Source organism: Dromiciops gliroides, chromosome 3 (genome assembly GCF_019393635.1).
Source record: "Dromiciops gliroides isolate mDroGli1 chromosome 3, mDroGli1.pri, whole genome shotgun sequence".
In the NCBI taxonomy this organism is placed as follows: Eukaryota; Metazoa; Chordata; class Mammalia; order Microbiotheria; family Microbiotheriidae; genus Dromiciops; species Dromiciops gliroides.
Window position 1 is genome coordinate 603,100,182 of NC_057863.1, and position 64,466 is coordinate 603,164,647.

Below are 64,466 nucleotides of genomic sequence, written 5' to 3' on the forward strand. Positions count from 1 at the left end.
GACCGCTGTGCCTTGAGGAGGTAGGTGCGCTTTCTAAACCTAGAAAACCGCTTCCCTCTCCCTCAGTCTCTCCCACGCGCAGCACGCCTCGAAGCCCAGAAGCTCCCTCTCGTGGGCAGCCGTGGTGAGGAAAAGGCGTCTTGGCCCCTTTAAACTGGGCGGGGGGCGGGGCTCCGTAGGGGCGGGGCGGTGACGCAACGCTACGCCGGGGGCGGGGCACGCCGAGGCCGGGGCCGGGCCAGGCTCCGGGCCGTGGAGTTCATGTGCTAGTGAAGATGTGGGCACTGCGAGCGGCTCAGGGACAGCTCCGGCCCCGACGGGGCCCCCCGCGGGACGTGGCCCTACGCGCGGCCTTCTCGTCCTCCCGCCCCGCGGCGGGCGGCGCTGCCGGGGTCCCGGCGCTGGTCTATGCGCATCACGGGGAGCCTCTCAAGGTCATCGAGTAAGAGCCGAGGGGCGTTGGGGGAGGGGGCGGGGGCTCAGTGGGGAGGAGGGGAAGGAGGGGGGACATGCCTCTCCCCCTCTGTAGAAACTAGGGGCTCGGGGGTTCCGTGCAGCGGCCATGAGGTTCTAGAGCGCTCCACTGCGAGAACAAGCCTCCGTCCGAGACCCCTAACGTCGAACCCCAACGTTCCACGTTCCCGGACCCCATTCAGCATTAACCTTCAAAGTCCAGGCCCCCTCCCCATTCAGCCACGTTCCGCCAAAGTTCCAAGTCTATTCCCCGCTAACGTTCCACGTCCAGAGGCCCCGTCCATCTCCTTAACGTTCCGCCTTCTGAGATCCCTTAGAACCCTAAATACCCAAGTCAGAGAACCCACCTTTAACATCCCACGTTCCCAGACCCCGTAACGGTCCAAGTTCAAGGGCCCCAGTAAGTGCTGAAGGTTCCAAGTTCAGAGGTCCCGTTCAGCTCTAACATTCCACTTTTTAAAGATCCTAATAGCTCGGACCGTCTCTGTTCTAAAGCCTCAGATTCTTCCCCTTTAAACCTGCGTTCTAAACTGTGTCCTGGGTTTAACAATACACCGTTTATGAGTAGGGGACCTGAGAGAAGGTCTCATGGGAACGCTGATCTGTTGAGATAGGGAAAGGATATGTGGATATAGACTTCCTTGAGGGCAGGCATCAAAGGTCTTTGTGGAGGGAAGTTCTATGGGAAGATGGTAGATTTGACGTGGCGTGAGGGGTCTGGGGGTCAGGGAGGTTGGGTGGGAATGAGTTTCTGCGAGAGAAAGTGATATGGCTCAGATGGGCCAGGAGACACCCCCCCCCCATGTAGATGCCTTTGGGGACACTGGGAACCCATGCTTCGGATTGCAGATTGATGAGTAGAAGGACAGGAATCTTTGTAACACCTTATATTTGTATGGCAATCTGAAAGTTTTCAAAATAGCAGATAAGCATTTGTATAGCAACTACTGTGTGCGGTGCACTGAGCTGAGTGATTGGTTGTTGAGTCATTTTTCAGCCATCTCCAACTCTGCGTGACCCATTTGGGATTTTCTCCGCAGAGATACTGGAGTGGTTTGCCATTTCCTTCTCCAGCTCATTTTACAGATAAGGGAACTGAGGCAAACAGGATGAAGTGACTTGCCCAGGGTCACACAGCTAGGAAGTGTCTGAGGCCAGATTTGAACTTAGGAAAATTTCCTGACTCCAGGGCCTGCATTTTATCCACTGCTACACCCAGCTGCCCACGTGCTTTACAAATATTATCTCAACTGATCCTTACAACAACCCTGCAAGGTAGGTGCTGTTATTATCCCCATTTTACAGTTAAGGAAACCGAGACAGACAAAGGCTAAGTGACTTGCCCAAGGTCACACAACTAGTAAGTGTCTAAGGCCAGATTTGACTTCAGACCTTCCTGCTTCCAAGCTCAGACTACTCCTATCCACCTCACTATCTAGCTTTCTCTAGTCATACCCTTTGATACATAGATGGTCTATACCATGGGCAGTGCCAGGTTCATCAAGGGGGCAGATACTTAGGTCTGTCTTTACAGGAACTGAGGGAAGGCAGAATGGATGATCTGAATGATCCTAGTAGAAAGCTGTGAAGCTTTTCTACCATCGAGGTTAGTTTCTTGGATTCTTGATGGGGGAGATGGCACAGCGTGGAGCAAGGTAGACACAAGAGGCTATCTATCACTGCTCCTCTTGCTAGAGATTCGGGTGAGATGAGGCGATCTGCAGTGGAGATGTTTGCTTGTGGTGGCTGTTGTTGTAGGAAGTGATGAGCTTCAAGTCTTAAATGTTAGTGCCAGCAGTGATTGCTACATTTGTGCCTGAGAGGCCTCAGTGCAGAAGGCATCTGTGGACCTGGTTGTGTGAAGGATGGGGAAGTGAGCTGGCCAGTACCATGATGTCTCAGTCGCCAGTGGCCCCAGTGTTATTATAGGTTATCCAAAGCAATCACTCCTCTCCTCAGGTCACCTCGAAGGTGATGGGCACTGATATTTGGAGGGACCAGAGTCCTCAGGGACTACATGCCCTTCCTCCTCCCTCACTTCTAAGTGCGGGACCTCCACACTAAAGCCAATTCAGGGGTCTCTTTGAAGATCTCCCTTGTCTGGATATCCCCTAGCTGCTCCCACAGAGCCCCATCAGAAGACTCATCGTCATGGAAGGTGTCATATACAAACATCTCAGAGGTGACAGGGACCTCAGAGACCTGCTCATCCTACCTGTAGCAGAACAGGGATTATTTCTTGGAGAAGAGGAAAGGAAATCAGGTTATAGAACAGGGAAGAGAAATGTTCCGGTGGTGATCTGGATTTGTGAGGCCAGAGCCCTGCTTGACTGTTGTCATAATTCTATAGTTGGCTCATTATAGCCATTCAGGAAGGCCGGTGGGGACAGGAGGAGGGAAGAACTGGGGTGGAACCAGGGCAAAGGAAGCCCGGAAATGCCTCAAAAAAGAACCAGGTGCTTTTAAGGGACTTATTTTCTCTCCCACTTTCCCCATTAGAAAAAGAAAACTACTTGCGAGGTTCAGAAAACCAAGTATTGACTGTGTCCAAAAATTGCTGATGTCTCATTCTGCTTCTCAAGGCCGGAGGTGGGTCAAACCATCTGGTTCTCTGGGTTGGCCATTTTGCTGATCAGAGCTCTTATGTCATTGTTATTGTATGGATTGTTCTGCTGGTCCTGCTTGCTTCCATTTGCATCAGTTCATAATGACTCTCTTTTGTTATTTGGTAAGAGGAACCTGTTTTTGAGCAATCTTGAAAGAAGGAAAAGGGAAGGGGAACAAGCATTTAAACATCTACAGCTCTCTCAGCTGATTCTCATAACAATGCTATCAATGACCCCTATTTTGCAGGAAACTGAGGCAGAAAGGTTAATTGACTTGCTCAGGGTCCTACATCTAGTGTCTGAGGATGAATTTAAACTCAGATTTTTCTGCCTTTAAAGAGAGGGATGTGTTTTGGTTGAAAGTAAATCAATCGAGACAGCTAGGTGATACAGTGGATAAAGTACTGGCCCTGGAGTCAGGAGGACCTGAGTTCAAATCCAGCCTCAGACACTTAACACTTACTGGCTGTGTGACCCTGGGCAAGTCACTTAACCCCGATTGCCTCACCAAAACCAAATAAACAAAAAAGTATATAGAGAATATATGTGTTTAGTTTGCTAAGTGTCTCCTAGGTGCTAACTATGGTGATAGGCATTCTGGCCTCCGATATGAAGGGTTTTTGAAATAAGGTGGTTCAGACAGGGACACTAGCAGCCTGGGGGATCAGCAAAGGTTTTATGGAGAACATTGGTGCTTGAGCAGAGCCTTGAAGCAAACTAGGAATTCCCAGGGGCCATGGGGAAGGGGAGCACATTTCAGAGATGGAGGTGAAGCCTCCCGTGTGCAGAATGGAGAGCAGGCTAGGTGCAGAGTTCTTGGCAAAGGGCCCCTGCGTGTGGAGGCACGAGGGCAGCAGAGCTGGGGGCTGGGAGAGGTTATGGGGTGAGGGGGCCAGGAAGGGGAAAGAGGCTAGAATAGGAAGAGAAAGTACTTATTCATCCCCACGTGCAGCAAGTTCTCCCTTTGGAGAGGAAAGCGAAAGCTACAGGAGGCTAGGGAGATGCTCTGATTTCATGCCCCAGACTTTCACCCTGTGGTTCCTCCCCATGGATGAGCTGACGAGCTTTCCTTCTCCCACCTCCCCTGACCAGAAGCTCTGTTCTGGGGTGAGGCACAGCCCAGCTCTTTGCCACTGGGCAGGCTGAGGCCGGGAGTACAAGATGAGTCTCAGAAAACCTTCTTGTCCCAAGAAGAGTCCCATTTCCTCTGCGTAGCCTGAGTGACCAGGGCGCTTGCATCAGCACCAGACTCAGTGAGGGAGGGACCACAAAAGCTACAGCCCAGAAGCCAGCGTGGTCCTTGGGACAAGAGACACTGCCTCCATTCTGAGAATTTCCCAGAATCCCAAGCAGCACTCTGATGTTTGCAGTGTACTTCACCCACACATCTCTTGAGCTTTACAATAGCCTGGTGCTATCCCCAGGTATAAAATAGGAAAACTGGCGGCAGCTAGGTGATGTAGTGGATAAAGCACTGGCCTTGGATTCAGGAGGACCTGAGTTCAAATGCAGCCTCAGACACTTGACACTTACTAGCTGTGTGACTCTGGGCAAGTCACTTAACCCTCATTGCCTCACCAAAAATAAAATAGGAAAACTGAAGCACTTAGGGTTGAAGTGACTTGGCCAAGATCACGCAGCTAGTAAGCATCAGGCAGGCTCTGAGTCCAGACTTCTGACTCCAAGCCTAACATGCTTTTTAAAACTTTATTTTTATTATTATTATGAACTTAATCATCACCAGTACACCAAAATCCCAGTGTGCAAAGTACAGCTCTGAAAGCTGATTGATGAAATAAATGCTCATCCATGATTTCAGAGGACTTAGATGCAGAATGAAACATCTACGTGTCTTGGACTCTGCCAAGGAGAAATTTGTTTTGCTTAACTTTGCGTGTTTGCCACAAGGATTTTGTTTTCCCTATAAGTTGTTTGGGGAGGGGGTTCTAATAGAGGAGAGGAAGAGAAAATAGATTTCTGTTCATTACAAACTTTTAATTTAAAACAATGTGCTAAGAACCAAGGGCACATACATGGACTGTGAGCCGTTACACTGTTTTCAAAATATCGGTTAAATTTAATACAATGGGGCAGCTAGATGGCACAGTGGATAAAGCACTGGCCCTGGATTCAGGAGTACCTGAGTTCAAATCCGGCCTCAGACACTTAACACCTACTAGCTGTGTGACCCTGGGCAAGTCACTTAACCCCAATTGCCTCACCAAAAAAATAAATAAAAATTTAAAATAAATTTAATACGATGGTTAACAGAATGGTCCTGCTTGTGTCCCCTTCTGAATTTTTCTCTTTTCTTCTCTGTATTTTTAATTGCTTCTTTTTCTCTAGCACTTCCCACCAATCCCCACACTTTCCCCTCTCCCCCATAACCTCCAGTGCTCTGTCCAGATGCCACACCTTTGTCCTGCAGAGTGCTCCCTGCCAGGGAGCCTTTCTCTTCACTGAGGTGAAGGCTCTGTTCCCTTAAGATTTGGAGACAAAGGGGTGGAGGAAGTATACCTCCCCCTTCCTTTCCATAATACTAAGGTTTCCATAAAACAACTGCTCAGCATCCTAGAGGGTCACAGGCTTCTGTCCTCAGAGGGAACAGGTAAGCAGCATTTCAGAATCCACTTCCTGAAAACTAAGCAGTGAATCACTTGGGTGCCTGCCCAGCTGCTCCGAACCAGCTGGAAAAAGTTAGGAAGTTGAGGGAGCCACTGGTAAAAGCACCTCTGTAATTAGCGGTCTTTCAGCACCTCTGTTAGGACTCTGATTGCTCCTAGGTAACTATTCATTTTAAGATTAGTGCTGGTGTTTGGAACCAGAGATCAATGCAGGTGATCTTAAAGGCTGTTTTGTTTATAGTTCTTAAGCCAAAATTACAGTACTTTTAGAAGAGGCAGAAAGGACAGCTGGTTTCCTGATATGAGGCAAGCACTAAAGATGCTTATTTTCCTGGAAGAACACGGGGTAGATCCCAGGAGTAGAGACGATAACTCAAGAATGCAGGCCCTCCTGCCTTAGTTTCTGCCATGGGGAAATGAATTATAGTGCTGGGAGGGGCCAGTTCAACTCTCAAATTGTATAGCTAGGGAAACGGTTAGAGAAGGGAACTAATTCAGCCAAAGTCACACAAGAGCTAATGGCCAGGCTGGGACTTGGGCCTTAGGCCCCTGACTCCCCTCCCCCAGGACCCACCCCTTCTCCCTCCCCAAGGGAGCCAAGCAAGGGAAAGGTTTTAAGGACAGATGTTTCAAAAACCTCTCCCTCTCTCTCTCTCTCCTTCCCCCCCATTCCTCCCTCTCTCTCTCCTTTCTCTCTTCTTTCTCTCTCTCTCTGTTTACTCAGTGTCTAGTGCACAGCATTTCTTCTATCAGACAGTTAGTATGTATTAGCTGTGTGTTGAATAAATGACTACCCTCACTGGAAAGCTATAATAATGATAATAATAACAATGGTATACAACATTTATATAGTGCTTACCATGTGCCAGGCACGCTGTTAAGCATTTTTAACAACTATCTCACTTGATCCTCTCAACAACCCTGGGAAATAGGTGCTGCTCTAATCCCCATTGTACAGATGAAGAAACTGAGGCACACAGGTTAAGTGACTCACCCAGGGTCACACAACTAATAAGTGTCTGAGACTAGATTTAAACTCTGGTCTTGACTCGGGGCCCAGTGCTGTGTGCACTCTAGCGCCCCCCCAGTGCCCCTGTACATCTAGGACATTTCTTGAGATTGACCAGCTTTAGGAGATTGGCCTTGTCTTACATAAGGGGAAACAGAGACTTAAAGGGCTGAGGTTAGATTGTGTTGAATCAGAATGCCCTCTTAATAATTCCTGGCTTTGATTGAACACTCCTTGCTCCTCGGAGTTAGCCTGCCTTCTTACACATCACTCCCCCTAGGGCATACCAGGCACACCACACTGGCCTCTTCATTGTTCCACCAATGCTCCCTCGGCTCCCTTCTCTCTGCCTCTGTACAGACTGTCCCCTTGCCTCCAATGCACTCCCTTCTCCCCTCTGCTTCTTAGAATCCCTAATTCCCTTCAAGGCACAGTTTAGTCACCAGTCACAAACATTGTCAGCATCTTACTGTGTCAGATACAAAGGCAAAAGCAGTCCGTTCCCTCAGAGAGCCTCCATTCTTTTCTTTCTTTTGCTAAGCTTTATAGCTTATATATTTTATTCTAATTTTTTAACATTTGTATTTACAATTTTGCGTTCCAAATTCTGTCACTCCTCCCTGAGAAAGTAAGCAATCAGATAGAGGTTATACATGGGCAATTATGTAAAACATTTTCATGTTAGTCATTTTGTACAAGAAGACTCCAATAAAAGAAAGAAAGTGAAAAATAGCATGCTTCAGTCTGTATGCAATCAATATCAGTCAAAGAGCCTCTGTTCTAATCCAGGAGTAGGGTGTAAATAACTAGGGACATCCAAGATTCAAACAAAGTAAGTGAAAGTAATCTGGAAATGTAAGCAGGGTGGATAGAGTGCAGTACTTAGAGGCACAAGAGACCTGAATTCAAATCCTGCCTCAGAAACTTAACTTGCTGTATGCCCCCAGGCAAGTCACTTAAACTCTGCCTCAATTTCTTCCCCTGTAAAATGCGGGTAATGGTAATACATATATCACAGGGTTTTGAGGGTCAAATGAGTTAACCTAGGAAAAGCTCTTTGCAAATCATAAAGCACTTTCTAAGTACTGTTATTATTTTACATCTAGTTTGGATCTATTTTAGTGTCTCCTCCAGATAGACTATAAACTTCTTGAGGACAGACACTGGTTCACTTTTCTCTTTGTATACCCATTTATATGAAAGTGCGTAGTAGGTGCTTTATCGATATTTGTTGATTGATTGGGGGAGACTGAGTAGAGGCCAGAGGAGCAGGGACAGGAGCATAGCTAGAAACTTAGAAACCCTCAAGTCGAATCTAGCCCCTCGTTAGTTAGGTGATGACCAAAAGTTCCAGCCTTCTCTGCAGTCACCTCTCAGGCAATATCTGAGTCTGGAGCAAAAGACCATGGAGGCTCCTGGCTGGCAGGCTCCCTCCCTTGCTGTGTCTTGCTTTTCTGAGCCACAAGCACAGCCCTCAGCATGTCAAGCGTCTGCCAGTGGGTAACCTTTGTATCCGTCTAAAGGGTTTCACTGAAACTGCTGTTGCAGGCGAGTGTTTTGTGGACTTGAGAGGCTTCTGCTGATCTTTTGCCGAACGACACGGGGAGAGAGCCAGTGCCCTGAATCTGGCACTTGAAGTTCCATCCCTTTGGGCTCTAGGCCCTGAGGTTCAAAAAGAATGTTTGGGCTGCATCTGCACTCAAGGGCACGAAGGCTGGTTGCCCGGCACCTCTTAGAACCTCCCTATGACCCATTTTGGGGTCGTGGCATTGAGTGAATGGGTTGAAGTGGTTTCTCATACACCCACCCAACTGAGGCATAACACGCTAAGACAGTTACATGTGTGTCATATGATCGGTCGCTGCTTGGGGATGAGGCAGAGCTTGGAGCTTTTGGGGTATCTGACTAAATCAGAAATGGTTCCTGGGATCAGATCAGAGAGGCAGAGTCTGGTCAGTCATTGTCACTGTCATTCTCTCTGCTCGGTGTCTTTATGGCCTCAGTTTATGTCGGGCTACTTCCTGACTGAATCTGGTGAACATTTGGAAGTGTGTGCGCATGCGAGCGCGCGCACACACACACACACACACACACACACACACACTTGCAAAGAGGCAGCATGACAGAGGGGTACGCAACACCACATAAAACCTTTATTTTGTGACACAGCCTAAAGGATAGGATGAAGCAGGAGGCCCAAGTTCAGACCATCCCTCAGTCATCTTCTGGGTGGACTGACCCTAGACAAACAAGCCGCCCAACCTCCCCAAGCGACGCATGGTTATGTTGACAAAGCAGATGTTTCTTTTGGGGGGGGGGACCTCCAGGGAAGGGGAGCCCTGGACCTCTGATGTCACTGGTAGAGAGACAACACTCAGGAAATAGCATCACCTTTTCAGCGTCCAGGCTTAGCTTACCTGGGCCACCCACAGTTAAGGGACCTGGCCACCAGGTGGCGCCATAGTGCACAGAGCACTGGGCCCGGAGTCAGGAAGGCCTTGGTTCAAATGTGACCTCAGACTTAGTTAGCTGTATGTCCCTAAGCAAGTCACTTCACCTGTTTTCCTCAACTGTAAAAACAGGGTTTTGTTGTTGCTTTGTTGTTGTTGTTCTTGTTTATTTTTTTCTTGCATTTTTCTTTCCTTTTGTTCTGATATGGAAATATGTTTAACAGGATCTTAATGTGTAACCTATACCCAAAAGGCCCTCCTAGGGGGCTGTCACTCAAATGTAGCCTTACAAAACAGGGACCATATGAGGGAGATCATGTTGATGCCGACCTATGTTGGACCTTATAAAGGAGCTAAACAAGCAACAATAACTGTAAAAACAGGGACAATGCCATCCCCCGCCTCCCAGGACTGTTGTGAGGATCAGTGAGATCATAATTGTAAAGCACTTAGCACAGTCCCTGTCCTCCGGCCAGGTGTAGGTGTTATATAAATGTCTAGTCCCTTCCCCTTCCCTTGCGCCCAAGGTCACACAGCCAACATGGGTCATCAGAGGCAGAACCTAACCATCTTCCCTGCTCCTGGGCTCACTCTCTGTCCACTGGACCTCGCTGCCTCTCTCACAAAGGAAATTACAGATATAAAGACATGCTTTTCTTTTATGCAGGGCAGTGAGGGTTAAGTGACTTGCCCAGGGTCACACAGCTAGTAAGTGTCAAGCGTCTGAGGCCAGATTCGAACTCAGGTCCTCCTGTATTCAGAACTGGTGCTTTATCCACTGCGCCACCTAGCTTCCCCCTACAGACTTGCTTTTTAAAAAAGTACTCGTGACCTGTAGTAATCCTATCTCTTTGCCACCTCCAAAAACCAGAATAACAGTGAATCATTTGCAATTGTCAAGTAAAAGATGCCAGATAAAACAACTCATAATTCATTAAATACAGAGGGCCAGTAAAGGGAGGGTGAGGCTGGGTGGACAATACCCACTCTCAGCTTCCGGCCTCAGGGGCTGATCCCCAGGGCACTGGCCTCCTCTGCCCTCTCTCAGCTGGCTTTTTCTTTGCCTTTGTCTGCCTTGATGCTGAGCAGCAACAGGTATATGGGCTCTGCTTCCAAAGAACCATTGTGGCTTATTCAGGCCGGATCTCCCTGTGGAAGGCCAGTTGGCGTCTGACCAAGCCACCTGATGCCACGGGGGTCGCTGGGAAGGGGCTGGAGATCTATCCTGCCTGTGTACCAGAGACTCTCCTTTGTGCTTTGTTATAGGCACCTGACTCTTGGGTGAGCTTTAAAAAAGAGACGGCGGGGACATTGGCGATGGTTGGTTCACTAGAGGTCTAACTTCAGGCATTCCAACAGGGTCCCCCCTCTCCTCCGCTCAGCCCCTGTGGTAGCCTTGGTAACACTGAAACAGCCACCAGGCCACCTGGCAGTTTCTGTGATATTGATGACATTCCTTAGGGAAAAAGGGCTTGGGAAAGGCAGGAGGAAGAGACACACACTCCCATCCACCTGCTGGGGGTGTGGCTCCTGCTGCCCCCTGCTGGCAAGCGCCAAGATTTTCACCCCCAGTTCTTCATTAAGAGTCAGCCTGTGTGTAGAATTCAACATATTTTGGGATATGTATGATTTGGGAATTGGTTTTCCTTGATTGTGCATATTTATTACAAAGGTTTTTTTTTTTTTTTCAATGGCAAAGGGAGGTGAGAAAGAAAAAAAAAATGCTTGTTAATTAGGAGGGGGGGAAGAAAGAGGCAGCCTGTCATAGCAGAAAGAGCCAGTAGGGTCCTTTGAGATCATCTCGTCCAGAGCTTCTTAAACTGTGGGTCACAACCCCATGAATGTGGGGATCATGAAAAATTTGACAACGGTAAGAGGTTATACATACCTAATTATATGCCTGTATACCCGGGGTCACCTAAACATTTCTCTGGTAAAAAGGGCTCACTAGTGGAAAAAGTTTAAGAAGTCCTATCCTCATCCAGAGGTTCCTAACCTGGAATCCAAAACTTGTTTCTCGGTGTTTTGGTAATTGTGCTGCAGCATAAGTGGTTTCCCTTGTAATCCTATGATTGTACGTGATGCCTTCTGAAAGGGGGTCATCAGATGGCCAACAACCCACGACTCAGAAAGCTAAGAACCCCTGATCTGGTCCAACCCCTTCTTTTTATTATTTTTTAAGTTTCATTTTACTTTATTCTGAACTTAAGGAATAAAACAAGCATTTCCATCACAAAGAGGGATAGAAAAACAGAGGATTGCACCTGAAATGGCAGATCCGTTACATACAACTTGCTATTCCTTTCAAATATACAACAAGCCTATCGTGTAACTTTCTTTTTTTTCTCCCCTTCCCCCCAAACTTCGAGATGGCTACCATTAGACACAAATCTGTGTGTACGTGTGTAGACATACATATGTACACACATACATACATGTGATACATGTGTCAGTTCTTTTTCTGGATTCAAACACCATTTCGATAGTATCTGTGTGCTTAATTTGGATATTTATAATAGATTGACTTGGTGGCTCAAAGTTGTTCTTATAACAATGCTGCTGTTATTATATACAATGTTCTCTGGGTTCTGCTCATTTCACTCTTCATTATTTCCATGGAGTTCTCTCCATGCTTTCCTAAAATCATGGAACTCATCATTTCTTATAGCAGAGTAATATTCCACCATGAACATATACCACAGTTTGTTTAGCCATCCCACAAGTTCCAGTTCTTTGCCATTATTTTATTTTTTTCAATAAATAAGAAGCTATTTTTTTCTCCCTTCTCTCCACTGGGAAAAAAAAAAGAAAGAAAGCAGTTCTTGTAACAAATATGCATAGACAAGCAAAACAAACTCTCTCATTGGCTGTGTCCAAAAATGTATGTCTCCTTCCACATGAGTTGTCCATCACCTCTCTGTTAGGACGAAGCCAGCATCCTTCATCGTGGGTCCTCTCGACTCATGCTTCATCGCTGCTTTGCATTGAACAATTCTTACATCTTTCAAAGTTGACTGTCTTTACAGCGTTGTTATTGTATAAATTATTCTCCTAGTCCCCCTCACTTCACCCTATCAGTGCTTGCCAGGTTTCACGGAAACATCCCCTTAATCATTTCTTCCACCATCACATTCATATATGATCCTTTGTTCAGCCATTCTCCAGTAGATGGGCATGCCTCAGTTTCCCATTCTTTGCTACCACAAAAAGAGCTGCTATAAATATTTTTGTGCACGTGGGTGCTTTTCCTCTCTCTTGGAGTCTTAGTAGTGACATTGCTTTAACTTCCTCGTCTTATAGACGAGAAAACTGAGGCCTAGAGAGGTTAAGTGACTTACCCAGTGCCTCAGCCAGTTACTAGCTTGCCCAAGTGTGAACTTGGGTCACGCCTCTAAGCCTGAGGTTCCTTATCTGTAAATAAAGCATGCTGGGTGGTTGTAAGGGTATGTACAGATGAGCCCTTGTTGGCCCTCTCTGGGCCCCATCTCCAGCCACTATCATTTCCTGGGCTCAGCCCCCTCCACAGCTGTTTGCACTTTGCTTCTTCATAGAGCTGTAACAATTGGAATGACGCCACCTGCTGGAGACTTACTGTAGAAGAGTTCCACCCATGAAGCAAAGGTCTTTGAGGGCAAGACCAGGAGTCTTTTCTTTGGCGTCAGGAAGTGACGTCGGGTAGTGGGAGGAAGAAGGAAGAGACTGGCGCTCAGTCTCACTCTCTTTTTCCTGGGGACTCTGGCAGAGAAGGGAGCTAGAAACCTGCTCTCCCTTTAATAGATAGATGAATGTAGGCCTTTCTCTCTCTTTACCAAATTCTTATTCTCCTTAATAAATGCCTAAAAGTCTAACTCTTGCTAAAGCTTATAATTTATTGGCGACCACTCATTAGATATTTTAGACAGACTAGCTAGAATTTTAGCCCTTAACAGAGCTGACCCGGAGCCGCCAGCCCCCAGCAGCAAACCTGCCTCTTTTGTCTGAGCAGCCCAGAGAGTTGCCTCAGTTCTCCTCTTCCCTGTGCCCATGGGCCACACGCCTTTCCAGCAGACACTTACTACCTGCATAGAAAAGAAGTTTGGTTTTTTCACTGCCTTAACTCCCTACTTGGTGAATCCTCGTTTCCAGCTGAGCCAGTGGCTCTTTAGGCACAAAAGGGTCACAGAATGCTAAAGCTGGAAGGCCTTTAGAGCCTTCCTGGTCCAGAGATGCTTTGGCAGTCCAGTGAGGCCTGTGGGACCCCTTCGCCATGCTGTGGGTTTAAATGAATAAAATTCATAGGATTGGAAAGGAAACCAATTTTATTTAAACACATTTATCAAAATATTGAAAAGACAAGTTTGTGGACCCCAAGTAAGAACCCCTGGTCTGGGCCTTGTTTTATAGACAAGGAAATAGACCCAGGAGAGAATGGGACTTGCCCAAGGTCACCTAGCCAGTTAGCCACAGTGCCAGGACCACACAACCTGGGCTTCTCATTTGTTTTTGCCATTCCCCAAAGTGGCCCCATGCATTGAGACCTGTGTAGAAAGCCTTAGCAGCTCGGCTCATTCTAGGCCTGGGCCTCTCCACTGGTTCTTGGAATAACATCAGCTGTGTTTTATACCCGACGAGTGACATCCTTTGTGTTTTGTACTGAGAAACAGTGAGGAGTAGTCTTGGATCATAGATTTAGAACTGGAAGAGACCTTTGGAGGCCACCCAGTCCAACCTCATTTTTCAAATAAGGAAACTGAGTCCCATAGAGAGGAAGGGACTTGCTCAAGGCAATTTAGGATTTAAACCCACTTCCTCTGACTGCGAATATTCTCGTAGAATGTCGCCTCCTTGTGGTTTGTGCTATCAGTGCATGGACAGACATCTCAAACACAGAGCTTGCATGGGATGCACACATGCATACACGTCCACACTCACAACCGACACCCTGATCCAGGCCCTCGTGCCCTCTGGTCTGCACTGCTGCATTCGGCTGCAGGTTGGCTTCCCATCTGTCCCTGCTCCAGTCCAACCTCCCTTCAACTGCCACAGGGAACTTCCTCAAGCACATGTCTGGGCAGTCCAGATCACAGCCACACCCAACTTCAGAGCCTCCTTCCTACCTCCATGATTAAATATTATACCCACTGTTGAAGACATTCCCAACCAGGCCTTTTCCTGTCTAACGTCTTCTAAAGCCTTATTGTCCTCTTAATAGTTCATCTCCTACTGTTCCTTCCCTATGACACACTTATCTCCCAGTGTTTGCCTTTGCTCTTCCCCCATACCTAGAATCCTTCTCCCGCCCCCAGAATCCTCACCCCCGCCCTTAACCTCTGACTTCCTTAACTCAGATCTCACATTCTAGGTTCTCTACAGTGCCAGTGGGCAGCTAGGTGGTGCAATGGATAGAGCACTGGGCCTAGAGTCAGGAAGACTCATCTTCCTAAGGCAAGTCTGGCTTCAGATACTTAGTAGCTATGTGACCCTGGGCAAGCCACTTCACCCTCTTTGCCTCAGTTTCCTCATCTGTAAAATGAGCTTGAGAAGGAAATAGCAAACCACTCCAGTATCTTTGCCAAGAAAACCCCAAATGGTGTCACACAGTCAGACATGACTAAAACGAGTCAACAACAACCACTGCTAGTGCCTGAGATTCCCTTCTATTGACACTGTATATATCTCATGTATACATAGGGAGAAGGGAAGGGAACGAACATTTATTAGGCACCTACCATGTGCCAAAGCACTGTGCTAAGTACTTTACAAATATTACCTTGTTTGACCTACACAATAAGCCTAGCAGGTCAGTACTACTGTAATCTCCATTTTACAGTTGAGGAAAATCAGGCAGACAGAGGCTTAATGACTTGTCCAGGATCATAAGGCTAGAAATGGTCTGAAACAGGCCCTAGGCCCAGTGTGCTGTCCATTGCACCACTTAGCTGCCCTTGATGTTTGCCTCTTGTGCCTTGCCCCCCATTATTAGAAAGCGAGCTTCTTGAGAGCAGGACTTGGGGTTTTTTTTTGCCTTGCTTTGTATCTGTAGCACTTAGCAGAGGACCTGGCACATAGTAGGTGCTTAACAAGTGTTTGGTGATGATGATATTCTTAACTGCACAGGCAGGTGTGAGGCCTAGATAAACTGTTGTGGGCACAATTAAGCAACAATAGTAACAACACAATCCAAAGCAGTGCCCAGCCCAAAGTGCATCTGACTATAAACATTGATCATAGAAAATGAGCTCTTGGGGGGCAGGGAGTTTCATGGGGTTCCCCATTGCAAGGTAGAATATACAGTAGGCGCTTTATAAATGCTTGTGCAATAGGCAATATTGCCTTGCTTTAGGGTCAGCTCCGCACAACCAGACATGACGTGAGGGCTCTCCTGATTCCTTCCTGGCTCAGTCCCATGGCTGGCACCCTGGGCCTCAGCTGGCAGAGCAGGGAAGCCACAGGGCAGGCCCAATCAATCATCAATAAGCATTTCTGAAGACCAGAATAGCCCGTGCCTTCAAGGAGCTTACATTCTCTCAGGGAGAAACCACATGTGCACATGTAAATCAGCACAAAATATACACAAAGCAATTGGGGGAGACCAGGAAGGGCCTCTCTTGGGGGGTCAACCCTGGAACCAACTCATAAGGGACCTTCAGGAATCACAACCCAAATTATTAACGGGGAAGATGGGACATTGTGTGAGAGGAACAGCAGGAAGGCCAATGACGGACCTAGAGTGTGTGGAGGAGAGGAATGTGTGATCAGCCTGGATAGGGAGGATAGGGCCAGATGGTGGAAGTTTGGTTTGTTCATGTTGAATGTGGAGTTGGCATTTTGCCCCAGAGGCAGCTAGAGGCCCCAGGAGCTCTCTGAGCAAGGCACTGATATCTGACCCAGGCCCTCGCTCTGCCAACTCCCAGTATAAAATACCAATCTGGTCCTTGCACCAGCCGTAGATGGGAAGTAGAGCAGGTATTGTCCCCATTTTACAGAGGAACACAAGGAGACTTAGAGAAAGGAAGCCATTTGCCCCAGCCTGTGCTAGTGTTGGGTAAGTTGGGCCCCAAGTACCGTCTCTTGACTCTGAGGCTGGTGTTCTCTTCTACTCTGCGTCCCAGGAGTGCCCAGATAATTTTCTCTTCCAGTAACCTCCACTGGGAAGACAGTTTGAGTGAAAGGTGCCCAATCCAGGCTTGGAGGTACTCATGCGAGTTTGGTTTTGTGTTTAGACTAAAGAACCTGGAGCTAAGGCCTCTGGGCAAATCCGACGTCCGGGTGAAGATGCTGGCGGCCCCTGTCAATCCAGCTGACATAAACATGATCCAAGGTAACCTTACTCTTTGGTTTATTCTAACTGGCATCTTGCCTGTGAACCAGCTCATTTCCTTTCCTCTGCTGGGGTGGGAGTGGTGTTCCTGTCACTGGGTTGCAGCTAATGTCAGCCAAGCTGGTGCTTCAAGGTACTCCTGGAGCAACTGAGGCAGGTGGATTGCTTGAGCTCAGGACCTTTGAGCTGCCGCAGTGCTAAAGCCAATCCCACACCAAGTCTAGCACCAGTATGGTAGCCCCCATGGGCAAGGGACCACTGGGCTGCCTAAGCAGAGACGAACTGGCCAGGTCAGAGATGGAGCAGGTCTAGTTTCCACACCAGTCAGCCGTAGAACTGGGCCCCCAAGTGTCAAGAGAGGGACACTGCAGGTTTTTTTTAAAGGTAGTTATGTCACATATGGTTCCCAGCCTGTGAGCCATGGAATCATGGGGGGGGGGGGTCAAGTTATTTCAAGGGTCTGAAAATCCACATGCAAACCAAGAATGGTGTGTTTTGTCTCTATTTAGTCAAGGGTGAAACCATCCATCTCCTTCAATGAGCAGTCACACCTGTAGACTCAGGAAGTAATGGTTCTCACATGTGGTACTGGTTTTCAACTGAATGTAAATGATGTGATTAAGAAAATACAAATTCATTTATAAGGGAAGAGAATAATAGATCTCCCAGAGGCGGAGCCAAGATGGTAGAGAGAAGCGGGGAAATTGCCTGAGCTCTCCCAAGTTTCCCTCAGAAACAATATTAAATCAAGCCTCTAAGGGATTCTGGAACTACAAAACCTACAAAAAGACAGAGACTTCAAGAAAGGTCTTTCTCACTTGGGCAAAAGGGGAGGAGGCAGCTCAGTGCAGCCACACTGAGGAGGGGGCTCTGGGTGAGTCAGCAGGAAGCTCCTGGCCACAGCATAAATCAGTCACTGAGGCCCCTTAGTCCTGGCTCAGAAGGCTGGTGGCACAACAGGCCATTTGTGAGACCTGCCAGCCCTGGCTAAGAGGGCAAACTGCCAGCTAGAGAACCACCCATAGGACAGGTGCAACTTGGCCAAGCCATCCCAGCACAGGGAGCAAGCCCAGGGCGGTGAAGAATCCAAAAGCCACAGAGGCTTCAGAGCAGAAAGCCAGTGACCAGACCCCTATCCCCTAGCACAAGAAGCTTGCAACAGTGGCTCCTGTGCCCCAGGAGCAGACCTCAACTTTATAAGTTTAAAAATAGGCTACAATATGAATAAGAAACAGAAAAGGACCCTTACCATTGACAGCCTCTGTGGTGACAGGAAAGACCAAAACACAAACTCAGATGAGGACAATACTGTCAAAATGCTACATGTGAAGCCTCAAGTGGGAAGATGATCTGGTCTCAAGACCAAAAAAGCCTTCTTGGAAGAGCTCAAAAAGGCCTCTAAAAATCAAATAAGAGTGGTATGAGAAAAAATGGGGAAAGAAATGAGAGAAATAAGAGTTACACTGGAAAAAGCAGCACAAAAATTGACTGAAGAAAATTCCTTAAAAAAATACAATTGGCCAAATTGGGGGGCAGGGGGAGGGGAATGGCCAAATGGAAACAGAGGTGCAAAAGTGTATTGAGGAAAATAATGCCTTAAAAATTAAAATTGGGCAGATGGAGGCTAATGAGTCCATGAGGCACCAAGAGTCCATCAAGCAGAATCAAAAGACTGAAAAAATAGAAGAAAATGTGAAATACCTCATTGGAAAGACAACTGACCTGGAAAATAGATCCAGGAGAGATAATCTAAGAATAATTGGACTACCTGAAAGCCATGATCAAAAAAAGAATCTAGATACAATAGTCCAAGAAATGATCAAGGAGAACTGCCTTAAGATTGTAGAATCAGAGGATTGAAAGAATCCACTGATTACCCCCTGAAAGAGACCCCAAAAGCAAAACTCCAAGGATATTGTAGCCCAATTCCAGAATTATCAGGTAAAGGAGAAAATACTACAAGTAGCCAGAAAGAAACAATTTAAATACCATGGAGCCACAGTCAGGATCACACAGGACCCAGCCACTTCAACGTTAAAGGCTTGGAATATGATATTCTGGAAGGCAAGAGAGCAAGAATCAACTACCCAGCAAAATTGAGCACTATCTTTCAGAGGAAAAGATGGCTATTCAGTGAAATAGGAGACTTCCAAGGTTTCCTGAAGAAAAAAGCAGAACTGAACAGAAAATGTAATCTTCAAATACAGGACCCATGAGAAGTATAAAAAGGTAAACGGGGGAGGGGGGGGAGTTATTCAATGAGGTTAAACTGTTTACATGAGGGAAGATAATACTTTTAACTCTTACGATCTGTATCTCCATTAAGGTATAGTTACTAAATAGACTTTGATGGGATGATATAAAGAAACTTAAGGGGCAGAATAAAAGGAGAATAGGGGGAGGAGAGGGAAGGAGGTAGAATGGGGTTGATTACATAATATGAAGAGGCAAAAAAAAACCCTATTACAATAGAGGGAAAGAAGGGAAGGGTGAGCATTGTTTTAACCTTATTCTCATCAGATTTGGTTCAAAGAGGAAATAACATATACACCCATTTGGATAAAGAAATTTAGCTGACTCTTTTGGAGGGGGGTAATGAGGGTTAAGTGATTTGCCCAGGGTCACACAGCTAGTACATGTCAAGTGTCTGAAGCCAGATTTGAACTCAGGTCGTCCTGAATCCAGGGCCAGTGCTTAATTCACTGCACCACCTAGCTGCTCCCATTAGCTTACTCTTTAAGGAAGTAAAAGGGTAAGGGGGAAAGGGTGGTACTGATAGAAGGGAGGGCAGAAGCAGGGGAAGAAAGGGGAAAGAAAAGGAAGGGCAGCTGATAAAAGGGAGGGCAGAATGAGGGAAGCAATGGTCAGAAGCAAAACACTGGTGAGAAGGAATAGGATGAAAGAAGAAAAAAAAGACAAACAAAGGGGAAAAGAGGACTGAGGAAAGTGCACAGTAATCATAACTGAATGTGAATGGGAAGAACTCTCCCATAAAATGGAAGCGAATAGCAGAGTGGATTAAAAACCAGAATCCTACAATATGCTGTTTACAAGAAACACATTTGAAGCAGAGAGATACACACAGAGTAAAGGTAATAAAAGAGATAAGGAAGGAAACTACATCTTGCTAAAAGGTACCATATATAATGAAGTAATATCAATAGTAAACATATATGCACCAACTGGTATAGCGTCCAAATTCTTAGAGGAGAAGTTAAATGAGTTATAAGAGGAAATAGGGAGCAGAACTATACTAGTGGGGGATCTGAATCTTCCCCCCTCAGAACTAGACAAATCTAACCACAAAATAAATAAGAAGTTAAAGAGGTTGTAGAAAATTAAATATAGCTTAATCTGCCTGTCTTCTACAAACAAACAAATCAGAGAAATTAATCTTATAATATCTCTTATAATTTGTTTCCATACCTGTCTTCCTACCAAAAAAAACAGATCGGACAACATGGCTAAAACCAGATCAGAGAACGTCTCCTACAGAATCAACCAGATTAGAGACAGACAGAAAAAAACATAATACCAATTTAATTTGTCCCAAAAAGAAATATAACATGATCATGTTGGAGACCCCCCTCCTCAGAAGGGAGCTAGGGAACTCCCTCTCTCTGAGGGTATATAAGGGTTTTTTTGTGCATGGGTTACAGAGTGTTATCAGTTTCAATAGTATAAATTCAACCCAGAAGCAAAAGCAGTTTAATAATTTCAGTTATAACAAGTATGGAGGAAATACAGAAGCATCATGATAAGATTACAGGATTCCAAAATGAGGGTTTGGCCAGGATGACTACACCCAGATTTCCCCATAAGATAGGGACTTACCATCCTGAGGGAGAGAAGTCACCAGGGAGGGACTTTTATCATCCAGCTGTCTGAGTTCGGTTTGGAGTTCAGTTAAAGAGCAACTTGCTCCTATTAACCTAGAGTTTCATAAAAAATACTTTTGTCCTACATGAAAGAACCAGGAAAAGGCTTATGGAGTGAGGGAAGAGATGGGGGAGGAGCAGGGCAGTAAATGAATTTTACACTCATCAGAAAAGGCTCAAAGACCTTAAACTCATCTGAGTTGCCTCTAGGAGGGAATAACAAACACACTCCATTGGGTGGAGTAATCTCTAACCATGCAGGAAAATAGGAGGGGAAGGGGATAAAGAGAAAGGGGCGAAAGAAGGAAGGGCAGAGTGGGGGAGGGGATGGCCAGAAGCAAATCCCTTTTGAAGAGGGATAGGATGAAAGAAGATGGATAATAGAAAAAAATATCATGGGGAAGGGAATAGGATGGAGGGGAAACAGTTAACAATAGTAATCATGAAAAAGAGAAAAGGGGCAGGGCAGCTAGGTGGCTCAATGGATAGAGCACAGGACCTCAGTTCAAATCCTGCCTCAGACACTTAACACTTACTAGCTGTGTGACCCTGGGCAAGTCACTTAACCCCAATTGCCTCACCAAAAAAAAAAGAGAGAGAGAAGGGGGAAGAATAATTGAATCAACACTCAACTGAGCCACATTCCACAATCATTTATAGATAAACTGTGAGAGGATTACAAATAAACATTAGATGGAACAAAAAAAAAAAACTTTTGGATGATAAGGCACCTCCATCAAATCCAGGTAATCCATATATTTATATTAACAAGGTGAATAGAATTTTAGAAAAGTTAGATATGATAGACCTGGAGAAAACTGAATGGGGATAGAAAGGAATATACTTTTTTCTCAGTGGTACATGGCACATACTAAAGAACTGACCATATATTAGAGCACAGAAACCTCACAGTCAAATGTAGAAAGGCAGAAATAGTAAATGCATCCTTCTCAGATCCTGATACAATAAAAATGACATCTAATAAAGAGCCATGGAAAGATAGACTGAAAATTAATTGGAAACTAAATAATCTCATCCCAAAGAAAGACAATAATGAGACAACATACCAAAACTTACGGGATTCTTAGAGGAAACTGTATATCTCTGTTTTTGTTTTTTTTTTGGTGAGGCAATTGGGGTTAAGTGACTTGCCCAGGATCACCCAGCTAGTAAGTGTCAAGTGTCTGAGGCTGGATTTGAACTCAGGTCCTCCTGACTCCAGGGCCAGTGCTCTATCCACTGCACCACCTAGCTGCCCCTTGAAACTGTATATCTCTGAATGCTTACACGAATAAAATAGAGAAAGAGGAGATCAATGAATTGGGCATGCAACTAAAAAAGCTAGAAAAAGAACAAATTTTAAAATCCCCAATTAAGTACTAAATTAGAAATCCTGAAAAAATCAAAGGAGGGATTAATAAAATTGAAAGTAAGACAACCATAGAATTAATCAATAAAACTAAGATCTGGTTTTATGAAAAAATCAATAGATAAACCTTTGGTTAATTTGATTTTTTTGTTTGTTTGTTTTGGGTTTTTTTAGTGAAGCAATTGGGGTTAAGCGACTTGCCCAGGGTCACACAGCTAGTAAGTGTTAAGTGTCTGAGGCCGGATTTGAACTCAGGTACTCCCGACTCCAGGGCCGGTGCTCTATCCACTGCGCCACCTAGCTGCCCCTGGTTAATTTGATTTTTAAAAAGAAAGAAGAAAACCAAATTACCAGTATCAAAAATGAAAGGGGTGAATTCACCACCAGTGAAGTGGAAATTAAAGCAATAATTAGAAGCTATTTTACTCCCAATAAATTTGACGATCTAAATGAAATGGATGAATATTTATAAAAATATAAACTGCCCAGATTAACAAAAGAGGAAATAAAATCCTTAAATAAGCCCGTCTTAGAAAAAGAAATTGAACAAGCCATCAATAAACTCCCTGAGAAAAAATCTCCAGGGACAGATGGGTTTACAAGTGAATTCTACCAAACATTTAAAGAACAATTAATTCCAATACTATACAAACTATTTGGAAAAATAGGTGAAGAAGGAGTTCTACCAAATTCCTTTTATGATACAAATATGGTGTTGATACCTAAATCAGGCAGAGCAAAACAGAGAAAGAAAATTATAGGCCAATTTCCCTAATGAATATCAATGCAAAAATCTTAAATAAAATATCAACAAGGAGATTACAGAAATTTATCACCAGAATAATACAGTATGACCAGGTGGGATTATACCAGGAATGCAGGGCTGGCTCAACATTAGGAAAACTATCACCATAATCAACCACATCAATAACAAAACTAACCAAGATCATATGATTATCTCAATAGATGCAGAGAGAGCTTTTGACAAAATTCAGTACTCATTCCTATTAAAAACACTAGAGAGGGGCAGCTAGATAGCACAGTGGATAAAGCACCAGCCCTGGATTCAGGAGTACCTGAGTTCAAATCTGGCCTCGGACACTTGACACTAGCTGTGTGACCCTGGGCAAGTCACTTAACCCTCATTGCCCCACACACACAAAAAAAAACAACACTAGAGAGCATAGGAATAAGTGGAGCTTTCCTTAAAATAATAAGCAGTATCTACCTAAAACCATCAGCAAACATTATATGTAGGGGATAAGTTAGAGGCATTCCCAATAAGATCAGGGGTGACACAGGGATGTCCATTATCACCTCTATTATTTAATATTGTACTAGAAATGTTAGCTTTAGCCATAAGAGAAGAAAAAGGAATTAAAGGAATTAGAACAGGCAAGGAGAAAAGAAAACTATCACTCTTTGCAGATGATATGATGGTATAGTTAGAGAATCAACAAAAAAACTACTTGAAACAACTTTAGCAAAATTGCAGGATATAAAATAAATCCACATAAATCATCAGCATTTCTATACATGACCAACAAAGCCCAGCAGCAAGAGATAGAAAGAGAAATTCCATTTAAAGTAACTATAGACAGGGCAGCTAGGTGGCACAGTGGATAAAGCACCAGCCCTATATTCAGGAAGACCTGAGTTCAAATCCAGCCTCAGACACTTGACACTTACTGTGTGACCCTGTGCAAGTCACTTAACCCTCATTGCCCCACAAAAAAGAAAAGACAAATAAAGTAACTGTAGACAATATAAAATACTTGGTAATCTACCTGCCAAGACAAACCCAGGAACTCTATGAACACAATTACAAAACACTTTTCACACAAATAAAATCAAATCTAAATAATTGGGAAAAATATCAATTGCTCATGAATAGGCAGGGCTAATATAATAAAAATGACCATTCCACTTCAATTAACTTACTTATTCAGTGCCATACCAATCAGACTAGCTAAAAATTATTTTATACAGCTAGAAAAAATAATAACACAGGGGCAGCTAGGTGGCGCAGTGGATAAAGCACCGGCCCTGGATTCAGAAGGACCTGAGTTCGAATTCGGCCTCAGACACTTGACACTACCTGTGTGACCCTGGGCAAGTCGCTTGACCCTCATTGCCCCACAAAAGGGGGGAAAAAATAATAATAATAACAAAAGTCATCTGGAAGAACAAAAGGCCAAGAATATCAAGGGAACTAAGGGGGAAAAAATGCACAGAAAGGTGGGCTAGCTGTACCAAATCTGAAGCTTTACTAATAAAGCAGCAGTCATCAAAACTATTTGGAACTGGCTAAGAAATAGAGTGGTGGATCAATGGAATAGGTTAGGCACAGAAAACACAGTAATAAATGACTACAGTAATCAACAGTTTGGTAAACCCAAAAAGACTCCAGCTTCTGGGATAAGAACTCAGTATTTGACAAAAACTGCTGGTAAAACTGGAAGATAATATAGCACAAACTAGGCATAGACCAACATCTTACACCAGATACCAAAATAAGGTCAAAATGGGTACATGATTTAGACATAAAGGACAATACCATAGGTAAATTCGGAGAGGAAGGAGTAGTTTACCTCTCAGATCTATAGAGAGAACAATTTATGACCAAACAAGAGATAGAGAATATTATGAAATGCAAAATGAATGATTTTGAGTACATTAAATTAAAAAGGTTTTGTACAAATAGAAGCAATACAGCCAAAATTAGGAGGGAAGCAGAGAACTGGGAAACAATTTTTACAGCCAGCGTTTCTGATAAAGGCCTCATTTCTAAAATACATAGGGAACTAAATGAAATTTATAAGAATGCAAGTCATTCCCCAATTGAGAAATGGTCAAAGGATATGAACAGGCAGTTTGCAGATGAAGAAATCGAAGCTATCTATTGTCATATGAAAAAGTACTCTAAATCACTACTGATTAGAGAAATGCAAATTAAAACAACTCTGAAGTACCACCTCACACCTATCAGATTGGCTAATATGACAAAAAAGGAAAATAATAAATGTTGGAAAAACTGTGGAAAAATTGGAACACTGATGCATTGTTGGTGTTGTGAACTGATCTTACCATTCTGGAGAGCAATTTGGAACTATGCCCAAAGGGCTATAGGACTTTGCATACCCTTTGACCCAGTAATACCACTACTAGGTCTGGGTCCCAAAGAGATCATAGAAAAAGGAAAAGGACCCACATTTACAAAAATATTTATAGCCTCTCTCTTTGTGGTAGCAAAGAATTGGAAATCGAGTAAATGCCCATCAATTGGAGAACGGCTGAACAAGTTGTGGTATATAAATGTAATGGAATACTATTGTGCTGTAAGAAATGATGAGCAGGAGGAGTTCAGAAAAACCTGGAAAGACTTAAGTGAACTAATTCCAAGTGAAGTAAGCAGACCCAGGAGAACACTGTACACAGTAACAGCAACATTGTGTGATGATCAACTGTGATAGACTTAGCTTTTCTCAGCAATACAGTGATCCAAGACAATTCCAAAGGACTCATGGTGGAAAATGCTCTCTCCACATCCAGAAAAAAGAACTGTGGAATCTGAATGCAGATTGAACCATACCATTTCTACTTTTTGTTTTATTTTGTTTTTTTCTTTTTTGAGGTTTTTCCCTTTTGCTCTGATTCTTCTTTCACAGCATGACTAATGCAGAAATATGTTTAATGTGATGGTACATGTATCAGAATGCTTGCTGTCTTGGGCAGGGAAGGAAGGGAGGGAGAAAAAATTGGAACTAGAAGTCTTATGAAAACAAATGTTAAAAACTATCTTTTCATGTAACTGGAAAATAATGAAATACTTTTATGAGAAAAAAAATAATGATTTAGGAAAAAATGTTCATTTGGCTATTGATTACATTCTTCCTCAAAAACATACCTATTCATATCCTTTGGCAATTTATCAACTGAAGAATGGATCTTTTGCTATAAATTTGACTCAGTTCATTATACATTTTAAAAAGAAGTAGATCTTTATCAAAGAAAATTGAATCAGTGGGTTGTGTTTTTTTTCCTCATTTCCAGCTTTTTTTCTAATTTAAATGCAATAGGTTTTTGGTTAAAAACCTTTGTAATTTCATTTAATAAAGATGATCCTTTTTGCCTTAAAAGGGGTGGGGGGCGGGGCAGCTAGGTGGTGCAGTGGATAGAGCATGGGCCCTGGAGTCAGGAGTACCTGAGTTCAAATCCGGCCTCAGACACTTAACACTTACTAGCTGTGTGACCCTGGGCAAGTCACTTAACCCCAATTGCCTCACTAAAAAAGGGGGGTGGGGGTGGGGGGAGAATAAGCACTCTTCTAGTGCTCGCTATGTGCCAGGCACTGTGCTGAGCTCTTTTTACAAATACAGTGCTGTTGTTATCCCCATTTTACAGTTGAGGAAGTTGAGGCAGAGAGAAGTTCAGTGACTTGCCCAGGGTCACACAGCTAGTAGGTGTTTGAGGCTAGTTAACTCAGAAAAGTATCATTGGATTCATAGTAGCTTTTTGTCCTCATTCATCTTGTCCATCAGTATTAATAGTACAGCTGGTATCATGTTGGGGCCTGAAACTTTTTTGATATTGAAAAGGGTTCCTTCTACTGGAAGTGGTTGTGACTCCCTGGGCTGGTATGTCAGGCCTCTTAGAATAGAGCACGGGGACCCAATGAAAGGAGCTTTTGCCCCAGAGTGGGAGGACCTGGCTTCAGAGCCTGCCTCAGGTGGTCCCCGAGGCCCCTTCCAGCCCTCGTGCTGTGATCCCATGCCATTGGCCTATCTGAAGGCCTAAGAGTTAAAGGGAGAGAGGCACTCAGATTCCTTTGGTGACAGTCTGTTCCTTTTTCTGCCCCCAGGGACATACAGCATCATTCCCGAGCTGCCTGCCGTTGGAGGCAATGAAGGGGTCGGCCAGGTGTTAGAAGTGGGCGGTGCGGTGACAGGACTAAAGCCTGGGGACTGGGTGATCCCGGCTGACTCTGCCCTCGGTGAGTTTGTCCAGGTACCTGCTGGCTCAGGCCTGAGGTCTTTTCTTCCTCTAGTCAGCCCGTCGGAGCCTGAGTATTCATTGCAGATCTCATTAGCTTCCTTCAACAAATATTTACTGTGTGCCTCCTGCTCTGGAAAATTCCAATGTTCCTTTAATGAGCCCAAGCTTCTCCCTGAAACAGAGGCCTTCTTTTGAACATGAGTAGTATTCTCCCAGGGTAGGTGTGGGGACGTGGGGTCCGTGAGCCCGTGACTTCTGAGGGAAGTGAAGCCGAAGGTCACCCAGAGCCCTACAGAGAGAGAGGCGGGCTGGGTCGGAGCAGGCCACAGAACATGATAACCAGGGAATGATGGGGGAGTGAAGACAACTAGAAGGAAAAAAGAGGGATGCGCCTTCCATGTGGCAAGAGCTAAGGCTGAGTGATACCCACACACCATTCAGAGCGTGCACAGGTGCTTTTGGGGGCAAACTTAGGAAAGGGCAGGTAAGAGTCACAAGGGGTGGCCAAGCTTGGCTTGAGATCTGCATCTTTTCCTGAAATCCCCCCATCCTTGAGCTCACAGATCCACCAGAGCAGGGTGTCTGAAGCTGGGGGCCATGAACTTGTTGGGTTTTGAGCAGCTTGATAACCGTATTTCCATAAACTAGATTTCCTTTGTAATCCTAATATATTTTATTCATCCTAAGCATTTTAAAAGAAAGGTGACCCTGAGCAGTGGCCTAAAGGCTTCTGCAGACCCTGCCCAAGGACGCCCATGACATAAAAGGGGTTCTACCCCTTTTATACCCTACCCTGGTATATCTGAGGTACTATGCACAAGGCCCTTTCCTAGAGACCAGAGGGGGTGCGTGTGAGAAAGCCCTGAATTGTTGAGGTTTCCAGCCCTTAGTCACTAAAGGGAAACTGATGGGGAGGAACAAACACTGAGCAATGAGGAAGTCAGAACCTTGCGAGAAGTCTTTCCAGGTCTGTGGTCAGAGGCTGCAGCTGTCTGCTTGCTGTGGGGCCGTGGCCCATTGCTGGCTTCTCTCTGGGTCTCCATTTCCTCTTCTAGCAGGCAGAGTGGCTGGACTCGGTGATCTTCACGGCTCATCTAGAGTTCAGCGATTCTCTCAATCGGAACTTGACCAGGGCAGGCCTGATCTGGGGAGCCAGAGGGTCATGGGTAGAGAACTGGGAGGGATCCCGGAGGCTAATGAGTCCAGTTGAGGAACCTCAGACACCAGCGAGGTTAAAGGACTTGCCCAGAGGCACGCAACCTGATGCCCCCACACCCTTCAGGGAATCCTGTCTTAGCTCTTCACCCTCTCTCCAGCCCCTCTAGCTTTTGGTATTATTGTTGTTATGTCCTTCCTGTTGACTTTTGGGTGGGGCTCTTCTTTTATAATCTAGAGTTCTGAAAATGATCGTCCAGGTCTATGAAATGACAGCATTTGCTGGTGGTGGTGGTGGTGGTGGTGGTGGTGGTGGTTGTGTTAAAGTCTTGGGCTCATGTATCCCTGCCTTCTGTGTCTCTCCCGCCTCACTGAGGTTTCTGTACGCACCTACTCAGAAAACTCAAGCCCGGTGCCTGCCTCTCTCCAAAAACCCTACAGATTTTATTTGATCCACTTAAAAGGCTGATTCTGGGAGGGGGGTCTGGAGTTTGGCTGCACTGCTGAAGGCGTCCGCAACAGAAGCCTCTCTCCTGTGTCCGCCTGCATCACCAGGGAAATCTGTCCTTGCCCTCTCCTTGACATAGCAGAGCACCAGGAGTGTCCTTCCAGAAGAGCCCTGGGGGATCTGAGTGACGTTTCTCTGGCACCAGCACCCTCCCTCACGTTTGTTTCTGGTGCCCCTGAGAGCCCTGGTCTGGGCATACGCCAGGACTGACAGACTTCCAAAATGAGGACTGTGACCACAGCTGTGCTGTCTCCCCACAACTAAAGTACTTTTAAGTGTTTGTGCCACTAAGGCACTAAGCAATGGCGTACAAAAAGAGGCAAAAGATAGCCCCTGCCTTCTAATGGGGGGCCACATGCAAACCAAGCTATCTACAGGGAGAGTTGTTGATCAGTCATTTTTCAGTCATGTCCAACTCTTTATGACCCTGTTTGGGGGTTTTTGGCAAAGATCCTGAAGTGGTTTGCCATTTCCTTCTTCAGTTCATTTTACAGATGAGGAAACTGAGGCAAGCAGGGTGAAGTGACATGCTCAGGGTCACACAGTTGGGGCAGGATTTGAACTCAGAAAGAGGAGTCTTCCTGACTCCAGGATCAGTGCTCTATCCACTAAGCCACCTAGTTACCCCATATAGAGTAAGGAAGAAATAATTAAGAGACAGAAGGCGAGGGGCAGCTAGGTAGCGCAGTGGATAGAGCACCGGCCCTGGGTTCAGGAGTACCTGAGTTCAAATCCGACCTCAGACACTAGCTGTGTGACCCTGGGCAAGTCACTTAGCCACCATTGCCCCGTAAAAAAAAAAAATTTTAATTAAAAAAAAATTAAAAAAAAAAAAGAGACAGAAGACACTGAAATTAAGAGAGGTTGGGTAAGGCTTCCTGTAGAAGGTGGGATTTTAGTTGGAATTTAAAGGAACCCAGGTTACACATCTGCTAGGTGGCACAGTGGATAGGGCACTGGCCCTGAAGTCAGGAGGATATGAGTTTAAATCCAGCCTCAGACACTTGACTCTTACTGGCTGTGTGACCCTGGGCAAGTCACTTAACCCCAGTTGCTTCAAACATCCTGGGCCATCTCCGGTCATTCTAATGTATATCTTGCCACTGGACCCAGATGGCTCTGGAGGAGAGAGTGAAGCTGGTGACTTTGTACAGCCCTCCTTCACTGAAATCCAATTCACTGCAAGTCATGACATCACCTCCCCAAAGTCATGGTCCCTTTAGAGAATGAAGGGCAAACAGCAACAACAAAGGAAGCTAAAGAGGTCAGTTAGAGAGGAGGGAGAACGTTCCAGACCTGGAGCCCAGAGATCATGCATTGTTCATGGAGCGTCCGGGAGCCACTGTGTGTGGAGGGGAGACTGGAAAGGCAGGAGGGGGCCGGGTTGTGGACGGATTTTGTATTTGCTCCTGGTGCCAACGGGGAGTCACTGGAGTTGTTGCAGCGTATTGGCAGGCCCCTGGTGCTCACTGCCAGAGCTAGTAGAGATCTAGCAGCTGGATGAAGGATTCTGGGGCTAGGTCAGATCAGGTCACTTCTCCCCACCCCCACCCCCTGCCCTCCTTCCCCCCCATTAGCCACCTGAGGAAGTGAGCCCCTTGAGATAGTCAGCCTAGCCACCCCACCCACAACGAGCGAGTGGATGGCTGTGCTTCTGGAGGATCCAGAACTGGAAGTTCAAGCTAGGGGAGGGCAGGGGGCAAGGGCTGGGCTGGTTCCATTCCCAGAAATCTGGGATCTTTTTTCAGAACAAGGCCCAAAGTCATATCCCCAGCCCTGTGCCAGGTCAGTGCGGGTGATTTGGGACGCCATCTTGTATCTATATCTGGGGACACAGATGGAATGGAGCAGAGACTCCTGTTTCCCCCTCCAGTGGAGGGGCAGGGGCTGCCAAGCTTGGGTAGCCGGCCCAGGATGGAGTTAGAGGCATAGACGGCGAGCCCTTGGAGGTTAAAACTCCCCCACCCGCTCTTCTCGTTGGGGCACACCCATCGTTTCTCTTTCCTGGAATAGTTGCATAACCCAAGTGTCTGTGCCCTCCCGCCATGTGGCACAAAGAGCAGTGGCCAGAGTCAGCAGGCCTGGGCTCTCCTGATGGCTCTGCCTGCTGTGGGGCCCTGAGCTGGTACCTGCCCTTCTCCGGAGCCTCAAGGAGAGGAGCTCCGCATCCAGTCTCATTGCTCTAGGCCGCGTGGCTACCCCGGTTCCTGACCTTCCACATGACTCTGTCCAGCTAAATTGCCCCCACTTAGCACTTAGTAGGGCAGCTCGGTGGCACAGTGGGGAGAGCACCAGGCCTAGAGTCTGGAAGACTCCCCTTTGTGAATTCAGATCCAGCCTCAGACACTTCCTAGCTGGGTGACCCTGGGCAAGTCACTTCACCCCAGTTGCCTCAGTTTTCTCATCTGTCAAATGAGCCAGAGAAGGAGGTGGCAAACCACTCCAGTGTTTGCCAAGAAAACCCCAAATGGGGTCATGGAGTCTGACGGGACTGAAGCAACTCAACAACAACCAAAGTACTAAATATCCTCCCAAGTGATTGGGATAAAAATAAGAAAAGCAGAGACCTTCCCGACTTCTAGATTACATTCTAACTGGGGAGACTGTACACAAGATAGTGAGTAGGACCATCAGGGAGTATACTGACATGTTGATGTACCCTATCCAGGAACAATGGCAGGGTTGATTTGGTAAGTTCTAGGTGCCACAGCTTTCCTGAAATAGGGACCCAGGAGAGGCAGTCACCAGTCAACAAGCATTTATTTTGTGTGCCAGGCAACTTTGTACTGAGCACTGGAGATATGAAGACCACACGTACATGTATAAGTGTGTTAATTCCAAACATATGCAAAATCAATACCAGGTGATGGGGGAGGGGATTCAGGGTTTATGTAAAAGGGGAGCGGGATAGGGCAGTAAATGAAGTGCTGGGCTTGGAATCAGCAAGACCTGAGTTCAGTCAATCTTAAGCACCTACTATGTGCCAGGCACAATACTAGATGCTGAAATTGAATTCTACATCAACCACAAACTAGCCATGTGACCTGCCAAATGTTCCATATCTCTTCTGATCCTTACAACCATCCTGGGAGGATATTACCCTTATCTGAGGCTAAGGGAGATGATTTGCCCACGGTCACATGGCTAGTTTGTGGTTGAGGTAGAGTTCAGTTTCAGGTGAGGAAACAGAAAAAATGAAATGACTTACCTGAGGTCACACATTTTGAAAAGGATTCAAACTTGGCCTCCTTCTTGGTTGTGTCAGACAGGACTTGAACCTCAGTCTTCTTGACTCCAAAGGCAGTCGTCTCCCCTTTGTGCTCTCTGCTTCTAAATGCTGTGATCTTTGACTGAGCTCTTAAGTCAACATTAGGCATCGGGCTGTGCTCTAAAATGGGCAGCTAAGGACTGGAGACGGTCACTTCTTTTTTATTTTTATTTTTTCCTGTGGGGCAATGAGGGTTAAGTGACTTACTCAGGGCCAGTGTCGAGTGTCTGAAGTCCTATTTGAACTCAGGTCCTCCTGAATCCAGGGCCAGTGCTCCACCTAGTTGCCCCGACAGTCCCTTCTATTTCCTTCATCCCTGTTTCTGAAAATGAGGTGGCTCTTCCATGCCTGGGATTATTGGGTGGGCCCTTAATAAACCCAAATTGGTCCTTGTTTACAGATGTTTTAGAACATCAGCTTTGGAGACTCTCGCTGAGCAGAGTAAGAAGAAGCTGGAGAGATGAAGGGTTTGGAGGGGGCAGTGGCTAAGCTTCAGGCAACAGCCCAACACTGACTTTCTCTGACCCAGGTACCTGGCGGACTGAAGCTGTGATCAATGAAGAAGCCCTGGTGGGGGTCCCAAGCGACATCCCCCTGCTTTGTGCAGCCACCCTGAGCGTAAACCCCTGCACTGCGTACAGGATGCTGTCAGACTTCGAGCAGCTGAGACCAGGTGAGGGGCTCAACACAAGGCAGCGTCCACAGCTTCCCCCTCCAGGAGCTCTCCACAGTCCTGATCCGGGTGCCCTGGGGGAACTGAGAGGGGTGCAGCACCAAGGTACCCTTAGCCTGCGAGCTGAGGAGATCCCTCTGAACAAGAGCCCCTGCGCTCTTCTCTGATAGCAAGTCTGCCAGAAGGTTAGGAAAACTAACCTTGGTTCAGCCAGAGGGCAGCAGAGCGCTCCTCCCTCTCTCACCCAGGCTTGTGTCCCCCCCACATCTCTCCCCTGCCTCCCATGGTCTCTACTCCCACAGCTACCACTCCCCTGCTCCATTCCTGTAGCCTCCTGCTCGGGCTCCAAGCCTCAGGTAGCTCGCCTCTCCCTGCATTCTCCACACATCTGTCAGTGATCTTCCTAAAGAGTGGGTCTGGCCCTATCATTCTCCCACTCAGCAAAACTCCAGGTGCTTCCTCTTACCTCTAGGGTTAAATAGAAATTCCCCTACATCACATCTGAAGTCCTTCACAATCTGGCTCCAATTACCTCTCCATCCCTGTTGTGCCTGACACCCCTTCAGGCCGTCCTGTTTCTCACCCATCAGATGCTCATTTCCCATCTCCCTGCTTTTGCCCAGGCTATTCTTCCCCCCCTCCCCCATCCCATGCCTAGAATCCACCCCTTCCTCACCTCCACCTCTTAGAACCCCTTTATTTATCCAGGGCTTACCTCATTGGGCATCTTGCCCATGAGACCCTTCTTGCTCTCCCTCCCCTCCTCCCCAGCTGCTAGTGCCAACCCCACCAACATTCACCGCGTATACCATGGGGAGATCTTGTATGCATTTTTGTGTGTGTGTAGATGTATTTACATATATCGACGTCTGTATCCGTTTGTATTTCTCCATGTACATGTCGTCTCCCCAATGGACTGTAAACCCTGTGTGTGTATCAGAAGTAAAGCAAGGGCTGTCTCCCATCTCCTTCTGTATCCCCAGTGCCTTGCACAGACTTTGGTTCACAGTAGGTGCTTAATAAGTGCCAAATGACTAATTGGTTGATTTGCCTTAGAGAAGAATAAAATAGAGACCTGGGTAGGACCCACCTGGGGCATAGTCACGAGTTCTTGTCCAGTTATTGCCTGGCACAATATCCTTATTGGTTGCTAAGGGAAGCTTCCTGGCAATCTGCAGACTCTCTGAATATCTGTACTTGGGGTTACTGTCTTTTGGTATGGTTTGGTTTGGTTTGGTTTTGAAGAGAGAGGGGGGCAAGAGAGCAGTTCTTAGGGATCTGACAGCGACTTAAGTCTAAGGGAACCATGTCTGCCCACCATGACTTGTGTGTTTCACTTGGCAAATCTCACGCTCCTGAAACCATTGGCTTCCTGGTTTCCAGGGCCTATAATGCCCAGATACTTTGCCTGGTGGTGACATAGCCTGAGGTGGAGAAAAACCTTTTCTATTTTCATTTTCAGATCTTTAGTAACCACACCTAGAGATCAACTGACTTCCCTCATCATCTCCTACTGGCAAAGGCCAAGTGTACCTACCCTCTGAGCCTTTCTCACCATTTTGTTTGGGTGTCTTGACTCCACTGGGATTTAAACCAAAGGAGCATCTGTTTCCCTTGCCCACAGAACGTTAGAGCAGGAAGAGACCTTGAAACTGAGAATTTCAGAATCAGAAGGCTCTCGGAACAGAATGTCTGAGCTGGGAGGGGGCTGAGAACAAAAATTCTCAGCTAGGAGACTATCAGAACCCACCGGGATCTTAGCACCTAGAAGCCAGAATTGTAGGACCAGAAGAGGCTTTGGAGTGTCAATGCCAGAAGGGGACTTTGTGGCCTTGTGACCCAAGGCTCTCGTTTGAGAGGATGGAACTTGGGCCCTTTAAAGGTGAAGTGATGACTTGTCCAGAGTCACCCAGTGAGTTGGAGCTAAAGCAGGACCCCGTCAGCTGTCACGTAAAATTAGAGTTTAGAACAGCTTCCTTATAGCAAGGTTTCCAGTGGCTCGCTGCCCTCCGGCATAGCCTCCGAATACCTAGCGTTCTCTAGCTGTTATCATTAGGGAATAATACCTTGAACCCAGGAGGTAGGACTTGTATCTCTAGAGGAAGGATCCATTTCTCTCTGTCATCACCCTGGGCAGAACCCGAGTCCTCCAGGGCCTAGCCCTGGCTGGTCTCCCAGGCTCTAGATGTCTAACTCTGGACCTGAGCCAAGGCGTTAGGCAGGGCTCAGATGATAATACAAGACCCACTCTGGCCCTGGGAGCCTGTGCTGGGATGTCCTGGGCAGAGAAGACATGACCTCTTGACTTGTGTTTCTCTTTCCACCTCTCTAGGGGACTCTGTCATCCAGAATGCAGCCAACAGTGGAGTGGGGCAAGCAGTCATTCAGATTGCTGCAGCCTTGGGCCTGAGAACCATCAATGTGGTCCGAGACAGGTGGGGGAACAGGAGCTAGACTGTGGCTCATCTGCCTTGTCCCAGAGTCTGCCTGTCATGGGCTCTTTCAGGCCAGCTCCAGGGGTCTTTACAAGACCCTTGCCTGAAGGCCAGAGGCAGGGCAGCTAGCAGGAGCTGGGAAGGAGCCTCCACTACAGGGAGGCTAGAAAGCTGAGCACAGGCCACCTTCCAGAAGGTTCTTGAGGCATATATATGCAAATATGGCTGGGATAGATTTGAGAAAGGCCAAATGTACTGTTCCCAGCTCTGGAAGTAGATAGCAACCTCAGTGAAACGCCCTGCCTGATTTCTCCCATGCTGGGGACCAAAGAGTCAGCCTTGAAGCTTAGGTGGCTTCTGGGCAAGCTTGGTTGGATGTATAAAACATCAGGAGGGGGTAGCTAGGTGGTGCAGTGAATAGAGCACTGGCCCTGGAGTCAGGAGGACCTGAGTTCAAATCCGGCCTCAGACACTTAACACTTACAAGCTGTGTGACCCTGGGCAAGTCATTTAACCCTCATTGCCTGTACACACACACACACACACGCACACACGCACACACACACAGACAAAAAAAAAAGGTGTGTGGGACAGTTCCTGGAGGGGGCTCTGCGGCCAGGGCCACAGCCTTGCCCCTGCTTCCAATCCTGGCTTGAGTTTGTTCCAATTGCTCAAGTACCCTTAGGTAGCACTTGCCATAATCTCAAGAGCCCACTCTGGGAGCCAATGAGAGAGAGGGAGAGGGAGAGGGAGGGGGAGGGGAAGAGGGACAGAGAGAGAAAGAGAAAGGGAGGGAGGGAGAGAAAGAGAGAATATGGGAAGCAGGGCATCATGGCCTATGGACCATTTCAGTAGAAGGGATAAAGGGAGTGAGCTGATTTGTTCCAAGGTATAAATTTAACCAGAAACAGCATGAAAAAGGGATCAGGATGGAGTCGTGTCCCTTTAAAAATGAGACAAGAGCTTGGTTTGTCTCTGGCTGTTGGGAATGGGGAAAGATGGGGTCCTGGGCCACCTGGGGAGCCTTTGTGAGAACAACATTCCTCAGGTCATTTGGTTATATTTGGGGTCTAGGCCAGACCTCCAGAAGCTGACAGACAGACTGAAGGGCCTAGGGGCTGAGTACGTGTTCACAGAGGACGCAATGAGAAGACCAGAGATGAAAGAATTCTTCAAGGTACTTGGGGTGGGCTTGTGTTCTCTCGACCAAATAAACTTGAGGTAGAGAAGCCAAAGACCCAGCCCATGACTTTGAAAAATATCCCGGCAAAGTGAAGAGGACCCCGAATTTGAAGTCTGCAGACCCGGGTTCTAGGTCTGGCTCTGCTGCCTGACCTTGAGCAGGCCAGGACTAACTTCCTGGACCTCAGCCCCCTCAAATGTAAAAGCAAAGGGTTAGACTAGGTTGCCTCTGAAGTTCCTTCTAACTAGAGCCGTGGTCTTGTGACCTAGCATCTCTAGGCCTCACAGTCTCTCAATCAATAAAATGGATGCAGGGAGAAGGAAAGGGTTGACTAGCTGACCTCTGAAGTCCCTTACTACTACTCTATGGTGCCCTGAAGTCTGTGATTCTTGAAAGTCGTAGATCCCAAACTTGGAGAATTTCCCCAGTCCTCCTCACCTGGAAACCTCTCTTCTTCTCTGGAGAAAGCATCTCTCAAATCATCAGTTAACAGAACATATCAGCACACAGAATCCCATAGACCTTATGAAAGACTGAAAAGAAAGTGGAAAACAAAATAAAGGAAACCTTCACAACAGAGAACCAGCTCCCCGTAGGAGGAACAGGTCAAAACCTTGAGGAGGAGAGTCCAGCCTGGCTTGGCCCAGGCCCAGCCCCACAAATCCTCTAAGGTGCCTTCCTCATCTGCTAACATCCCGTAGTTCTTTGTGATACTCAGGCTTTCCCTAAAGTCAAACTCCCAGATCTCACCCTAGCGAGGCAGTCACCCTGGGTTCCTGAAAGCCATGAATAACAAGAAAACTCTAGCTCATTCTTCTAGGGCTGTTTATGGTCTTCAGACATCACCATCCATTATCTCATTTGAGGATTATCTCATTGGGAATAGGATGTCTTCCCCAAACTAGCCTTGCTGAGGTCCCAGTACCCACAGGCTCATCACCAGCCAATGAAATCTTTCGGCTGCAGAAATTTATTAAACTCCTAAGGCATAGATGGAGGGGCGGCACATGACCTGCATCAGTACAGGAAGCAAGCTAGTCAGTGAAGTCATGGAAGCTTACTATCTGCTATTAGTCATGAGCCAGGCCAGACTGCTGACAGCCAGCACCTTTTCGAGGGGGCCCTTACCACACCTCCCCTTTCTCAGGTCACTCGGCATTTTCTCATTGCCCGCTGGGTTTGAGGCATTGTGCCGGGGCTTAGATCTAACCTATATTTTAAATCCTTGAATTCTGTCAGGGAAAAAGCCTCTAGGTCAGGGGTTCTGCCCCTTTTCTATACCCTGGGCCCCTTGGGCAGACTAGTGAAGCCTATGGGGCCCCTTCTCAGCATCATGTTCTTCAACACAAAAACGAAATGAAATGCCTAAGACTGTAAAGGAAACCAAAATATTTTTTAAACAATTTTGTGGACCCTTGCTCTAGGCCAACCACTCTGCTGGTGCCAGAGTTATAAATCCAGTGAATGAAACAAACCTGCCCACAAAGAGTGGACAGTCTGGTATAGAAAACACCAAGTACATATGTAAATATGTAGTCATTCGGTCAACAACAAGCATTTATTAAATACATATTGTGGACAGGCAGCGGGCACGCAGAAACAAAAATCCAGCCTTCAGACACCCACTGTATGACCTTTTGGAGGCCCAGCTTCCCAGTCTCTAAAATGGGGATAATATCCATAGCACCTACTTTCCCAGGTCACTGAAAGGTTCAAATGAGACAACATACGCAAAGCATTTCATAAACCTTATAAAAGTGCCTCATACATTGGTTGTTCAGTCATTTCAGTCGGGCCTAACTTCATGACCTCATTTGGGGTTTTCTTGGCAAAGATGCTAGAGTGGTTTTGCCATTTCCTTCTCCAGTTCATTTTACAGATGAGGAAACTGAGGCACAGGGAAGGGAAGTGACCTGTCCAGAGGGGCCAGGGCTGGAGCCCAGGTTTCCTGCTTCCTAGTCCAACATTTATCCCTGCGCTCTGCTGCCTCAAGGTTGGGATATCAGAAGTGGGCACACACAGCCCCAGAGAAGTACTGGGGACGTGACTCCAGGACCAGAAAGTCCAGGGGAGACCCAGGCAGAGGAAAGACAGGGCCGAGGGTTGAAGGAGGTGATGGCTGCGGGCAGGTGAACGGGCTCTCATGGGCAGAGCATGGGCAGTTGTCACTGTCCCATATCTCCTCCCCTTTTGAAGATGGCATCCGGGCCAAGTGGTTCCAGCTTCATTGCAGGGATGGGGAGGGGTGAGAACAGGAGGTGCCCCAAACCATACAAATAGCAGTGGATTCACTCCGTGGTTCCTTGTTTTTCAGAACTTTCCTCGGCCTCAGCTTGCACTCAATTGTGTCGGTGGGAAGAGTTCCACAGAGCTGATGCGACACCTGGGGTGAGTGAGTGTGTGCCTGCCTGCCTGCCTGCCAGAACCAGCCTGACAAGTGTCTGAGCCTGGCCAGCAGCTGGAGTCTGAGCTCAATGATTCAGGCTATGGGTAGCATCATGGTGCCATGGTAGGCACTGGGGAGATGCCAAAGCCCCCACCTAAAAGGAGTTCTCGGTCTAGTAAGAACACCCGCAAAGGAAGGCCACATCAGACCACTGACACAGGCTCACAGTGGGAAGCCCAGGGCCTAGCAGGACACAAGGCTAGGGAGACGGCCCTTCAGGCCCTGCGTCTGAGTTGTCCCGCCAGCCGAGGCACCCAGAGTCCTCTTATAGAGGGGCAGTATTGGACCCCTGCCCTGCTGTTAACCCGCTGTGGGACAAGTCAGTTCTCTGTGTCTTTCTCTGTCCAGGGGATCTTTATTCTTTTTGTGTTAAGGACCTTTTGGCAATCTAGCAAAGCCATACACTCTTTTTCAGGGTCGTGTTTCTAAATAATTGAAAGAAAGGCCACATTCCAGTTAGGGATTAGTAAAAAAGATACATTTTTTCTTCCCATGCACTTCACAGGTGCCCTGAACTCTACCCAAAGATCTCCGGGGGCCTCAGGCTGAGAACCCTGGAACAGAGAGTCTCAAAGTCATCTTCCATTTCTAGCATTTGTGTAACTCTTTTTCCTCTTCCTGGTGGACCTCAGAATTCAGCCTTTGACCCTAGCCAAAAATTAACAAAACGATCCAATGGGAAGAGCCAGGGTAACTAGTGGCGTGACATGGATCAGTCAGTCCATCAAGCCTTCTCTTAAGCACCTAGCCCATGCTAGGCACTATGCTAAGCACCCAAGACACAAAGACAAAAACAAAACAGTCCCTGCCTTCAAGGAGTTTGCATTGCTTTAGGAGAAACAATAGATACATATATAAGAAAATATGAAACGTGTACAAGGAAGACTCAAGATAATTGTAGTTGGGGTGAATGGAAGGGAGGAAAATGAAGAACAGCCTCAGACAGGAAGTGCTGCTTGGGCTGCGCTTGAAGAGACTGAGGTAAGCAAGGAAGATGTGCAGGGTCTGGCTGGAGCAGAGAGTGCCCAAAGGGGAGTAAGTAGTATGAATGAAGCCTGGGAAGGTGGAATGGAGCCAGAGCGGGAGAGCTTTAAAGGCCAAACGCAAGAGTTTTCGTTTTGTCCTGGGGGCAATAGGGAGCCACAAAAAGCTTTTTGAACAGGGATAGCATGGCCAAATCTGGGTTTTAGGAATATCACATTGGCAAACATGTGGAAGATAGATTGGAAGGGTAATAGGTCTGAGAACAGTTGGGAGGCCTGCAGAGTACTCCAGACCAGAAGTAATGAAGGTGTAAGTGTAGAGGGGAATGCAGGGGGGAGAGATTTGGAAGCAGAATGCACAAGACTTGGCAGCTGGTTGGATGAGAGCTGAGTCAGGCATTGTCGCAACCCTGTTTCCAAACCTAAGTGACTAGAAGGATTCAAAGAACAGAAAAGCAACAGAGCAAACTTGGGAAGAGAGGGCGAGTTCCGGAGGAAAGAGAACAAGTTCTGTTTGGGGCCCACTGAGTGGGAGAAACCTAAACTAGATGGGCATTTGTCCTCTCCTTGTTTGGGGTTTTTTCATCAATAAAACAAAGTTGATATGACCTACTTAGCACCAAACATAGACTGATGTGAAGTTTGTGAAAGAGTATTGAAAAATATAAAGCATTAAACAAATGCAGGGCGGTTTGGCATTAAATTTGGGAAGGATAATCCTTTTAAGAGGTTTAAAATTCTTCCAAATTTCATGGGAACTGAATGACACATGAAGACGTTGCAAGATTTACTTCCCCATGAAAGCCAATGACACGGGATTAACTCAAATAACATACTAATAGGATTTTAGGAGTTGATAAGTAATTATAAATTGTTTGGATTTCCTACACACCCTCTGCTCCCCCCCCTCCCCCAAGGCATTCCAGTGTATCTGGAACCTGAAAGTCAAAGGTAGCTTTCAGTCACATCAACCCGTGACCTTCTTGAACCTAGCTTCTCTTGGGACGCTGAGGCAGACTAGAAGAGCCTTAGTGTTGGCAGAGATCTTCATTTGTTAGCCCCACCCCCTTTGGAGAATGGGATGGGGGAGTGCCCACCCAGGGCTGATCTAGGCGGGCAGTATCAAACAGATGAGAAGCTTTGATCCCTCTCTTGAAGGGCTCAAAATGTAATTGAAGAAAAGGGCAGGATATACTAACGAGACTAACGCTTCTGAAGCCATGGCTAAGAGCAGATGAAAACAGCTGTATTCCCCTTGATGCCCCGAGTGTTCAAAAAGAGGTGTGTATGAATCACAGTTTGCCTAATTGAAACATTTTCCATGGGAGCTAGGTATCAAAAGGAAAGGTAAGTTCTTTTGAACGTGAATGATTCCTTCCCACTCCTTGTTACTGATTCCTAAGCATGGATATTGTTCCTCTGAAGTCCTCCTCTAATGCCCCATCAGCATATGTATGAAGGTGACCTGGGCTTCTAGGAGATGACTACTAGGAGATGACTATGGTAGGGCCCAAGCTCTAGTTGAGCCCCATCCAGCTGGAGGGCTCAGCCCTGGAGTATGGGGGTCTCTCACCCAAGGACTGGACCAGCCTAAGCAAGGGCAGAAGCAGTGAAGAGGTAAATCACACTGGAAAAGACCTCAGAGGCCTTCTGGTCCAACTCACAGCTAAAGAGAATCCAACCAGGGCTCAGCCAGCCTCTACTTGAGGACCAAGGGGAAAGGAGGAAGCACCACCAACCTCCCAGGCAGCTCCCGCCTTGTGGAGCGCCCTCATCACTAGGAACATTTTCCTTTTGTCCAGCCTGCATCTGCAAGTCTGCAGCTTCTCATCACTCCTGATGCTGCATTGTGGCCAAACCAAGCAGTGCTACATAGGCCTTCTTCCCTGCCCTTCAAAGACTTGGAAGCACATTCTCCCCTAAGTCTTCTCCCTATTAAACATCCTTGGCTCCTTCTGCTGAACGTCTGACGGCATGAACTTGAGGCCCTTCACGTGTCTGAAGACCCTTCCCTGGATGCTTTCTCATTTGTCTATAGCTTTCCTAAAACATGGTGTCCAGCATGAGCTCAGTGCTCCAGCCCTGCACTCCCAGTGCAGTCACTATCTCCCTAGTCCTGGATGCTCTGCCTCTCATTACTGCTCATGGTTTCATTAGCCCCTTGGCTACCGCATCACGCTGAGATGGTAGGCCACTAGGACTCCCAGACCACTTCCAGACAGACTGTCATCCAGCCACAACTGGTCGATGTTGTCTGTTTGGCCTTCTGAACTCTGATCTAAGACTAACTCTCCTCCCTATTTAATTTGCCTTATTCACTTCTGCCCAGTGTGCCAACCTCTCAGGGTCTTTGACTCCTGGCTCCAAAAGCTTCAGAATCCCCCTGATGCCTAAAAAATGTAAACTGGTCTATAACTAGAGGAGTGGCAGTCCTTCTCTTTGTACAGTTTGTGCATTGGACAGGTGTGCCATCTTTACCTTTATCTAAGCCACAGATAAAAACATTCAACAACACAGTGCCAGCCACAGATCCCGATGTCTTCTCAGTCCTCATCCTTCTTGGCCACTCTGCGACCTTGGACGCAGCCGGTCAGTGTCTTCATCTGGGTGCTCTCCTCTCTAGGTTTTCATGACCCTGGTCTCTCCCAGTTCTCCTTTCCAAATTCCTCATCCATTCCCTCTTTCCAGGCAGGTAGTCTGTAGTACACTCGATGACCAAACCATTTCTGTCTCCACCTGTGCTGATCGTCACCTCTACCTGCTACTTCCCTTCTCTCTGATCCTGGATTTCCTCATTCTCAGTATACAAGGCTGATTTTTTTTAAGGTCAGGTGGCCCAGAGAGCATGAGGCTTCCCCAAGAAGTAACTCACTGAGTTCATCTGCCAGAGCCAGAGCCACAGGTAAAATCAGTTTATTAGCTCATGGTAGCCTAGAATCTTATAGTGGGAAAGGACTGAGAAGCACCAAGGCTGTCCAGTCCCAGCTTCCTCTGGGAGTCCTGCTGTGACCCTAACAAGTCAGTTCAGTTCAGCAAGTGGCCATGAAATGCCCATTAGGTGTCAGCCATTTTGCCCAGTGGCATCCTGGGATATACAGAAGCAAGACACAGTTTGAGAATGGTGGGTGGGGGTGGAATAAATGCCTATTCACTGAGGGGTGTTTTTTTGGATTTTTTGTTTTTGTTTTTTAGTGAGGCAATTGGGGTTAAGTGACTTGCCCAGGGTCACACAGCTAGTAAGTGTTAAGTGTCTGAGGCCGGATTTGAACCCAGGTACTCCTGACTCCAGGACCGGTGCTCTATCCACTGTACCACCTAGCTGCCCCGAGGTTTTGTTGTTTTTTTAAGAAAAAAAAATGATAGTATACAATGCTGCCCTGTTCCTACTACCTTTTTACCTTTTCTGTTCCTTTTAAATCAGGAATAAGCTTTCAGAGCCATTTTCCATTCATGAATCCCACCCCAACAAAACCATGGAGGTCCAGCTTTCCTCTTTGTGGTCAGATCTCTCCATCTGGCTTTGTGCATTTAGAGAGAGGGGTGGATGATCTGTCTCAACCATAGGGTTTAGGTGATTGCTCCTTGCTTCACTTTGGTCTCTTGTGAATGGTTTGGCCTCTGCCCAGTCCTAGTCTTCTTCTGACACTGCAGCAGTTCTTGATGGCATCTAGCTTAATGGATACAAGTGAGCAGTCTTCTCCCTCCTCCTTCTCAAATGAAAGGCCTTTTGATTGGACTTATACAACTCCAGGCAAGTACATTTTTTTTTTTTAAATGAGAGGGTTTTTAAAAATATATTTTGTTGGGGGCAGTGGTTAAAGCGCTGGCCCTGGATTCAGGAGTACCTGAGTTCAAATGCAGCCTCAGACACTTGACACTTACTAGCTGTGTGACCCTGGGCAAGTCACTTAACCTCCATTGCCCCGCCAAAAAAAAACAAAATTTTGTTCTTATAGCACAGTTCTTTCTGCATCTCTCTCTCTCTCTCTCTCTCTCTCTCTCTCTCTCTCTCTCTCTCTCTCTCTCTCTCTCTCTCTCTCACACACACACACACACATACACACACACACACACACACACACACACAGCTACTCCTGGAATTGAACCCCCTCCCTTGTAACAAAGAAAACATTCAAGAAACAACTAGTACAGTGGCCATGTCTGATAATGTATGCCAAATTTTTCATGAAGCAGGGATCCTGGGGTCCTAGAATTAGAGCTAAAAAGGACCTCAGAGGGATTCGAATTCAACTGCTCACTTTGCAGATGAGGATACTGAGACCCTGCAAGGCTAAGTCACATACAGGTTCATAGGATGATCAATCAAGAGCTGAAAGGACCTTGGTGGCCATGTAGCACAGAAGTGTTTAACCCACTGCGGTTTTCTAAATCAGCATGTATCGGCAAAGATCTGTTTCTATTTGGGTTTGACCCCAGTGACTAGTCCAACCCCACCCCTTCATGTCACAAATGAGATCAAGCTCCAGCTAGGGTAAGTGACTTGTCCAGGGTCACACAGGTAGTAAGCATCAGAGGCAGACTTTAACCTGAATTCTCTCACTCCAGAGTGTGATGTTTAAAATCTAAATGTGTGAAGCAAACAAAAAAAAAACCCACAAACAAAAAAAGGGGGCAGCTAGATGCTACTAGCTGTGTGACCCTGGGCAAGTCACTTAACCCCCATTGCCCCACAAAACACACACACACACACACACACACACATAAAATCTAAATGTGTGGTCGCCTTAAATTAGAAGCTTTAGCACCAGTCTTCGGGCATTAAGCATTTATTAAAGCATACCAAGTATTCACGTGGAGTTCAGAAAGTTAAGAAAAGGCCTATTTAGGCCTAGAGTTCCAGCCTGGTCAAGTTCTCTGCCTCCTGCTTCAACCAGGAACTGCTCCCACAAACTAAGTATGGAAGCTTTTTATAGGTATGGAGCATGGGCGGTCCTTACACACTGCTTCAAGATGATTGGTAGGCGGCATCCAAATCCATTGGCTCACTAGACTTGGAGGTGGTCTCAAGTTGAGTTCAAAGTCCTTAGCTTTTGAGAACAATACCTACTAAAGGGCAAGCCAGGTGTGGTTACAATCTAATTAACTTGAAGTAGGCTAATCAGCAAAGTCAATCGCTCTCACTTAATTCAGTCAGTTTAGATTAATCTCCAGGTGGGCCTTTGAGTATCTGCCAAATCCCATTATTTTCTCACAAGAGCCAGGGCTCTTCCTGGGCCAGGCTTCCTACTAGAGAAGGACCAAGACTGGTTATTATCAAATATGTTTTTGCCAGCCTTTCTGAGGTGCATTCCATCCCTGACCAAGAGCCTGTCAGCCAGATATTTTGAAGTTAATAGAATCTGTATACTCGTCTTGGGTTTTGCTAAAGGCAGACCTACACTGCACGTTTTTAGACCAAAAAGGGACCTGCCTCGTATAGGCTGACCTAAGGCTTGGAGAACTTTTTGCATAGATGCCCTCATTTCATCTTCATAACCAGCTAGTGAGAAAAATACTTTAGGTCTTTTTTTTTTTTTTTCGGGGCAGTGGGGGTTAAGTGACTTGCCCAAGGTCACACAGCTAGTAAGTGTCAAGTGTCTGAGGCCGGATTTGAACTCAGGAACTCCTGAATCCAGGGCTGGTGCTTTATCCACTGTGCCACCTAGCTGCCCCTTATTACCCCCATTTTACAGATGGGGAAACAGAGGCACAGAGAAAACAAGCTAGTATGTATGAGAGGGAGGATCCAAACTCCCTAATTCCAACATCTGTGCCATATCTACTTCATAACACTGACCCATTAACAAAGTGCTTAACAGAGTAAAAGTAGCCAGATGGTGCGGTGAGTAGAGGTCCTACAGTCAGGAAGACTCATCTTTCTTAGTTCAAATCTGGCCTCAGTGTAACCCTGGGGAAGTCACTCAACCCTGTTTGCCTCAGTTTCCTCATCTGTAAAATAAACTGGAAGAGGAAATGACAAACCACTCCAGCATCTCTGCCCCAAAAAAACCAAATGGGGTCACAGAAAATGGAACGCAACTTGAAATGACTGAAAAGCAACTAACACAGAATAACCACTTACTACATGCTTGTTGACTGACTGACTCAAGGAAGGTGTCTCTGGAAACAACCCTTTCAGGTTGCCCTGCCCCAGCAGGATTTCCTCATTTTAAAACTCATCTGATTCACCTCCAGCCCTAGTTACCTCAATAACATGCCTGACTGGCAGTCATCCAGCAAGGGTTGGATGTTTCCTCTAAGAGGAGGACTCATACAGCCTGGCATGCCCTCTCCATCTTTAGCTCAAGAGCCAGGGATCTTTTTTAAAAATAGGCATTTTATTTTGAGTTCTGTTAGCAAGCACACAGAAATTTGCATTCAGATGTATAATCAGGAAAATTGTCATGCGTGATGAAACCACAACACCTAGTTTATCAATGATTATACAAAGTGTGTCACCCATTAACCAACCGTGCATAGTTTTTGTGTTTTCCGGTCCCTTTTGCCTTTTCTGTGTAAATGATGGGGATTTATTATTGTTAGCTTTAACTACAAAGCTGTGAGTGTGGGTTTGGTTTTTTTGTTTGTTTGTTTGTTTTTTAGTGAGGCAATTGGGGTTAAGTGACTTGCCCAGGGTCACACAGCTAGTAAGTGTTAAGTGTCTGAGGCCGGATTTGAACTCAGGTACCCCTGACTCTAGGGCCGGTGCTTTATCCACTGTGCCACCTAGCTACCCCAAGGGTTTGGTTTTTTTAAGTTCTTTATGTTCTACTTCATATAAGTCACCCTACAATTCTTTGAATTATTTGGCATTTCTTATGGTACAACGATATTCCATTATGTTAACCTACCATGATGACTTATTCAGCCATTCTCCAGTCCATGGATACCTAGCTTATTTCTAGCTTTTTGCTACCAGAACGAGTGCTGCTCTCCGCACTCTTGGACACTTCTCTTTTCTCTATCCATATTCGCCTTGAGATATCATCCCAGTGGTAGTACTATTGAGGCAGAAGGTCTGCACGTTTTTGTCACTAATTGTCTAATTCTACATTGCTTTCCAGAAATGTTGGACCAGTTCACAATTGTACCAAATTAGTGTGCCTGTTTTACCACAGCTGCACCCACGATTTTATTGTCTTTTACTGTATTTACCAATTTGATAGGTAGTGGGCAAAGTCTCAGAATTGTTAGCTCATCATGTTCTCTAGAGGCAGTGTGGCTTAGTGGAGGGTGTGCTCCACAAAGAGTCAGGGAGAGTCGAGTTCAGTCCACCTCTGACATTTAACTAGCTGTGTGACCTTGGGCAAGTCACTTCACCTCTTCCTGCCTCAGGCAACTTCCTGTTACTTGGCTGGAGTTCCAACAGATAAAATCCAGCTTGTTAGGAATGTATGAAAGAGATGATAATCCCTTGCCCTTTATTTTTTGTTTGTTTTGTTTTTGCTGGGCAATGAGGGTTAAGTGACTTGCCCAGGGTCACACAGCTAGTAAGTGTCAAATGTCTGAGGCTGGATTTGAACTCAGGTCCTCCCAATTCCAGGGCCAGTGCTTTATCCACTGTACTACCTGCCTGCTCCTTGCCCTTTATTTTTAAGAGATCTTGGAGAGAGAATCTTTAGAGCTGAGACGTGGCCAGAGCCGTGACTCAGACCATCCTCATTCCGCTTCTTCATTTTACAGATGCCCAAGAGACAGGAAGGAGCCTGCTTCAGGTCACACAGTTCCTAGTAGTAACAGAGTCAGAACTTGTATTTGCTGCCCTGATGCTCTTCCCACATCCTCCTCCTCCTCCCTTCCATTGACTGGTCGGCCATGTTGGCCTTGTTGCACGGGCATGGAGAAGTGAGGCCTGGAGACCTGGCTCTCCCAGGGTCCCCGAGAAGAATCAGAGCTGTTTAGCCCAAAGAAGAGAAGGCTCAGAGGAGCACGACTGCTTGCTCTGCTTACATTTTTGAAGGGTTGTAACATGGAGAAGGACGAGATGTGTGTGTTTGCTCGGCCTCCAGAGACAGAACAGGACAAAGCTTGACCGTGGCAGGGAAATGTGTGTGTGGGGGGAGGGGGGTATTTGCTGCCAATCATAGCTGTCCAGAGGCAGAACCAGCTGCCTCAAGACGCCCATGAAGACGACTCAGGTAGAGGCCAGGTGATTACTCATGGCATATGAGGAAGACATCTTTAGGTAAGGGTTTAGCAGTAGCACCCTAGCTTTAGGCTCCTTCCTCAGGGACCATCATTCCGTCAGTTTGTGATTCTTAGAACCAGCCAAAGTTGAATGAGGAAGCTCAGTGTCACCCCAGATTCTGGGGGTACTTGGCTGCTCTTGTGCATGTGACAATCTACCGATCAGTAAGTACTGCTTGTGGGGTGGTATATAACATAGTAGGCACTTAATCATTTAGCTGAATTCAGCAAACAAGAAGTACCTACTATGTACAAGGCTCACTGTGCTGGTCGATGGGCCAAGACAAAAATAATGCTCCCCCTTCCCCCAAAGAACCCATATTCTACTGGGGAGTGTGTTGTGGACACAGATAAGGAAATGAAAATTAACTTTTGAAGGGAAAGAAAAATGTCAGCTGGAGAGGGGCAGGGAAAGTTGGTGAGCTGAAGATTAGCCAGGTTTTTGTGTCTGAGGAAGGACCTGAGTCATGCTTTAAGAGAAGCTGGGCCAGTCTGTTAGGGCTGTAGGACGATACAGTGGGTAGAATGCTGGGCCTAGAGTCAGGAAGCCTCATCTTCCTGAGTTCAAATCCGGTCTCAGATACTTACTAGCTGTGTGACCCTGGGCAAGTCACTTCACCCTCTTTGCCTCAGTTTCCTCATCTGTAAAATGAGTTGGAGAAGGAAGTGGCAAACTGCTTCAGTATCTCTGCCAAGAAAACCCCAAATGGGGCCACAAAAGTCAGACACAACTAAAACAACTGAACAACAACAGGGCCAGTCTATGGGGCAGAAATGAAGATGTACTTTCTAGGTTGTTTGTAGGGTATTGACCAAATGCTTTATTGTGTGATTCACACATCAGATGTCAGAGTTGGAAGGGTCTTAGACTATAGAACACTAGAGCACAGAATGTTAACATAGAGTGGCCAAGCTGAGGAGAACCTTAGAGCTCATCTATTCAAACCTCCTTCTACAGAGAAGGAGACCAAGTCCCAAAGCATCTTGCCTGAGGCCACACAGAGCCAGGCAGAGCCAGGAGTGGAGCCCATTTCTCCAGGGGTTCGCCTAAGCTGCCCCCATAGCAGATGCTTTCTGAGAAGGCCTGCCTCTGGCTGTCCCTTCCCAGCCCCCTATCTCTGGTATTTCTCCAGGCACGGCGGCACCATGGTGACCTACGGAGGGATGGCCAAGCAGCCCGTCACAGCCTCAGCGGTAAGTAGGCATGGGGTTTCCTCACCATCCAGAGGTGGAGAGGAGTCAGGGAAGAGCTGGGCTCCCTGCCCAACACCCAAGGCATCTATCTGACCGCCGACCGAGCCCCAGCATTCCCACTTCTCCCAGCCTTCAGTCTCTCTTCCCTGTGTCCACAGAGCTCATTCATCTTTAAGGACATCAAGCTCCGGGGCTTCTGGATGTCTCAGTGGAAGAGGGACCGAGGCACAGGTGAGTAGGAAGTGACTCGGCACTAGGGCCAAGGGGTGGGGGGATGCCTGGGGAAACCCAAGCTGGCCTGCAGGGCCCCAAGGGAATGTGGTTCTTTGTGCTTTCATTCACTCAAAAGTAAGTACCTACTGTGTGCTAGCCAGAGGAGAGAAAATTGGTCTCAGAGACAAGAAGGCCCACTTGACATCCTGAGCCTCTCCTTGTCCTAGGCCGCCCTTTAAGACCATGAAATTGCAGAGAAGGTGGCATCACCCACATTAGTGGAGGACCCTTCCTCACCTGGGAGGGCCATTCCTTTCCCCCATTTGCTCTGCGCCAGCCACTGTACCAGGTGCTGGGAACACAGAGACAAAACTCCTTCCGTTGGTGGGGCGACAGTGAACCCAGACAGGAAGCACCCTAGGCCAGAGCCCGCAATCATGAGGGCCCTGGGAAGTGGGCTTGGCCTTACAGCCAGGCAGGAAGTCTAAGGGAAAAGCATTCCCTGGAGCGGCCTTCACTTGTCCTCCTCCTGTCTCGCCGACACCAAAGGCCAGCCCCAGAACCTGAGCGCAAGGGGAGCATGGACCGGGGAAAACAAAGGGGGGGGGGGGCTGTGGAAGGAGAGGCCATGGCCAAGGAGAGGCACTCAAGGACAGCTGCGTATGCATCCTTGGCATTGGCCAGGCCAGGCCAGCCCCAGGCCGATGGTTCTTCATTCCTCACCTCCCTCCCTGCTCTGCCCCTGGCAGCCCTAGGCCCACACAGAGCTCTCTGCCTTCGATTTCCTATGATGTGACCCGGCCCAGGCTCCTAGCGTCATTCGTCCTGATGATAATAGCTCCATTCACTGTGCCTGTCCTGATGACAAAGAGTTCTGTGTGCCCTCTCTCAGCTGATCCTCCCTGTAACCCTGGCAGGTGTGGACTGCAAGCACTTCACGGATAATTCTCTCCATTTGACAGATGAGGAAAGTAAGGCTAACAGAGGTCCAGACACCTGCCCAAGGGAGTGGAGCCTCGATGCAGTCTGTCAGCGCCCAGTCTGTATTCTGTCATGGCATGCTGCCTTGGGGGGGGGGGAGGTGTCCTGGGAGTGTTCCCCCTCTATCTAGCCCGGGGCTTCCACAGTGCATAAAGCACTGGGCCTGGAAACAAGAAAACCAGAGTTCAAATCTGGCCTCTGACACTAGCTGACCCTGGGCAAGTCGCTGCCCCTGTTTGCCTCAGTTTCCTCAACTGCAAAATGAAAATAACAGCATCCACCCCTTACGGTTGTTGTAAGGCTCAAATGAGATAACATTTGTGAAAGCACTTCGTGCCTAGCACATAGTGCTATACAACTGCTTATCCCTTTTCTCCCCTCCCCCCCTCCCTGCCTTCCCATCCGAATCAGGGTTAAAGTTGTTTGCCCAAGTCCCATTGCAGCCACTGCCGTTGCAGCCTCCCCCAAGAGCCCTGCTGAGCTCCAGCTGGTCCTTTCTCTGTGTTTTATTTTTCTCTTCCCCTTGAGATCCCTCAGGAGATGGGGAGAGATGGGACTTTAGAAAGCAGAGACCTTTCCTGAAGCTGCAGGGAAGGAGAAGCAGGCGTCAAGAGACAAACATCTATGCATGCGGGCGACTCCAGAGCCAGAGCATAGGAAGCTGTAAAAGCTGGGCAGCGGGGAGGGCGCTGTGGAAGTGGGGAGGCTTGGGAAATGATTCCTGCCTCAAAGCCAAATGAGCTAGCAGTTATACAAAGAACAGGGGGAAAGAATTCCAGCCACGAACGTGACCGAGCTGTACCCCCAAAGTGGGAGTGCAGTGTCAAACCTTAATAGCCTATCATGTTTAACACAGTGTTGAGCCTACTGCCCTGCTTGTCTCTAATCCCTCTGCTTTCTTCTGGCTATTTTTAAAATGTTTTATTGATTTCTTTGCTTTCTTTTTTTTAACTTCTCCACTTAAAAAAAATATAATGAAAGCCCTCCCTTATAACAAATATAGTCAAACAAAATAAATTTACACATTGGTTCCATCTTAAGGTGGAAAACTAGATTTTTTTTTTTAAACAGGAGAGAGCTATTCAAGTTAAAGGAATTCCTCATTCCCTTGAAGGTCATTTGAAGTCAATACTGATTTTACACTAGATTCCCCAGAGCTGACATGGAAAACAATGAAGATATGAGTGGAGGGGAATGGGAGGAGCAATGGATTTAAAGGAGCGGGGCCTGGGTTCTAATCCTGCCTCTGTTAATCTATATTTAGGTGATCTTGGGCCTGTCCTTTCTCTTCTTCCAGACCTCTATGACCTTTCCCCCATCCTCTCTTCCTCCTATCACAGACCAGTTCAAGGAGATGATCCTCACCCTGTGTGACTTCATCCGCCGAGGGCAGCTCACGGCTCCGACCTGCTCTGAGATCCCGCTGCAGGATTACCGGGTGGCGCTGGAGGCTTCCATGAAGCCCTTCATTTCCTCAAAACAGATTCTCACCATGTAATAACCCAGGAGGAGCATCATGAAGCAGTGGCGGAAGTGGACAGCAGGCTCCTCATCTCCTGTCTCAACTCCTGGCCAGGTGCTGCCTCTGCCTCTCTCTGGAGCATGATTGCTCCCCAAGGTGGGCCTGCCTCTGAGATCAGGAAGCAGATGTGAGCCAAGGGCCCAGGAACCATACCCAGGCTTCACTAATAAAGTGTGATTGCCATTTCTTAAGCAGGAAATTGTCCTTTCCCACCGGAAGCAGGGTGCTGGCCATTCATGGGGTCTCACTTTGCTTTTCCACACTTAACTACTCAGCAGAGTCTTAAGCACCAGAAGTTTGGCCTGCAGGGAGAACAGGTCTTGGCCCTGCCCTAAGCTTTGTAGTCGGGAGCAAGGTAGGCGTATGACCTTTGGGAGATGCTGATGCTACGCTGAAAGGCTACCACATAATCGTGGAAGCCAGAAGTGGTCAGGCTTCCCTATACTGCCCTGTAGAACCGAATGCTGGTCCACCCTCTGGAGGAGGATCGAGGAAGAGAGTTAGGAATTAGAGTCCCCTGCCTCAGTCTTGATGTTCCTTGGCTTTTTAACACCATAACTGAGATAGGCCCTCTCCTCAGACTCAGGGCTGCCAGATTAGAATCCCTTAAAAGCACCTGACCTGGTAGAAGAACCACCGGGTTACCTATAACCCCCACCCACCCGTGTCTCGAGGATGATGCCCTCACCTGGCTTGGGATCATACACCAGCACCCATTGACCCTGAGCCTAGCCTTTAGCCCGCTTCTAAGCTTCAGGGGAAAGGAACATGTTTGCAGGACAAGTGGAAGGGGAGTCAGTCTTGCCTGCCTCAGCTAGAATTTGGCCCCCAGCCACGCCTCCCCTCTTAAGGTCTAAGTTCAGCCAGAAGTAGCTTCATGTGGAGGAGGGATGGTATGTGAAACCAGCCCTGAAGGATTGGGGCTGTTATCCAGACTGAGCAGGAGAGAGCCCTCCCCCACTCTAGCACAGGCAGGGCAGCTTCCCACCTTTCCCTCTGTGAGGAGCTCCAGGGTCATCTCCACCAGGATGCAGTCAGAGCATGGGGACACCTTCCATAGAGCTCTGGAGGCAATGTCCTGGCCTAGATCTCAGGACAGCTCCCTATCCTCCCTCTGCTCCCCAGTGTTTGCATCTGCCCAGCAACAAACTTTGATGGAATGTCTGCTGTGTGCAGAACCCTGTGGCAAGTGCCCAGAGGGAGTTCACCAAGAAATGAGCTTGAGCTACCCTCAGGGAACTCCCAATCTACCAGGGAGACAAAGTACCCACAGAAATAGCGAGAATACAAGTGGGTGACACCGTAAGAGGCAAAATATGCTGAGTTCTCAGGAAGGGGACGAGAAAATGGTTCATGAGGCAGAAGGTAGTTGAACAAGAATGCTGGGCCAAATCTTAAAAAAAAAAATAGCAATGAATGTGTTCCAAAACCTATATTCATGTGTACAAGGTGGGAGAGGCATGTCCAGTCAGCAATTTGAAAAAGATCCAGGGGTCTTAATGGGCTCTGGCCTCAGTACACAGCCAAAAAAGCTGATGTGATCTTACGCCATGTTAAGAGGCGTAGTATCCGAGACTAGGGAGGTGTGAGACCGGCTATCCTCTGTTCTGAGGAGAAGATATCAAGAGTTTTGTGTTTAGTTTGGGGATACCATAGTTTCAGGGGGACACTGCTCAGCTGGCTGATGAAACAACTCAAAGTCATGGCATGTGAAGGTAAGTTGGAGCAGGGTGTTTACCTGGAAAAGGGAGGACTCTTGCTTCAGGCTTGATGTCAGAGGAGGCACCCTAACAGACCTGTGCAGAGGTATAAAGGGCTGCTTTTAGGGAAAGGGCCTCCTCCTTCTTGTGACTGTCTTCACACAATGCCTACATGATTACTTGTCAGTCGTGTTGATGAAGGTTCTCTTGCAGGGATTCGGTTCTGGTATAGATTGGATTCTATTGATGGTGACAAGTCTCTTCCAACTCTTGAAATAATATGTTCATTGCCCAGTTTAGTTGGAGTGTCAGGACACATGCAGTGTATGTTGGGACCAGACCATAAAAGGCATTGAATGCCATGCTAGCAATCTGTATCTTCACCTCTAAGCAATTGGGTGCCATTGAAGGTATTTGCCTAGAGAAATAACATGCCCAGAGTTTTGCTTTAAGAAAATTACTAGGGGCAGCTAAATGGCGCAGTGGTAAAGCACCGGCCCTGGATTCAGGAGTACCTGAGTTCAGATCCGGCCTCAGACACTTAACACTTACTAGCTGTGTGACCCTGGGCAAGTCACTTAACCCCAATTGCCTCACTAAAAAAAAAAGAAAAGAAAATTACTAGCTGTATATATTGGATAGATAGGAAGAGAGAGCCTGGAGGCCAAGAGATCAGTTTCAGGGCGTGGGCAATCGGGATGGGAAGAAAGGGAGTCTGAGGTAGAATGGATAGGTAATGTGATCAGGTAGCATGGGAGGGAAACTAAGGGAATGACTAGAAAGTCAAATCAAAGGAGCAGATCTGGGAAGAAATGATGAATTTGGCTTGAGACATTGGGCATTTGTCAATGAGCCATCCATCTGGCGCTGCCCATTAGATTCTTGGGAATGTAAGGCAGGACTTTGGAAGAGTGATCAGTCTCCTGCATAGCGGAAGCCTTGGGAGCAAATAAGAAAACTATGGGGAAGAAGGCATAAAAAAGGCAAGGAGGTCAGGTGCAAGCATTTCTCCACCCACTGCACAGGATTCCAATGTGTTCCATGCGGTCCAAATGAGGTTTCTGTGAGAATTCTAGTGGTGTTTTCACCTCTTGAACTTTAAAGGATGCAGTGACGTATGTATCCAGATGCTCATTACATAGGGCAGTGTGGGGAACAAAAACAGCTGGATTTCCTCTCATTTGTCTTCAGATTGTCCCTGACTGGTCTTTTTTGTTGTTGTTGTTTGTTTTTTGGTGAGGCAATTGGGGTTAAGTGACTTGCCCAGGGTCACACAGCTAGTAAGTGTCTAATGCTGGATTTGAACTCAGGTCCTCCTGAATCCAGGGTCCGTGCTCTATCCACTGAGCCACTTAGCTGCCCCCTGACCGGTCTTTAATCCTTTTCCTTTTGCATTGTCAATCCCTTCCTAGAATGATATTTTTAAATGCATAGAAGATACATAGAATTACTAAGGAAACCAATTATACTAAAGGGCAGTTATCAAAATACTAAACAAAATTAAAAAATAAAAAGTTCACAGAGCCCAGGTTAAGCACCCCTGTCCTAAAGCCACTCTTCATCTTCGAGACTAGCATTTAAATACTGCAACACATTTCAAGCCTTGAATTGTTTCATGGCCAAATTAAATTAGTTCAGGCAACATCAGCCTATGTCTGAGGACCCAAAAATCAGAGAGGTTAGAAACATTTGAGAACTAGGAGAAAACCATGTCACAAGCCACCGGTGGGGGTTGGGGGGACACAGGACAGGATGTTTGATGGAATAGAAATGTTGCCGGAAAGGGCATGGGGAGGAAACTGAGCAAAGGCCACTGGATTTGGCAATTAGGCTGTCACTGGTGACCTTTGAGAGAACCGCTTCAGGAACCTAATGAAGATGGAAGCCAGCTTGCGTGAAGCCGAGGAGTGAGTGGGTGGTCAGGACATCCAGGCAGCAAGTGAAAAGATTTTTTTTTTAAGTTATTGGCAGTTCATGAGAGGGAAGCAAGATTTAAGATGGCAGCTTGAGAGGGCGATAGGGTCAAATAAAAGCGGGGTATGATTTTGTTTGCAAGTGGGAAATATGTGAACGTACGAGTGTATGTGTGTACGAGCAGTTGTAGCCCACAGAAGACCAGTGGAAGGGATGATAAATGGAGTTCTCATTCATTCAGCCAGAATTTATTTTTGCAGGGCAGTGAGGGTTAAGTGACTTGCCCAGGGTCATACAGCTAGTAAGTGTCAAGTGGCTGAGGCTGGATTTGAACTCAGGTCCTCCTGAATCCAGGGCTGGTGCTTTATCTACTGTACCACCTAGCTGCCCCTCAGCCAGCATTTATTAAGCAAAGTCTCTCCAAAGTAATTTTAGACAGAGGAAAGAGCTGATCGGAAAGGCCTTGTGTCAGGTAGCTGAGCCTTGAAGGAGGCTAGGAAATCTATGGGGCAGAGGTGAGAATGGAGTGTGGACTAGGCATGAGGTTCAGCCTGGGCAAAAGTGGAGAGGTGGGAGAACAGCAGGAAGGGCAGTTTGGCTGGAACATAAAATGCATGGGGAAAAGGATTGTGAAATGCTGTCTGAAAACAGCAGCCAGATTGTGAAGGGCTTTTCCTGCCAGATGAGGTGTCTGTTATATCCTACAGACTAGGGAGCCCCTGAAGCTTCTTGAGCAGGGGAACAAAATGATCAGGCAGGTCAGGAGTGGAAACTGAGAATTCAAACCACGTGTTGCCCAGGGTCTGTGGATGAACAGAACTTGAACAGCAGAAAGTGGGGGGTGGGGAGAAAGGGAAAGGAAAGAGGACTGTTCAGGTGTGGTGAGTGAGCTGAAGTGCCTGATCCAGGATCCTAGGCCAAGTAGGGAGGCCAATGAAAGTAAGGTGGATTTGAGAACTCAGAAACAAAGCTCAGGAGGCTCCAATGAGGCAAAACAACAGTAAGTGGGAGAGGTGGGAGGACAATCTATTGTGTGTCCCCGCGACTGGGACCTGGCAACAATAAGCAGGGGAGAAAGATGCATCTAAGCAAGTGGCTTGTTCCCTGAAAGAATTTAACTTGCTACTTGAGCCCTGGAGGGTTGTTCCCACTACTGCCAATTGGATGGAAGGAACAGGGAAAAGTGCCAAAAATGAGGAGGCAGGTAGAACACTGGACTCCTTATCTTGCTGACACGAGCTGTGTGATCACCCGTGACAAGTCACTTAATATGGTTCCTACCTATTGTACCCACCTCACGGAGTTGTTGTGAAGATCAAATGAGATCATGTCTCTCAAGTACTATGTAAATGCCATTTATTATAAACTGCTAGAACTCTCCAGAAGTAGAACGTGCTACCTTGTGAGATAGGGCATTCATACAGAAAAACAACTGTCAGGAATGTTGTAGATGGGGGTGGGAGGAGGGGTTGGCTGTGGATTGAGCCAGATGTTCAAAGAAGATTAACAGCAGCAAATTATTCGCTGTCCCCCTGACCTCTCCCCTCCTTCAAAGGCTAGGTCATAATGGAGGCAAGGAGAAGGGCACGGTTTAGCCCCAGGACATCAGTATTACTGCTAACCTAGGATGAGTTGGGACCAGGGGAGAAATGTATGGAAGTGGGTTCACTTTGTATCTGAGGCTGCCTCCTGCCCCCTCTTTTCAGAGGGTGTTCCAAAGGAAAGAAGGCTAAATCCCGAGTCAGAAAAGCTGACTTCAAATCCCCGCTTATTACCTGTGATTGTGAGAGACCCTTAACCTCTCAGCCTCAGTTTCCTCATCTGTAAAATAAGGAAATTAGACTCAACAGCTTCTAAGGACCCTTCCTGCACGAGATTTGTGATCCTATGAAGCTGGCTATGGTATTCAAGGTATCATGGCAAACAGGAGAAGAGCAAAGTAGCCTTGGCCTGGGAAAGCCTGTCCCTTCAGATTTGTCCACAGCAAAGCAGGCTAAGGGGGTGGAGGTGAGAGTGGTAAAGTAGCAGGGGGCTGGCTCACAGGCTCCATCAGCCAGCCCTTCACCAACTGTATTGGCCACTTTCAAACCTGGCCACCCTCCCACCAGAAATGAGGGGCCACTTCCCCTATGTGTCGATCAACCACCTACCCTGATGAGATTTACAATTCCTTAAGTAAATAAAGCACTATTCCATTTGCAAAGCATTCTTAAGTGATCTCTTTGTTTTTACATCTCCTGTCATGCATCACATTAATGGCAGACCCCAGCTTTCTGCTTGTCATTAGTTACAGTTCTCAACTCCCTGGTATGTGACATTTTTTAGCCTCAGGATTCCCCCTCCTTTTTTTTAATTTCTTTTTTTGTGTGTGTGAGGCAATGGGGGTTAAGTGACTTGCCCAGGGTCACACAGCTAGTAAGTGTCAAGTGTCTGAGACAGGATTTGAATTCAGGTACTCCTGACTCCAGGGCCGGTGCTCTATCCACTGCGCCACCTAGCTTCCCCCCCTTTTAAACTTTCAAAAATTGTTCATAACAAACAGCGTTTGTTTTTTGTATAACATCTATTAATATACCATACATAAATATATTTTTGCCCTGAGGAAAAGTGGGAGGAGAAGGAGATGGGGGGCGGTGAGAAGAGGGGAAGGAGCTGTAAAAAGCAAAACATTTTAGAGGAAGGTGAAGATGTTTGGCATAACACCACATGTATGACATATATTGAATTGCTTGATTTCATAGGGAGAGTTGAGGAGGGAGGAAGAAAAATTTAGAAAACAGAATTAGCTCAAAGGCCATAACCTCATCAGAGTGGGCTCAAGGAGGGAATAACAAACACACATCCAATAGGGAAGAGTAAACTATTTAACCCTTGAGGAAAGTAGGAAGGGAAGAGGATAAGGAGGGAAGGTAGAGCAAGGGAGGGGGCAGTCAGTAGCAAAACACTTATGAGGAGGATTAGGGCAAAATAAGATAGAAAACAGAATAAATATCATTGGAAGGGAATGGGATGGAGGGAAATAGTTATGATGATTGACTACAATGTCAAAACGTATGGTACAAATTATGATGAACAGGATGCTATCAGAAAAACCTGAAAAGACCCACATGAACTGAAGCAGAGAGAAATGTACTGTATACAAAATAACAGCATTAGTGTAAGATGATCTGCTGGGAAGCACGTGGTTATTGTCAGCAAGGCAATGATCCAATATAACTCTGAAGAACTTAGGAAAATTGCAGTACATCTACAGAGAAAGAACTGATGGTATGTGAAAATAGACTGAAACACATTTTTTTTTTGACAATTCCTTAATCTGAAGGATTTTTTTAATCTGTTTTCACTCACAACCTAGATAAGGTAGAATTGTTTGCCATGACTACTCATGTATAATTTATGTTGAGGGAAGGGAGGAAGAGAAGTTGGAACACAAAGTTTTAAAAAAAGGTTGATGTCAAAATTTGCTTTTACATGTAATTTGGAAAATAAAAGCCTAAAATAAAAAATATATAACATGCATTAACACCTATTGATATTTACCAATGTTAGAAATTAAAACCGATAAATTTTTAAGTTCATTTTAAAATACTAAATCTATCACATGTTAACATGAATAACATATTTTGTGCAAAATAACTATTTTCAAAAAAAATTAGTGAGCAGAGTGACATTGTTTTGTATATTTTTGAAAATCTCTGAAGAGAACTGGATTCTCATTTCTACTGCATTTAATATATCATTGGAGTTAAAGTCTACTAAGAATATGGTCTCACACAGATATATATAGTTTGAAAAGGGAGAAATATTTTAATGGACTAATAACATCTTTTTTTGGAGGCGGGGTGAGGCAATTGGGGTTAAGTGACTTGCCCAGGGTCACACAGCTAGTAATTGTTAAGTGTCTGAGACTGGATTTGAACTCAGGTCCTTCTGAATCCAGGGCCAGTGCTCCATCCACTGCGCCACCTAGCTGCCCCGACTAATAACATCTTACTGTTATGAAAATCATTTTTATCTCAGGGACATAAAGATCTGTGGTCCACAGTTTGAGAATTGCTGCTCCAAAGTTTACAATTGTTATTAAATTGCTTATTTTGTTCTTTGCTCTGCATTAATACCTCGTGTTAGCTTAACCTTTGCTTTCGATTGCTGGTCAAGGTAAACTTTCATTTCTGAAATGCCTGTTTTCTGGACTCCCTTCCATAGGCTTTAATTGGGTAGTGTGGCATTCAAGTTTCCTATTATACATGTTATCTAGATACAGTATTGAAATACCTTTTCAGTGCTTTTCCACAGATCCCAAGTAACTCCAGTCACTTCTACCATATTGGTAGGTGATGCCTGCCCTTACGGGTATCCCTTTATATCTCTACCCTTTCTCCTATGGTCTTACCATTGCAGTGATTGCTATACAAACCACTGGGAATGTCCTGAAATGTTTCTACATTTGTCATCAAATATTGTGAGGATGAAAACAAAAACAAACAAAAAGGGGCAGCTAGGTGGCGCAGTGGATAGAGCACCGGCCCTGGAGTCAGGAGTACCTGAGTTCAAATCCAGCCTCAGACACTTAACATTTACTAGCTGTGTGACCCTGGGCAAGTCACTTAACCCCAATTGCCTCACTAAAAAAAATGTGTATATATATATATATATAGTGAGGATGATTTCTTAATGGTGCATATTAAAGATACCCGCTTTTTAAAAAATGGATGTTTTGTTCTATAATTGGTCTGTTATTTAAATTCATGCTGTCAAACTCCAAAAAAGGCTTTTTGGAATTCCAGTCTAAGTTTGCCTATCTCCTTTTCTAAATCATTTGAGATATTGCTGCTGCTTTTTTTTCTGTTTCATTATTAGATACGATTAGGTGTGATTTCTGCTGTGGGCGTTAAGTAAAGATTTTCATTGCCCTGAGGATCTTCAACATTTTCCTTCCTCAGAGTTTAGAAGCTCCTCAATTTCATAATCTTATTTGGAGAACACTTAAGCATGAAGTTCCCTTTTTTCTTTTTAACTGCCCTATACCGGTCGGTAGTCTCTTAGAGCTGAGGACACTAGGGACAAAAAAAGCAGGAGGAAACCCTTGCTTACAACTAGTAAGATCTGTTTTCACTTTCGTTCTGACATAGCATTGGTACATAATGAAAGCATTCATGTTTTCAGTCCACTTCATACTTTGCCCCCTTTTAGTCACCAGCACCATCTGCACTAAAGCATTTCTAGTAAGTCAGGTATTGGTGCTTCTGATTTGTTACCATGTCTCTTGCCTTTGGAGGGACCCAAATGTGGAAGAACACTATTCACACTGCTGTCTCCCAGGTCAAGCTGGTCATTGAAGTGGTTTCAAGGAGGGCCAGCTCATGATCCTAATTTGCCCTGTGTATTTCTTAGATTTGTCCAGTCCAGTCCACTGCCAGGGACTTTCAGGTTTCCTGCAGTATCCGAGCTCACCCTAGATGGCATTTCTTGACTTTGCCTTTTCACCCTCATCATGAGATGCATGATGGGTTGAGCTTGCAGGACTTGTCATCATCAGAGTTTTGTTACCTTAGGGGGCTAATGCTTGTCCTCTCTCCCTCAATCGAGCTAGAACATATAAGGCACTTTGGAACCATAGAGTCTGAATGCTTCAGTTATTGCTGACACCCTCTTCTGCACTGAGCAAAGCTCAAGAAGGGCTGAAAGACCCCAAGTCTAGAGAGGAAGACTCTGGATAGATATGACCTTGGAGCAGGCTACTGAACCAGATGGGAGATCTTAACCTAGATCCAGGCTAGGGCTAGAGAATAGGACCTGAGCCTGGCTGGCACTCTTTGACCCCCAACTCCAGCCCTGAGGATTTAGTCAGCCTTTTCAGGCTGAAGAATCATATTTCTGACCCTTGGGTCCTGGACCCTCCCTAAGGCATTGAATTCCCAGACTCTTCCAGGACCATAATTATACAACAGGTCCAGTTTATGTCACAAAGGGAAGAACTTGAGTCACTGGCAATCATTTCCTCCTCGCTAACACTGGGGTGTACCTGAGCCCTGCCCAGACCTATTTCATATTTACCATCACCCCTGGGAAGAACTGAAGCTACTGCTGAGATGCTAGTGCATGTCCCTTCAAGGTCAGATTCTGTGATTTAACAGCAGCAACCGCTGGGGGCTGATGTTCACTCCTCCTAGCCCTTGAATCCTAGCATGGGACACCTTAGTAACGAATGATAGAATGCATGCAGTTCTGAGGCAGGGCCAGGGATTTGGCCCTGCTCTGTCTCCATCCCCTGGGCATGAGAGAGGTAAGGAACAGGGAAAGGTTCCTCCCAAAGACATCTGGAGTGCTCTTAACCTGGGGTGAGTTTGGGGAGCAATTTTCAGAAGTCAGAAAAGTTGCACGCCTGGTGCTGGTCCCATCCACCTTCCCCTTTCAGAATCCCCTTCCTTGACTTCTAGGCTTGCCCATGTAACTGCAAAGAATGAAGTCATGAATGCAGGCTTTCAGGTCTGATGGCAGAAAAGAGAGAGAGAGAATTGGAGGACACGGTGGGGCCAGTCTTCCTACAACCCTCACACCCCACCCCAGCCTAGAAGACACCAGCAATGGTAGAGAGCAGACAGGAAGCTATTTAAATGTGAGCTTCTACTAATTTGTTTTGTTTTTTAAATATTAGCGGTACCTTTTTGGTTTTTATAACATTCATTTCCAAATGTATCCCTTCACCCTCACAGGAGGGAGGGAAGGAAGAAAAATTCAGTAAACACCACCTCAAACAGGTCTGCCTATATAGGCAATATTGCTCACCAATAGTCTGCTACCTCTGCCTATTATGTATTATTTGAAGTCAGACAACCTGAGTTTGAATTCTGGCCCTGCAATTTTTTAATTTTTTTGCGGGGCAGTCAGTGTTAAGTGACTTGCCCAGGGTCACACAGCTAGTAAGTGTCAAGTGTCTGAGGCTGGATTTGAAGTCAGGTCCTCCTGAATCCAGGGCCAGTGCTTTATCCACTGAGCCACCTAGCTGCCCCATCTTTTTTTTTTAAGTTGTATTGTTGTGTTTTGTTTTTACATTACAAACCTTTCCACATTATTCCCCACACCTATGAGCGTTCTTTTATAAAAAAGTAAAACAATTCAACCAAATTAACAATACTGGGGCCTCATTTGAAAGTGCTTGCAACATTCTTCACCTGTAGCCCCCCAACCTCTCCATTTTTTTTTTTGCGGGGCATTGGGGGTTAAGTGACTTGCCCAGGGTCACACAGCTAGCGTCAAGTGTCTGAGGCTGGATTTGAACTCAGGTCCTCCTGAATCCAGGGCTGGTGCTTTATCTCCACTGTGCCACCTAGCTGCCCCCCAACCTCTCCATTTTTAAGTGTCTTTTTTTTTAAATCAAGAAAAATTCATTTTCTCTCTCTTGCATTCTCCACTCTTCTGGAACAAAAGAGAAAAGGAAAATAAACTCCTTGTAACAATTGTAGTCAAGCAAAACAAATCCCCTCATTGGTGATGTGTAAATATGTGTGTGTATACAATATAGAGATATGTGTATATACATACACATTTTATATATGTACACATACATATGCATATACACATACAAAATTCTGTATCCTACATTCATCTCTGTCAGGAGGTGAAAAGTACATTTCATCCTCAGTCCTCTAAAGTCCCAGATGGTCATTGTATTAATTAGAGTTCTTGTAACTTTCAAAATTGTTTGTCTTTACAGTGTTTTATTGTAGTCATTGTTCTGGTTCTCGTTTTGTTCATAGTTTTATAAAGGTCTTTAAAACTGTTCATTTCTATAATATTGACAATAATAATAATAGCTAACATTTATATAGAGTTTACACCATGCTAGACCTTTTTCAAAAATAACTTGATCCCTACAACCCTGGGAAGTAACTATTACTATCCCATTTTACATTTGAGGAAATTGAGGTAGACAAGATTAAATGACTTGCTCAGGGTCACATGAATAGCAAGTATCTGAGGTCCTATTGGACCTGACTCCACGTTCAGGGCCCTAGGCACGCAGCTGAGAGGTTAAGTCACAAAGCTGGGGAATCGGAGGCAAGATTTGAGCCTTGCCAATCCCAGCATGTTCTCTTTAGCACCATGCTGCCTTAATTCCCCCTCTCCAGAACTAGGTTTTCTCATCTATAAAATAAGGGGATGGGACTAGATGGTGTCTAATGTCCCTTCCAACTCTGACAGTGTCATATTATTTTTTTCTAAAGTTTCAGGCACTTGAGATGGGGGAAGACTGGTTTGTTGAGTGAGTTTCTGACACCCCCACTACCCTGTTCCATCTGGCTTCCCTGGTCTCAGAAGGCTAGCCTTAGAAGCAGGAGCAGAAGGATGAGACCTCCTTCCCCACCCTCCTCCAGGGCTTGGCATTTGGACGGAGGAGGTGAGTCAGGACAGGACTCAGGAAGAAGCTCACAGTGCCTAATCCCTAGGATCTGCAGAGACACCTGGGCTGGGAAGTTAGAATACCACCTACTGTGCCCTGCCAGAGTCTCCCCTCCCCCCCCCCCAAAGAACTTCCTACCATTCCTTCTTTTGAGAGCTCATTGTCTCATGGAGAGGCAACATGCAAAAACCGATGTATAAACAAGCTATATACTGTACAAGAAAAATTGAGGGGGTGGTCTCAAGGAGAATACACTGAGGTTAATGAGATCTAGGGAAGACTAGGGAAGGTGGGACTATAGCTGAAGCTTAAAGTGAGTCAGGGAAATGGAGTTGGAGAAGAAAAGGAAGAACATTCCGGCTATTGGGGACAGCCAATGGAAATGCCCAATCAGAATGTCTCGTTCAAGGAACAATTGTGTCACTGGGTTGGAGGTAATTGGGAGCCATTGGGGATGAAGCAAATAAGGTGGTGACACGGTGGTCAAACCTGTGCTTTAGGACAATCACTTTAGCAGATGAATGGAGGGTAGATTGGAGTGGAGAGTGACTTGAAGCAGGCAGACCCTGGGTTTAAAATGTCTACTGGGCATCCAGTTAGAGACCCCGCCTACGTGCTGGCTGCTGTGTATAAAACCAGAATGAATTCAGCAATCCCTGCTCACAAAGTGCTTCCTAGGAGAGAGTACATACCTATGTGTATGCAGAATAGGCTTTTCTCTTCAGGTCTAACCAGGAAGGGATGCTAGGGCGGATCCTGGCAGGCAGGTTGCCCAAAACATCCATGAATGGGACCTGAAACTGTTTCTTATGGGAGTGACTGACTGAAGGCACAAGTCAATCCATGTCTGCCCCAGGGGAGCCGATGATCTCAATAAGGATGAAGACAAGCTTCTACATGTACATACTCGCCGGAGCTACATAAAAGCAGACAAAGGTGGGCAATTGGGGAGGTAGTAGGCACAGGAGAATGATGAAAGGGACTGAGGTGAATGC

At 46.4% G+C, this 64,466-nt stretch overlaps 1 protein-coding gene across 1 annotated transcript; it reads left to right on the forward strand.

The window, feature by feature from the left end:
* The first annotated feature begins 220 nt into the window (after positions 1-220).
* MECR (mitochondrial trans-2-enoyl-CoA reductase) lies at positions 221-51,644 on the forward strand. The gene is made up of 10 exons (XM_043994858.1): positions 221-442; positions 16,366-16,463; positions 26,572-26,703; positions 32,166-32,309; positions 34,642-34,744; positions 35,819-35,921; positions 38,242-38,315; positions 48,677-48,737; positions 48,896-48,968; positions 51,272-51,644. The coding sequence occupies exons 1-10, from the start codon at positions 276-278 to the stop codon at positions 51,427-51,429; spliced, it is 1,113 nt and encodes a 370-aa protein (XP_043850793.1). The 5' UTR covers positions 221-275; the 3' UTR covers positions 51,430-51,644.
* The last annotated feature ends 12,822 nt before the right edge of the window (positions 51,645-64,466 follow it).

Excerpts from the sequence above, each read along its gene's own strand:
- MECR (XM_043994858.1), top strand. The coding sequence starts at position 276 with ATGTGGGCACTGCGAGCGGCTCAGGGACAGCTCCGGCCCCGACGGGGC. Across the intron at positions 34,745-35,818 it reads ATCAATGTGGTCCGAGACAG|GCCAGACCTCCAGAAGCTGA; the intron begins GTGGGGGAACAG and ends TTTGGGGTCTAG. Across the intron at positions 48,969-51,271 it reads GAAGAGGGACCGAGGCACAG|ACCAGTTCAAGGAGATGATC; the intron begins GTGAGTAGGAAG and ends CTCCTATCACAG.